Raw genomic sequence first — 72,089 nt, 5'->3', positions numbered from 1 at the left:
TATTCCTTCTGTGAGTCTGCATTAAGATAAAAAATAATTGAGAGCAGACAGTGTTCTATTGAAAAACAAAAAGATGATGTTAACCATACTGAACCATGTAATGCCTTAACCTCCTGTAATGCTATTGCTTTAAACTCAATCTGGCATCGGCTAAGAGACTAACTATTTGGAATATAAGTTCTGGCCAGAAGGACCATAGATAGACTGGGGCTATTTGGCCTGTTATGCTTTCAGTAGGTGATGGAGGATAGATTTGATTGGAACCTGAGGAATAACTTTTTCACACAAAGAGTGATGAATGTATGGAACGAGCTGCTGGAGGAGGTAGGTGAGGCATGTGCCATCACAATGTTTGAGAAACATTTAGACAGGTACATGGGTAGGACAGAGAGTGGTGAATCTGTGGAATTCTCTGCCACAGAAGGTAGTTGAGGCCACAGTTCATTGGCTATATTCAAGAGGGAGTTAGATGTGACCCTTGTGGCTAAAGGGATCAGGGGGTATGGAGAGAAGGCAGGTACAAGATACTGAGTTGGATGATCAGCCATGATCATATTGGATGGCGGTGCAGGCTCGAAGGGCTGAATGGCCTACTCCTGCACCTATTGTCTATGTTTCTATGACGGATTTAGGGGAATATGGGCCAAGCGCAAGAGTAGACGTGACATGTTGGTCGGTGTGGGCAAGTTGACCCTATGGGCCTGTAAGACTCTATGACACAATGATCTATTTCTCTACGGCTTTATGACTAGCACTAAATATCGTCCAGATCTAACTCATTGTTCTGTAACTACAACTTTTCTATTATATGCAACTTTTATCAGTTGATTTAATATGATTTGTCACGTTTGATAAGTGTTCCCTATCTAATAAACCAGATGCCTATGGTCCACCTAACTTCTCCTTTATCACTTGGATAAACACTCTGCTTGTTTCCAATTCACAGATTTACCAGAAAAGTTGTTGTCTTTCTTAAACCCTTCTATTGGCCCCACAATTATAGAGGAGAAATTCACAATCAACTGCTGTAAGTTGATGTTCATAAGTTCATAAGTGATAGGCGCAGAATAAGGCCATTTGGGCCATCAAGTTTACGCCGATTCAATCAATCTATCTTTCCCTCTTAACCCCATTCTTCTCCCCATAACCCCTGACATCCGTACTAATCAAGAATCTATCTATCTCTGCCTTAAAAATATCAATTGACTTGGCCTCCACAGCCTTCTGTGGCAATGAATTCCACAGATTCATCACCCTGTGACTAAAGAAATTCCTCTTTTCCTTCCTAATGGAACGTTCTTTAATTCTGAGGCTGTGGCCTCTAGTCCTAGACTCTCCCATTGGTGGAAACATCTTCTCGACAGACATCCTATTCAGGCGTTCCACTATTTGGTAAGCTTCAATGAGGTACCCCCTCATCCTTCTAAACTCCAATGAGTAGAGGCCCAGTGCCGTCAAACGCTCATCACATGTTAACCCACTCATTCCTGGTTATGGCCTCAACCTTCCTGTCTCAAATGGAGGGTGGCGTAGAAGCATTAGGCAACGTGCTGAAACGTGGTCATGATAGAGCCAGGGTTCCTTCTTTTCGGGATGATGTGTCAAGATTTGGGATCAAATTATTTTCTGTTTTTTTTCTGGGACTGCTTCTGAAAGAAATGACAAAGCTTTCCCTGTCAACCACCAGGCCAAGTCTAGCAAACGGCAGGAGATTCCAACCTGATAATACGTCACCACATCTTTACCCATGCTATCTAAGCAATCGCACCAGGCCAAGTTGAGATAGATAGATTCTTGATTAGCACAGGTGTCAGAAGTTAGAGGGAGAAGGCAGGAGTATGGGTTTAGGAGGGAGAGATAGATCAGACATCATTGAATGGCGAAGTAGACGATGGGCCGAATGGCCTAATTCTGCTCCTATCATTTATGATCCTGTAATCTTGTGAACATAACAAGATGCAGGCAATCACAATAATGCTGGTGATTGTGGGGATAGATATACGCCAGGAAAATCCTTTAGCTTTTCCTCAAATAACACCATGGGATTTTTTTTTTTTTTGAAAGTCCTACTTGAAATGGCAGAGGTGATTTTCTTCAAAAGTCTCACCTTTAGTTGTACTCTCTGATAACACAGTTCCCCTGATTTTGCTTAAGGTAAAAAAATAGATGGCCAAATGATTACAGTGGAATTGCATTTGGAATTGAAGGTTGCTATTATCTGTGACATTCCTGCTTCCATCCATGCAGTGGGCATTCAAGGCACAAGGTGAAGGTATTGATGCTCATCTATCTGAGTATCTGAGTGTCGCAACGAGTGGACATGGTTGGCCTCCAAGAATCCTTCTATAAGCTTTACCGGAGTCATCCCAGTGACTTCAATTTTTCTCAATTCATTCATATTCATTCAAAGAACAGTCATTTTCACCTCAACTCTGCAATTAAGTGTGTGGGAAGGAACTGCAGATGCTGGTTTACACCAAAGATAGACACAAAAGGCTGGAGTAACTCAGTGGGTCAGACAGCATCTCTGGAGAGAAGGAATGGGTGACGTTTTTCAGACTTCTCTCCAGAGATGCTGCCTGACCCGCGGAGTTACTCCAGCATTTTGTGTCTATCGGTAATTGAGTTATTTTGCCCACAATTTGGCAGCTTCCCGTGTAATTGATGGCACATTGCGTTATTTTTGAAGCTGATCTAGTGTGGACTGACGTGTGGCTGGGTTGAGTTCATCCTGTTTTGTTGGTTGCGACTAACTTGGACAATGTTCCACTCGGAATGGGAGCTGCCAGTGTTTCCCGTGTATTGGGACAGCGTGTACGGAGTGGCAGATAATAACGGAGCATGGGTTTTTTAGTACTGCACTGGGACTTTGTCAAAGGACTAAGTGTCTGGTGTTTCGTGGGCACTCTATTCCTTGACGTCACACGGAGTGCATTGAACTAACTGAACATCACAAAGGATCGCCAGGGACAGAGGGAATTATCACTTCCAGATGAACGCAGCTGCAAATGCTTTGCACAACAGGGCCCAGTCATACCATCTTGAAGTTCATGAATGTTGGTATCATGTGCAATTTTGATCACCCTGTAATAGTTAAAGAGTTGTCAAGCTGGAATGGTGCAGGGAAGATTTACGAGGATGTCGCCAGATCTCGAGGGCCTGAGCTATCGGGAGAGGTTGAGCAGGCTAGGTCTTTATTCCGTGGGGCGCAGGAGGATGAGGGGCGATCTTATAGTGTATAAGATCACGAGAGGAATAGATTGGGTGAATGCACAAGAGTATTTTACCCAGAGTCAACCACAGTGCTATGAACTAAGCCACCTTTCCTGCTAGCCCCATAGATTAATGGTCACTGTTTGTAATACAGACTTTATTTTCATATTTTTCTGTTATGAAATTATTATAAAAGGAAAGGTCCCCGACCAGACACATTGACTCGTTTCTCTTTCAACAGTTTAGTTTCGAGATACCGCGTGGAAACAGGCCCGTCGGTTCGCCGATCCCTGCACCAACCAGCGTTCCTCGAATACTAGCATCATCCTACACACTAGGGACAATTTACAATTTTTACCGAAGCCAAATTAACAAAACTGTACGCCATTGGAGTGTGGGAGGAACCCAGAGCATCCCGGAGAAAACCCACGCGGTCCCAGGGAGAACGTGCAAACTCTGCACAGACAAGCACCCGTAGTCAGGATCGAACCTGGGTCCCTGGCGCTGTAAGGCAGCAACTCTACCGCTGCGCCACCGTGCCACGCTTCTTCCAGCATTTTCTGTTTTTGTAAAAAAAAACAAGTAGTTCATTAAATAAGTGGCTGAAATCTTTAGCAGACCACGTGGTTGTTTCGAAAGCATCAACTCTTTCGATTTAGTCCGCTGAGTTTGGGTTTCTGAAATGTCCCTGGAATGCGGTTGAAGGATATTTATTTGATACTTAAAGGTGGTGCGTTTGATTTGGCACTGACTAAACTATGTAACCGGTCTCTCAGAGTTCTCCTGCTTATACTTCCTCACAGTGTGGAGTATTGCAGCGTTTTGCTTCATCATGCAGACCTGCCTGACTGTGGGACAGCTGAATCTAATGATGTTTAATTTATGAGATGCCTTTACTTCAGTCAATGTTTAATCTGTAGGAAACAAAAACCCAGAACATAATAATTGATTTACCAACCATATGATGTGCTGTGTCGGAAGGAACTGCAGATGCTGGTTTAGACTGAAGAAAGACACAAAATGCTGGAGTAACTCAGCAGGACAGGCAGCATCTCTGGAGAGAAGGAATGGCTTTCGTTTCGGGTCGAGACCCTTCTTCAGATTCGAAGAAGAAGGGTCTCGACCCGAAACATCACCCGTTCCTCCTATCCAGAGATGCTGCCTGTCCCGCTGAGCGACTCCAGCCTTTTTTAGACACATATGATGTGGTGGTTTGATCATTTGAAAATATTTTTTGAATTTGCATTATTTTTGAAAAACATTGTATAAATTGATCTTTACCTCTTTATTCCTATACCTTATCTAAAACCAACATACCATTGTGGTTGTGTTCTGACTTTAATAGAGATTGCCATTTGTGCATCGTATATTGGAGGAACGTTGCTCAGCTCAGTTCAGATTTTTTCAGTTCAGTTTAGTTTATTGTCACGTGTACCGAGGTACAGTGGAAAGCTTTCGTTGCATGCTAACCCGTTAGGGGAAAAACAATACATGATTACAATCGAGCCATTTACAGTGTTTAGATACATGAAAAGGGGATAACATTAAGTGCAAGGTAAAGCCAGCAACGTCCTACATCAATACCAACGCTTAAAATGTGGATTGCAAGTATGTTGGACACCGCTCATCTTGAGGAAATGCGATTCCTCCTAATGGATAAATCAGACCAATTCCTAACGAGTTGGTCTCCATTCGTCGTTTTTTTGGAATCATATGGTGCAACACAATTGTAAAAAATAACTGTTTCAGGACTGGACGAGGGTTGGTCAAGATTATAAATAATGATCTCCTTTTTTTTTTTATTTTCTTTTCTTTTCACTATTTTCTCTCTCAACTTTCTTCATTTACTCGTTTTCTTTCTTCACACACTATATATTTCACATCTTTCTATCCTTTACTATCTAACTTCTTTTTCTTATTCTCATCTTTTTTCAATGTAACAAAAAAAAAAAAAAGTTGTACATAAAATGTATTATGAAAATATATATTAGGCACTTTGGTGCCATATGACTGTACTTACTTCTAATAAAATAAAATATTAAAAAAAAAAAAAAAAAAAGCCAGCAACGTCCGATCAAAGATAGCCTGAGGTTTCACCACGAAAGTGGTTCAGCACTGCTCTCTATTCACGCTAGGGGTTCTACCTCAGCTGCTATTGTTATTTATCTGTAACTTTTTTTTTAATTTTTTTTAATGTATATATTTTTACCTTTTCTTATATATTTAAAATTGCTCTTGTGAATCGCACCGTGGGATTGTCTTTTAAATTTTGTTGTACCATGTGCAATGACAATAAAGAGATTCATTCATTCAGTTGCCTGATAGCAGCTGGGAAGGAACTGTCCCTGAATTTAGACGTGTGGGTTTTCACACTTCTATAACTCTTGGGAGAGGGGAGAAGAGGGAGTGGCCAGGGTGTGACTTGTCCTTGATTATGCTGCTGGCCTTGCTGAGGCAGCGTGAGGTATAAATGGAGTCAATGGATAGGTGATGGTCTGGGCTGCGTCCACAATTATGCTGCATTTTCTTGGGGTCTTGGATGGAGCTGTTTCCAAACCAAGCTGTGGTGCATTCTGATAAAATGCTTTCTACGGCGCATCTGTAGAAGTTGGTGAGAGTTGGCGGGGACACGCCAAACTTCCTAAGCCTTCCAAGGAAGTGGAGACATTGGTGTGCTTTCTTGGTCGTTGTTTCAATATGGGTGGTCCAGGAGGAGATGTTGACTCCAAGGAATCTACTTGTACGACATTGAACGTACAATGAACATAGTTAACAGCTATTAACTCACTGGAACAAAAGGGCAGTGTTTGTAAATGTAATTTATCCTATAAGAACTGAATGTACCATGTAGTTTATTTTTTTTAATATATTGTGGTCCTAGCTACTGCCATCAGTTGAGAGTCTGTAAAGGATGCCATGTTGCAAGCTGAAACCGTGTTGTGTTCCTTCACAAAGCAGGAACACATGTGAGTTTAGAGACACTAACTTTGACACCCAGTTTGGTGACTTGATTGGTAAGGGTGTCCAAGGGTTATCGGGGGAAGGCAGGAGAATGGGGTTGAGAGGGAAAGATTGAATAGCGGAGTAGACTCAATGGGCCGAGCAGCCTACTTCTGTTCCCATAACTTGTGAACTTATAACCTTATCACATGGTATAACATTTTCGCACAGAGAGTGGTGAATCTCTGGAATTCTCTGCCACAGAGGGTAGTTGAGGCCAGTTTGGCTATATTTAAGAGGGAGTTAGATGTGGCCCTTGTGGCTAAGAGAAGGCAGGTACGGGTACTGAGTTGGATCATCATTCATGTTCATATTGAATGGCGGTTCAAAGGGCCGAATGGCCTACTCCTGCACCTAATTTCTATGATATAACATTCCACAAAAAATAGGGTGTAGGTTTCAGATTCAGTTTACAATTTGCCAAAGCCGATTAACCTACAAAACTGAAGGTAGACAAAATGCTGGAGAAACACAGCGGGTGAGGCAGCATCTATGGAGCGAAGGAATAGGCGACGTTTCAGGTCAAGACCCTTCTTCAGAAGAAGTGTCTCGACCTATTCCTTCGCTCCACAGATGCTGCCTCACCCATTGATTTTCTCCAGCTTTTTTTTGTCTACCTTCGATTTTTCCAGCATCTGCAGTTCTTTCTTAAACCTACAAACCTGTGCATCTTCGGAGAGTGGGAGGAAACAGGAGCCCCTGGGGAAAACCCACACAGGCAGGTGGGACTAATGTAGATGGGAGATAGACACAAAAATGCTGGAGTACTCAGCAGGTGAGGCAGCATCTATGGAGAGAAGGAATGGGCAACACTTTGGGTCGAGACCCTTCTTCAGATGGGACATGTTGGTCGATGTGGGCAAGTTGGGACAACGGGCCCATTTCCACACTATATCACTATGACTCTGTGACTGGCAATGAATTGCAGTGAAATGACTCAATTAAGGTCAGAAGTTGCAGAAATAAATTTGGTTTCACACTTACTGCACTTTATTCGATCAATATTCCCCATCTCTAGATTCATGTAAAACATTGTTCACTCGTTGTGTACTTCGTAACTTTGTCAGCGCCTTTTGGCTACTCTTTTGTGTACTGTGTGTACAAAAACAAAGGCTTTCACTCACCCTTCACGGCACATGTGACAATATAGTATCAGTCGGTCTATTTATCTATCTCTCTATCTCTCTATCTCTCTATCTCTCTATCTCTCTATCTCTCTATCTCTCTATCTCTCTATCTCTCTATCTCTCTATCTCTCTGAAGAAGGGTCTCGAGCCAAAATGTCACTTATTCCTTCGCTCCATAGATGCTGCCTGCCCCACTGAGTTTCTCCAGCATTTTTGTCTACTATCTATCCATCTATCCATCCATCTATCTATCCATCCATCCATCCATCCATCCACCCATCCATCCACCCATCCATCCATCTACCCATCTACCCACCTATCTATCTACCCACCTACCTATCTATCTATTTGCATCTTACTGAACAAAGGTGTTCTAACTACATCTATAAAACAGTGTGAATGTTTCGCAGCTGATGCAGATCTGTTTAACCCCACTTGTTGAGGTTAAACACTATTGAGAAGTGGCTTTCCTCGACAAATCCAGGTAATTTCAGTTGCTTGTAAAATGCTGAGGTCAGTTAGTGGTTAATTAGAGTAGCTCATAAATGCCTAGCAACAAACTTTGGCAGCACATTGACTGTTAAAGTTAGGAAATCACCATTTAAATGGTTGCTGTAATTCCTCTTTATATATCTTTGATCAAAGTATGCTATACGAAATGCAGATAAATACATTTATTTTTTGCGAGGGTTCTTCTGATCCAAAATCATAACTTTTACACCAACTTGGCAGAAACCTTGGAGAAGCAGCAGAGGTGGTGGTTTGGAAAGGTACGATGCACCAGGGACTTAAGTAATTTGGGATGGAAAGGAGTAATTAGTCAGGAGTAATTAATAGTGCAAAGTCTCGGATTGCATAAGATCATAAAGGGAACCAGGTTGGTTATTCAGTCTCCAGAGGGCATTTAGTAAGGTCATGGTGGATTAGTTTAATTTAGTTTTTAGTTTAGTCTAGTTGAGTTTAGTTTAGAGTCAGCACGGAATTAGGCGTCTCGGCCCACCAAGTCCACGCCCACCAGCGATCCCGATACACTACACTATCCTGCACACCGGGGACAATTTACAATCTTTACCGAAGCCAATTAAACCTACAAACCTCTACGTCCCTGGAGTGTGGGAGGAAACCAGAGCACCCGGTAAAAACCCACGCGGGTCACGGGGAGAACGTACAAACTCCGTACAGACAAGCACCCGTAGTCAGGATTGAACCCAGGTCTCAGGCGCTGTGAGGCAGCAACTCTACCTCTGTGCCACCGTGCCCTCCCCTCTTGCACCCCAGACCTGACGAAGCATCTAGCCCCATGAAGCCCCAGAAATAGATTACATTTCAATGAAATCACCTCTCATTCATCTAAGCTAAAGAGAGTGCAGACATCATCTATGTAATCATACAAGTGCCACAAAATCTGTTCACTCCCGTACCTGGCTCAAATCAAATTATATCGATACATTTTGAATATTTCAAATGTTTTGGGATTTTCTATTTTGCTAAAGTATTGGAGTATAAGTATAAGTATAAGTGAAGTATAAGTAAAGTATAATGCTAAGGTGCTAAAGTATCACCATTAGTATCACAGCCAAATCAGGAAATACATTAAAAAAAAATTGTTCTTAAATAATGTTCTTACAGTTTTCCGCATATGGGGGAGAAAGTTGGACCTGGATATTAATCGGTCATTGACATATTGATCGGGGGGGGGGCAAGTAAAGAGCGTTCACATTGCAGCCCTGTATTCACCAATCTTTCCGATTCAGATTCAGATTCAATTTTAATTGTCATTGTCAGTGTACAGTACAGAGACAACGAAATGCATTTAGCATCTCCCTTGAAGAGCGCCATAGCAAACGATTTGAATAAAAAATAATAAGTGTCCGGGGGGGGGGTGGTGGTGATTGGCAGTCACCGAGCTACGTTGTTGAGTAGAGTGGCAGCCGCCGGAAAGAAGCTGTTCCTCGACCTGTTCCACCACCATGCACGAGAACCGCGAAGATAGGCACCATTGTACGCAGATGCCGAGAGGTTTGTTCAGCTCCGGCTGAACAACTTCTAATCTTGTGTGTGGATTTCGATAAGAAGACGACTATTGATCAGAGAACCAGGGTCAAATGTTCAACTGCCCTGTTCCTGTTCCTAGCTTCTATTTTTTTTTTAATGCTAAACCAGATTTTCAAGGAAATTAACATTTTAGTCAAACATGATTATTATAATTTTTCTAACAATTGCACAAATTATTGGAACGGATATTTTCCAGTTTATCTTCTTTATCTGGCTTTATCTAGTAAATCAACTTTTGACGAAAGATTATGGAGAAAAAAAAAGCCCATGATATCTTTGAGGTAGAAACAAGGAACTGCAGATGCTGGTTTACGAAAAGGACACAAAGTGCTGGAGTAACTCAGCCAGTTGAGTTGAGATGAGTTTATTGTCATGTGTACTGAGCTGTCTGTGAAATGCTATTGTTCAAGTTCAAGTTCAAGTGAGTTTATTGTCATGTATCCCCGATAGGAATTCTTGCTTTGCTTCAGCACATAGAACATAGTAGGCATTTACTACAAAACAGACCAGTGTGTCCATATGTTTTGCGTGCTAACCAGTTAGCAGAAAGAAAATAATTGATTACAATTAAGCCATCCACAGTGTACAGATACATGATGAAGGGAATAACATTTAGTGCAAGGAAAAAGTCCAGTAAAGTCCAATCAAATATAGCCCAAGAGTTCCCAATGAGGTAGATAGTAGCTCAGGACTGCTCTTTAGTTGTTTTTTGACATTTACACCAAGCCAATTAACCTACAAACCTGTACGTCTTTGGAATGTGGGAGGAAACCGAAGATCTCGGAGAAAACCCACACAGGTCACGGGGAGAACATACAAACTCCGTACAGACAGCAGCCGTAATCGGGATCGAACCCGGGTCTCCGGCGCTGCACTCACTGTAAGGCAGTAACTCTACCGCTGCACCACTGTGACTGGAGATAGTTTGCTTTCCATTACAGTATAAATTGTATCAATCCCTCCAAACAAAATCTTCGAACAATTTGAAAACTGCCCTAATCCAAGTAGGTTCACTCTTAAGGACAGTCACCTCATGAAACACTTGAAAGCTCTTCAGAGAGATGTTTTGGCTCTGCTCCTCCATTATGATCATCAGCTGCATTATCTGGAACGTTATTTGACTAAAGAAATGTCAGACATCTCGGCCAAAACAAGATGTTGAAGAGGAGTCGTGCAAACATTTTGGATGGCCTCGTCTTTTGATGATGTTCCTTTCATTGAGAAATAACCCAGATGGAACGCAAGAATGACTCATAAAACGTCCTGACACCATCATGAAGAATGGGCTGGCATGAAAATGAAAGAGAGTTAAACATATGCCACATGCATCAAAGGTTTGACGCATAGTAATGAAGCTGTGAAGAAAGCTGATGACTTCAGGCACGTCAGCTGACAGATGTCATTATCGATAGGTGGCATCAATTCATATAAGTGCCTTGATTTAGTGAAACAGCTCGGAAACAGACCCTTCAACCCATTGAGTACGCACTGACCGGTACATTAACAATTTCTTACACACACTAGTGGCAATTTATACTTATACCAAGCCAATTAACATGGAAACCTGTACACCTTTGGAGTGTGGGAGGAAACCGAAGATCTCGGAGAAAACCCACGCGGTCACGGGGAGAACGTACAAACTCCTTACAGACAAGCACCCGTAGTGGAGATTGAACCCGGGTCTCTGGCGCAGCAAGCACTCTAAGGCAGCAACTCTACCGCTGTGCCACCGTGCCGCCCTTGCCTACACTTTGTTGTGGAAGTCAGAGACTGAATCCTATTGCACAATTTGCAAATACAAATACATTGCAGAACTAAGATAGACACAACAAGCTGGAGTAACGCGGTGGGTCAGGCAGCATCTCTGGAGAAAAGGAATAGGTGACATTTCGGGTCGAGAACCTTCTTCAGATCATAGAGTCGGAGAGCAGGAGGAATCACAGCGGGAGAGGATGTTGCATAACTTTTGTTGCAGAGAGGAGGAGAGCTTCTTCAAAGCAGATATACATTGAGGGGTTTTCACAGTGGAGCAGACTAACTATGTCGGAAAGAACCGCAGAAGCTGGTTTAAACCAAAGATAGACACAAATAGCTGGAGTAACTCAGCGGGCCAGATCTGGAGCAAAGGCATACGTGACATTTCGGGTCGAGACCCTTTAGTTTACTTTAGAGATACAGCGCAGAAACAGGCACTTTGGCCCACTGAGTCCGCGCCGACCAGCGATTCCCGCACACTAACATTATCCAACGCACACTAGGGACAATTTACAAATATACCAAGCCAATTTACCAACAAACCTTTCGAGTGTGGGAGGAAACCGAAGATCTCGGAGAAAACCCACGCAGTCACGGGGAGAACGTACAAACTCCATACAAACAGCACCCGTAGTCAGGGTCAAACACGGGTCTCTGGCACAGCAAGTGCTCTAAGGCAGCAACTCTACCGCTGCACCACCATGCTGCCCTTCTTCAGAACTAAGATATGGATTGCTAAACACACCTTGAATTTTAACCAAATCACAAATACTCACCCTGTAATAGAAGAAGTTGTGTGTTTGTAAAGTTGCTGTGGGCACTTATCAACATTTGGTATTTGAACTTTAGTTTCTTTAGATTTTGCCTGAAATTCTCCTTCCTTCATCCACAATGTTTTATTAGAAGGACTCCAGGCCAGAGGCACAATTGGCAAAAAGTAATGTAGACGTTTCATGCTCTTGACATCTATGGATGAACATAGATCAAAGATAAAAATAACGTTCCTTGTTCGTGGTGCACTCAATGAAAGTGAAATATATCCAACGTTAGAAATACTTCGCAGGTGAAGGTGGAAAAGATTTTATAGTTTTAGGTCAATCAACTTTAATTAGAATAATAACACTAAAAATGTTACAGCTGTATTTGAAGGTTGCTGTTTTGAATGGCAATACTTTCACAATACGAAATTGGAATAACAAACATTTGATCCAGTTTTAAACCATTTCTGTTGAAAGATAAACACCAGCGGCATGGTGGCGCAGCGGTAGAGTTGCTGCCTTACAGTGCCGGAGACGCAGGTTCGACCCTGACTACCGGTGCTGTCTGTACGGAGTTTGTGCGTTCTCCCTGTGGCCATGTGAGTTTTCTCTGGGTGCTCCAGTTTCCTCCCACACTCCAAAGATGTACATGTTTGTAGGTTAATTGGCTTGGAAAAATTGTAAATTGTCCCTAGTGTGTGTGTGTGTAGGATAGTGTTAAGGGGCCTGTCCCACTGTACGAGGTAATTCAAGAGCTCTCCCGAGTTAAAAAAAAAAATCAAACTCGTGGTAAGCACGTAGAATGTACGTAGCGGGTACGTCGGAGCTCGGGACGTCTCTTAGCTCGTAACGCTAACGGCAGGTACTCGGGAAACGCGGTAAGCTCGTGAAGAGTCGTAAAGATTTTTCAACATGTTGAATAATGTCCACGAGCGGCTATTACCATAATTCTCCGAGTTCGAATCAGGGGAAACTCGGGAGAACTTTTGAATGAACTCGTACAATGGGACAGCCCCTTTAGTTTGCAGGGATCGCTGGTCGGCATGGACTAGGTGGGCCGAAGGGCCTGTTTCCGCACTGTATCACCAAACTAAACTAAAACTATAAACCAAACCTGAGTTTCTTGATCACTTAATTTCAGTTCAGCTTGAGCAGTTTAATTATTTTATTACCAGTGTTTAATTTATAGACAAAAACATGGCAGTACACAAGTTCAATCAAGATATGCATCGAGTGATCAGAAGAAAATAAAATCATGTTTTACTATTTAGAGGTATTGGTACAATGTTCCCCATGTACTGTCAAAAAAAAGCGTGACTTTACCCAATTTTCTCAGAAAATGGTACGGTCATTTCCATGTGAAGTCAAAATTTCTTTTGTGGAGTTAGGGACTGAATTTTCACTAACAAAGTATCAATAATCGAATATGATGAACAGCTTCTGTTATTTTCAATAGGAACAGCACTTCCAGGCCTGTTTCCACACTGTATCACTCTATGACTATGACCGATGAGCCATCGACGATGGCCCATTATAATACCGATGAATACATGCGCTTCACATCCAGAGGCAACAGAGACCCGCTGTGTAGGAAGAACCTGCAGATGCTGTTTGACACCGAAGATAGACACAAAAAGCTGGAGTAACCCAGGCATTGTCGTCAGATATGAACTTAGGAACCTCAGTCACATGTAGTAAATGTTATACTTGAGATTTCACATTGCATTCTATGTCGGGTTTAGTTTTAGTTTCTGGTTTTAGAAATACAGTGAGGAAGCAGGCCCTTCGGCCCACCGAGTCCATGCCAACCAACGATCACCCGTGCACTAATTCTATCCCACACACTAAGAACAATAGTGAGTCAGAGCGAGTCCACACTCGAATTGGAGGAGCAGAACATCATATTCCACTTGGGCAGCTTACAACCCAGCGGTATGAATATCGATTTCTTTCATTTCAAGTCAACCCCTGCATTCGCTCTTTCCCCCACCCTAGTTGTCCAACCAGTTCCACTGTTCGCATCCTATATCCCTTCGTTGTCACCTCTTCCCCAGCCAACAATGGACCATTGTGGGCTCCACACGTCCTTGGCCATCTGTTGCCGGCCCTGTTTCATTCTGGCCTTTTCTTACGTCCAGTCCCACCCCACCCCCCCCCATCCCCGCTACTTTCATTCTGAAGAAGAATCCCGACCAGAAACGTCACCTATTCCTTTACTCCAGAGATGCTGCCAGATCCGCTGAGTTATTCCTGTGCCTTTGGTATAAATCAGCATCTGAAATTCCTTCCCACACATCCCCTTTATTCCCTCGAAGATAGATGCAAAATGTTGGAGTAACTGAGCGGGACAGGCAGCATCTCTGGAGAGAATGGGATGGGTGACATTTCAGGACCCTTTCTGCAACACCTTCTACCCCCCCCACCCCTGTTTAAGTGCCTCGAAGGTGTTGCTATCTCATCTGTTTCCGCCACTTTGTGCACTGACCTAGGACAGCTGTGATACTCTTTGCTCATGAATATCTCCACACATTCCGCGCATGGAGTAAATAATTGAGACTTGTCACACTTCTATTATTAGATTAGAGATACATCTACAGCGCGGTGACAGGCCCTTCGGCCCATCGAGCCCACACCGACCAGCGATTTCCCACATCTTTTTGCGTATATTGCAGATGTGGGCACTGCCATGTTTTGTCGCCATTGTCCAAAGTCCGCACGCTTGATGTACTAGAGCAGTTCCCACTAACTGATGTCCCTTACCTCTCCTCGCCCGCCCATCTTTGTGTCCCGGGGCGCCTCCTGCAGCCGACAGCTCCTCCCTACCAACGTCTCCGGCTCTCTCCCGGCCCCACCGACCGATCAACCTTTGGGTGGGACCAGCCGACCATGTATAAAATCATGAGAAGAATAGACCGGATAGATGCACAGTCTCTTGCCCAGAGTGGGGGAATCTAGGACCAGGGGACATAGGTTTAAGGTGAAGGGGAAAAGATTTAATAGGAATCTGAGAGGTAACTTTTTCCACACAAAGGGTGGTGGGTGTATGGAACGAGGAGGTAGTTGAGGCAGGGACTATCCCAACATTTAAGAAACAGATAGACAGGTACTTGTATAGGACAGGTTTGGAGGGATATGGACCAAGCGCAGGCAGGTGGGGCTGATGTAGCTGGGACATGTTGGCGGGTGAGGGCAAGTTGGCCAAAGGGCTGTTTCCACACTGTATCACTCTATGACTATGACCGATGAGCCATCCATGATGGCCCATTATAATACCGATGAACACATGCGCTTCACATCCAGAGGCAACAGAGACCCGCTGTGTAGGAAGGAACTGCAGATGCTGTTTGACACCGAAGATAGACACAAAAAGCTGGAGTAACTCAGCGGGTCAGGGCAGCATCTCTGGAGAGAGGGAATGGGTGACGTTTCGGGTCGAGACCCTTCTTCAGAACAGCTGTAATGATTTCCGTAAATGACTGCGGACTGAGAGGGATTCACGACAACGTTTTGTGCTGCATTTCTGAAGCAGTAGTAGTATCACTTCTCACTGCAGACCCAATGCTTAAACTCATGCGGGGAAATCAGCTGGTGGCCATATCCTGTAAAACTTTTCAATCACACAGAAGCAACGCCGGGGTAGAGAGAAGCTGAGTAAACATCCAAGATGGCGCCAGCCTGCGGCCACACGACAGAAAATCTTCAAATATAGTAGTTCTGAGCTCACCTGAATCTTTTTTGTCCTCTTCTCCCGTTATGTACTATGTTTACATATTTTTAATCTCATTGTACATGTATAGTGACAATAAATGGTATATCTATATCTATATCTATATCTATCTATCTATCTATCTATCTATCTATCTATCTATCTATCTATCCATATCTATCTCTATCTATCTATCTATCTATCTATCTATCTACCTATCTATCTATCTATCTATCTATCTATCTATCTATCTATCTATCTATATCTATATATCTATCTATATCTATCTATCTTACATATTCCCATATTCTGTTGTGCCGCAACAAGTGTTGGGCCTGTACCACTTGGGCGTCATTTGTGCGTCATTTGCGCGTCATCATTTACGCATGATGACACACGGCGCATGCGTGGTGACGTGGCATCGTGCGTATTGCGCGTGCACGGTGCGTGGTGACGTAGGCAGGATTTCGGGATGTACAAAATCTTCGCGCGCCATCTGCCTGACGCACAAATTGACGCCCAAGTGGGACAGGCCCTTTAGAATTTCATTGTCCCATCCGGGACACATGACAATAAAACACCCTTGGCTCTTGTCACACTCGCTCATGTCCAACACAGCTGTCGCCTTCTCCCAAAACCTTCTCCGCCCGTTCTCGTTAATTCTGAATCCCAAATAAACACTTTATGTGCACGAATGTGCGTTGTTCCCTCTCAACATTCTACAACCTACTGAGCATTTCCTGCAGAGCTTTCTCAAATGTCCTGCTCCGTCTCAGAGGCAATGAGAATACCCTCTTGATTACATAAACGCCTCAAGATTCCCCGCTGCATTTTGTCCATCATGTTTAGTTTAGTTCTGGAGAACCTCAGTTGACCCGAGACGTCACCTATTCCTTCGCTCCATAGACGCTGCCTCACCCGCTGAGTTTCTCCAGCATTTTTGCCTACATTCGATTTTCTGCAGTTCCTTGTTAAATATTTAGTTTAGTTCTGATCACTTTAGTTTAGTTTAGTCAATTTCCATGGAACCCCATAGACTCCAGCTCTGAACGTGAGTTTCTGGAAGGAGATAACAATTAGCTGTGTCAAATTAACACCCTTGGCAATCACGATTCTCAGGCTTCTCACAGTTTAGTCATTGATGAAATAAAGTCAGCGTGTGTGTGTGTGTGTGTGTGTGTCAGGGATATTTTTAATTCTGTCATCAGGCAAATGCATCTCGGTTGGAAACAGATGTGTCGTTCATCTCCGTGACTTCCCCCTCTGCATCTGTAACTTGCGGCAGGTAAACTAAAATGGAGGAGTTTCAGAGATATAGCGCGGAAGCAGGCCCTTCATCCGACAGAGCCCACGCTTACCAGCGATCACCCCGTACACCAGCACTGTCACACACACACACACACACACACACACACACACACACACACACACACACACACACACACACACACACACACACACACACACACACACACACACACACACACACACACACACACATTTACAATTCACCAAATCCAATTAACCTGAAAGTCTTTGGAGTGTGGGACGAAACCTGAGCACCCGGAGAAAGCCCACGCGGTTCACGGGGAGAACGTGCAAACTCTACACAGACAGTACCCGAGGTCAGGATCAAGCCCAAGTTTCTGGAGCTGTAAGGCAGCAACACTACCATATAATAACCATATAACCATATAACAATTACAGCACGGAAACAGGCCATCTCGGCCCTACAAGTCCATGCCGAACAAATTTTTTTCCCCTTACTCCCACCTGCCTGCACTCATACCCATACAGGATCAAGCCCAAGTCACTCTGGAGCTACCACTCTAAGGCAGCAACCTCATATTACCCCTAAACTTCTGCACCGTTTCTGATGTCAAATCTAAAATGAGGAAAACTTCCACTGAAAACAGTAAAATGAAAACAGAAAACAAACATAGATTTGTTGATGGCTTGTTCAGTTAGTGGTATAGACCTGAACTAGTTGCTAGTCACTTTAATTCTCTGCCCCTCTCCCACTCTAACCAATCTGTCTCACTTCTCACACATGCCTATTTGCTCTCATCCCATTTTCATGCATTTTCCCACATCCCTCCATTCATTTCCTATCCGTTCACCTTCCCGAACATGTTCTAAATGCTGTGATTGTACTGGTCTCTACCACCTCTTGTGGCAACTTGTTCCATATAAGCACCACCATCTCTGTGGAAAACCTAGCCCTCGGATCTCCTTCAAACATTTCCCCTCTCATCATTTTCAATTCTGGCCTTATCCCCCCTTCGGGCGTGGCTGACCATGGGTGTATCCAGGGTGTTATCCCCTATATGGAGGACGCCTGTGCGTGACTTTGTTTAACGTGGGGAGACTGGTGCACAGACAGCCACCCCACGGTCCTTGACAGATCTGGGTCAGGATCCAGTGGCACGGAGTCCAAGACGACCGGAGACCCTTTTCTGCTGCAGCCTTCATCCGCCTTCCCAGCCGTTGTGACATGTTCCTCCACTAAGGTCAGCCATTGTCCTCCGCCTGTTCCACCGTTGAGGTCTTGGTTGGATTGCTCTTTGTCAGAGACCTCCCCCTCGACCTTACCGCCATGGATGGCCCTACCAGGAGCATCACTCCAGACGGCATCGCTCTCAGGATCTCGGTCCCACACAAGCATCTCCACCACGACAAGGTGACAACCCACGGAGATCTGGTCGGCAGCTGAATGGTGTAGGTTGGCTGGAAAACCAGAGAACTCTTCACAGAGCACAAAACCTGTCGCATAAGGCAGGCCAATTGCCGAGCAGCAGGAAATGTTAACGGCACAGCAGATTATGAGTGATGAAAGGGCAAATAAACAGGGGTTAGACTACCACAATGGTGAATTGACTAGATCAGCTTGCAGACTCCTGCACTATCAATCAGAGACACGTTTAAATCCCACGAGGACAGCTGGGTCATTTGTGTAATTAAATAATGATGGGTTGAGAAGACATTGTTGGTAATGGCGACCATTAAACTATCAGATTGCTATAAAACGCTAGCTGGTTCAATTATATCCACCAGGAAAGGAAATTGGCCCCTCTTCCCTTCAGAATTAACCCCCCTCTTTGAAAACTCCAGTAAACCATTTTTGTTCAGGAGCAAGTAGGGATGGATGACAAATCTTGGCCAAGGTGATAATAACATGAATTACAACAAATTTTAGTCAAGTCAAGTCAAGGGAGAAGAAATTATTTCATCCTTTCTCCTTTCCTCTAGCTGGTAGAACTGCTGTCTCACAGTGCCAGAGAACCGGGATCAATCCTGACCTCAGGTGCTGTCTGTGTGGAGTTTGCACATTGACTGTGTGGGTTTCCTCCGGGTGATCCAGTTTCCTCACATGCCCCAAAGACGTGCGGGTTTTAATGTTAATCGGCCATTGTGAAGTTCATCTTCGTGAGTCGGGAGTGGATAACAGAGAACTAGCCCGAACAGATGATCGATGGTCGGCATGGACTTGGTGGGCCGAAGGGCCTCTTTCCCTGCTGTATCTCCAAAACAAAATCTACTCACCCTTTGAAGAGCTTTTTAAATGACTTTCGAATCTTGCCAGATTGCAAAAGTATTTTCTCCAAGTTAAAAGCAATAAGTTGGAAGAAAGGACAATCATTAAAGTAATAGAACTTAGGATGAGTGATAGTTCCTGCCACTCAAGTGCTTTCCACAGGTGGGATTTTAGATTTGTTTATGAATGTAATACCATCACACATATCATGGAACAGCCATGGAGTAGTACAGTGTGGAAACAGGCCCTTCGGCCCACCTTGCCCACACGGGCCAACATATCCCATCTACACTAGTCCTACCTGCCTGCATTTGGCCCATATCCCTCTAAACCCGTCCTATCTCTGGTCTCCAAATCTGAGGAAGGACATTATTGCCATAGAGGGAGTGCAGAGACGGTTCACCAGACTGATTCCTGGGATGTCAGGACTGTCTTATGAAGAAAGACTGGATAGACTTGGTTTATACTCTCTAGAATTTAGAAGATTGAGAGGGGATCTTATAGAAACTTACAAAATTCTTAAGGGGTTGGACAGGCTAGATGCAGGAAGATTGTTCCCGATGTTAGGGAAGTCCAGGACAAGGGGTCACAGCTTAAGGATAAAGGGAAAATCCTTTAAAACCGAGATGAGAAGAACTTTTTTCACGCAGAGTGGTGAATCTCTGGAACTCTCTGCCACAGAGGGTAGTTGAGGCCAGTTCATTGGCTATATTTAAGAGGGAGTTAGATGTGGCCTTTGTGGCTAAGGAGATCAGAGGGTATGGAGAGAAGGCAGGTACGGGATACTGAGTTGGATGATCAGCCATGATCATATTGAATGGCGGTGCAGGCTCGAAGAGCCGAATGGCCTACTCCTGCACCTAATTTCTATGTTTCTATGTTTCTATCAATGTACCTGTGTAAATGTTTCTTAAACGTTGCGGCAGTCCCTGCCTCAACTTCCTCCTCCGGCAGCTCGTTCCATACTCCCCCCCCCTTCCCTTTGGACCTCCGGTTCCCGACTCCCCTACTCTGGGCAAAACACTGCGCGCTTACCCAATTTATTCCTCTCTTGAGCCTGAAAATGAGCAGATTCTGGCTAAATGCTCTGAGATCCCAGTAAATCAGACAGCACGGAGATATTGTTTTAACAAAGCTTCGACGTATTTCACACATTAAGCTCTTTATTTATAGTGTGCATTTATTGGGACTCCTGCCGCACACACGCCGGGCTGTGTGGCCTGTGCCTTTGTAATGGATTATCCCATCTACTGCTGTGTTTATATGGGGAGGGGAGGATTTTTAAAATCAACATCTTATCTGCTGCTAATTAATCTAAACTGTATCCTTTGCAACGCTGCCGAGAGAGTCCTACATATGTTATTGCAGAAAACATTCAGTATGCCAAGTATATCAGCTATCTTCAAACCAAAACAGAAAGAAGCAATTGTACTTTAAATGATTTGTACGATGCTGTGTTTGTGTTACTATGTTTGCTTTGTCAATAAGCAAGGAGGCAAACCAAGTGAGCACTATTTAATGTGCTCGGAATTCAATGTGAGTCAGAAGAAGGGTCTCGACCCAATACGTCCCCCTTTCCTTCTCTCCAGAGATGCTGCCTGTCCAGCTGAGTTACTCCAGCTTTTTGTGTCTATCGTCAGGGTCTGCAGTTCCCTCCGACACTATTTAATGTCACAGAGTGATACAGCGTGGAAACAGGCCATTCGGCCCAACCTGCTCACATCGGCCAACATGTCCCAGCTACACTAGTCCCACCTGCCCGCGTGTACATATCCCTCCAAACCCATCCTAACTAATTTAAAAGAGAGTTGGATAGAGCTCCAGGGGCTAGCGGAATCAAGGGATGTGGGGAGAAGGCAGGCACGTGTTACTGATTGTGGATGATCAGCCATGATCACAATTAATGGTTGTTGCGGCTCGAAGGGCAAATAGGCCTCCTCCTGCACCTATTTTCTATGTCTATGTTTCTAACCATGTACCTGTCTAATTGGCTGGGGTAGTCCCTGCCTCATCTACCTCCTCTAGCAGCTTGTTCCACACACTCACCACCCTTTGTATGAAACACTTACCCCTCAGATTCCTATTACATTTTTTCCCTTCACCTTAAACCTATGTCCTCTGGTCTTCGATTCACCTACTCTGGGCAAAGAGATTGTGCATCTACAGGATCTATTCCTCTCATGATTTTCTACACCTCAATAAGATCCCTCCTCATCCTCCTGCACTCCAAGGAATAGAGACCCAGCCTGCTCAACCTCTCCCTGTAGCTCAGGCCCTCTAACCCTAACAACATCCTTGTAAATCTTCTCTGTACCCTTTCCAGCTTGACAACATCTTTTTCTATAACACGGTGTCCAGAACTGAACACAATTCTATGATAATCCTTTGATCCACTTTTTTAAGTTCCCAATAGTTTAGTAACTTTTCTGATCATATTGATGAGTGAATTTATAATGTATTTTAATTTTTTTTTAAAGAAGAATACATGTAGCACGTAATAAAATGTGGTCATTTATACATTTAATTTGTGGAAAAGGTGTACAATAGTCCTTGATGGTTGGAATTGCAGCAGATGAGTTACATCATTACAGAGCTACAGCAAGGAGATCATTTTAATTATGTTGGAAGGAACTGCAGATGCTGGTTTACACTGAAGTTAGGCACATAATGCTGGAGTAACACAGCGGGACAGGCAGCATCTCTGGAGAAGTCTGAAGAAGGATCTCGACTCCTTATGTAAGAATAAGGTGTAAGCCATTTAGAAAGGAGACGAGGAAACATTTTTTCTCACAGAGAATGGCGAGTCTGTGGAATTCTCTGCCTCAGAGGGTGGTGGAGGCAGGTTCTCTGGATGCTTTCAAGAGGGAGCTAGATAGGGCTCTTAAAAATAGCGGAGTCAGGGGATATTGGGAGAAGGCAGGAACGGGGTACTGATTGGGGATGATCAACCATGATCACATTGAATGGCGGTGCTGACTCGAAGGGCCGAATGACCTACTCCTGCACCTATTGTCTATTGTCTATTGACCCAAAACGACACCCATTCCTTCTCTCCAGAGACGCTACCTGTTCCTGCTGAGTTACTCCAGCATTTTGTGTCTGTCTTAGTTAGTTTCAATTGTCATGATAAGTAGCATTAACAGTTACCTGTGGATAATAATGTTATCGGAGGTCGGGCCATGAATCAAATATTGATACTTACCATTTGTTGGTGTTCAGCTTTGCTTCAAGGAGGAAGTTATTTGTTGTCTCCCTTTCTCTTCTCCAATTTCCCTCATTCGGCTCTGAAGTCTTGCTCTGCTGCCAGCTTACTTTCGCTGACATCTACTGGGTGGGTGGCCTGCATTTATGACACGCATTGTGTGTTTTGGATTCGCTTTGAGGAAATATGTGCGATGACCCTCTTTAAAAAGCAATATTAAGAGTGTATGATATGACTCATAATCCGTTGCTAAACTGGAGGGTCTCTTCATATTTGGAGTTATTTATGAACTGTCTGCCTCTAAGTATGTTTGGCATGTCTCAGAGCCTGTGACAGGATTCTTATCAGCTTTTCCTGCAAAATATATTGGCAACTGACTGGATGGAATCGAGGCCGTCAAAATCTGGCAAAAGTAGACAAGTAGCATAACTGCTCTTGCACCCACATTGAATCTAGATTTCCAGGCAAAGAAGGATTTTATTAGTTGCAACGATCAGTGCGTGATCTCTTTGAATAATTAATAACGGAAAATATTGTTCAAAAGAGCAAATAGTTTTAAAGCAGTAAATGGCTCGGCTTAAGCGTCAATATTTTTGGCGGCGTGCTGCTTATAGTCTGGCAGAAATATATATTAATAGAAAAGATGGAGCTAACCAGGTGTTGAATGTTTTAACGGGGCTGCCCTCACCCACCACCGCACTTCATCACCACCAAACTCCCGTCTCATGATAAAGGGCATTCACAGCGGGCGGCAATATTGGCAAGAGACAGCATCGGGCAACGTGGATGAAATTCTCTACAGAGGAACATTAACAAAGTCGTCCCTGAAAAGAAGTTTATTAGGGCAACACGGTGGCGTAGCGATAGGGCTACTGCCTTACAGCGCCAGAGACACGGGTTCCATCCTGTCTACAGGTGCTGTCGGTACGTTCTCCCCGTGACCTGCGTGGGTTTTCTCCGAGATCTTCGATTTCCACCCTCACTCCAAAAGCCATACAGGTTTGTAGGTTAATTGGCTTGGTGTAAATGTAAAATTGTCCCTTGTGCCGGTAAGATGTGTGGGGATCGCTGGTCGGTTCGGACTCGATGGGCCGAAGGGCCCGTTTCCGTGCTATATCTCTAAACTAAACTAAATAAGTAGGACAATAAAGGCAGTTAAGTAACAAATGTTGTCCAACAATGCAGACAGATCAAACAGCTGGAAAGATCGGCAAAGCCAAGGAACTGTGCAGGAAAGATGAGCATCTACTGCGCTCGTTATATGAAAGTAAGGGTGAGACGATTTCTGTAGATTCAGTTCAATTTCTGAAAGGGCGGGAGTAGATATTTGTTTGCAGCAGAACTGAAGATTTTAAGTACCCACACACGTAAGCAAACACATGGAAACAAAAGGAACTGCAGATGTTGGAATCATTTCAGTGAGTTACTCCACACAGTGTTGGAGTAACTCAGCGGGTCAGTCAGCATCCTGCCTGACCCACCTCATTACTCTAGCACCTTGAGTTCTACACAAACACAACGCAGAATAGTGGCACAGGGAGCAACCTATCGGTAGAGTTACTGCCTTCCTGCGCCAGAGATCCGGTTTCGATCCTGACCATGGGTGCTGTCTGTACAAAGTTTGTACGTTCTCCCTGTGATTGCGTGGGCTTTCTCCAAGTGCTCTGGTTTCCTCCCACATTCTATAGACGTGCAGTTTTGTAGGTTTATTGGCGTCTGTAAATTCCTCGTGTGTAAAATAGAACTAGTTTACGGGTAATCAATGCTCGGTGCGGACTCGATGGGCCGAAGGGCCTGTTTTCACGCCTGTTTTATGTGCTCATGCAAATACATACGTATACACACACACACACACACACACACACACACACACACACACACACACACACACACACACACACACACACACACACACACACACACACACACACACACACACACACACACACACACACACACACACACACACACACACAAAACACACAACACACACACACACACACACACACACACACACATACACAACACACACACACAAACACACACACACACACACACACACACACACACACACACACACACACACACACACACACACACACACACACACACACACACACACACACACACGCACACACACAAACACACACACACACACACGCACACACACACACACATACACACGCGCACACACACACACAAACACACGCACACACACACACACACACACACACACACACACACACACACACACACACACACACACACATACACACACGCACACGCACACACACATTTTCACCTTTCTGCAGAAGTAGTGAGGACACACATTTTTAGTGCCTGACACAAACAACCACCAAATGCACTGATGGTTGGGGAGAAGAGAGGAGTCAATGTCTTTGTAGCCTCTCAACTTACAAATCTCATCAGCGCACAATGGTGAGTTTAATTCTTCCCAAGTAGTTATTCCTTAGTGTTGAAGGATGCTTGTGAACCTGGGTTACTGAGAGGAAATTGAAAAGCTTTAGCATTGACTGCGTACGTGCTTTTCGCTGGCCATGATCAAGTTTTTGTCACTGATGGGTCTTCTTAAGATCAGAAGTTGATCTGCTGCGTAAACATGATAACAATCACTGCCCTTCCGCCAACCTTTCAACCTTTCTCAACCCTGAAAAACTTTGGGGGAGTGGACTTGAGATACAATTTTAAGTATAAACATGCAAATAAAATATCTGCATTATCGGGAATATAAATTTGAGAAACCAAATCAAGTATAGTTTAGTTTAGAGATACAGAGCGGAAACAGGCCCTTCGGCCCACCGAGACCATGCACGCCAGCTATCCCCGCACACTTACACTACCCTACTCATGCAAGGGACAATATATATTTATACCAAGCCAATTAAATTACAAACCTGTACGTCTTTGGAATGGGGGAGGAAACGGAGATCTCGGAGAAAACCCACACAGGTCACGGGGAGAACGTACAAACTCCGTACAGACAAGCACCTGTAGTCAGGATCGAACTTGGTCTCTGGCGCTGTGAAGCAGCTACTCCACCACTGGGCCACCATGCATGTTATGCAAGTCGATGTACCACTTATGTAAAGATGTTTCAAAGAAGTATGCAGATTGTTCAAGATATTCATCAAACATGCCGCAGTGTTACACCGACTGTCTGAGGAATTATGAGCTTAACGTCTCGGAGAGTTAGGGGGTTAACAGGTGCATCTTTTTGCTTTCTGGGGCTACAGGCTTTTCAATATAAAGAAAATGGCCTTGCATCATCAAATCAGGAATGCATAACGTGTCTCCCATGATTGTCCAAGTTGCTAAATAAGGCCAGAAGTGATTCAAACGTGATTTTTTTGGTGCCAGGCTAATAAATGTAAGTATATTAATTATTAATTATAACACAAAGTGCGCCAAAGGAGGTTAAGAGAATAATCTCTTTAAAAGGAACAGCAATGGAGTAAAAAACCAAAACTGCTTTTGTAAACAGAGAGTCTTCAATCATTTGAGAACTTAAGGCAAACCGTTCTATCCATTTCAAGTATATTACGTTGTCAAACAGCAAAGGAGCATGATTTTCAATCGTCCTTTAGAGGGCTTGAAAGGTAGAATTTGATGTTGAAGCCTTTGGATTAAACCTCTAAATAAGCTCTGAACCACATAGACCTGGGGGTAGACACAAAATGTTGGAGTAACTCAGCGGGACAGGCAGCATCTCTGGAGAGAAGGAATGGGTGACGTTTCGGATCGAGACCGTGTGTGTGTGTGTGTGTGTGTGTGTGTGTGTGTGTGTGTGTGTGTGTGTGTGTGTGTGTGTGTGTGTGTGCGCGCGCGTGTGTATATTGTTTTACTTATTTAGTTTGTACGTTCTCCCCGTGACCGTGTGGGTTTTCTACAGGTGCTCCAGTTTCCTCCCATAAATAAATAAGTAAATATATATATACACACACATATATGTATGTATAAATAAATAAATACCACATAAACGCACACATATTAAATACACGGAGAGATATATATACAAACTAAATAAACACACAGACACACACACAAACCTGTTGTGTGTGTGTGTGTGTGTGTGTGTGTGTGTGTGTGTGTGTGGATGTGTGTGTGTGTGTGTGTGTGTGTGTGTGTGTGTGTGTGTGTGTGTTTATATATATATTTATTTACTTCTTTATTTATGGGAGGAAACTGGAACACCTGGAGATAACCCACATTTTCACGGGGAGAACGTACAAACTCCATACAGACAGCACCCGTAGTCAGGATCGAACCCGGGTCTCTAGCTCTGTAAGGCAGCAACTCTACCGTTGCACCTCCATGCCGCCACAAATATAAGGAACTGAGTTGACTGAAGATAGACGGCAGGAATTTACCTCAGAAGGCAATGGGACATTTGACTATGAGTTGGAGTCAGTGGGAAGCGAGTGGCAGCATCGTGCCCAGCAACCATGCCACCTAGAGGTAGCTCCTAAAAGAAAGAAAAACCCAGCAATAACCAAAGATTTAGTACAACCATTGAACCGTGAGAGTTCGGCATTCGCTTTGAATAAGACCACATAACCAGTGCTGGATTATCCAGTATTAAGCACTGTATAGGGCAGGTTTAGAATGATCTGGGCTAGACGTAGGCAGGTGGGACTAGAGTAGAAGGGTGAGGAGAGACCTCTGAAACTTACAGAATAGTGAAAGGCATGGATAGAGTGGATGTGGAGAGGATGTTTCCACTAGTGAGATTGGGACCAGAGGTCATAAGCTTAGAATACAAGGACACACCTTTAGAAAGAAGATGAGGAGGAATATATTTAGTCAGAATGTCGTGAATCAGTGGATTTCATTCCCACAGATGGATGTGGAGGCCAAGTCAATGGATATTTTTAAGGTGTATTTTGACAGATTCAGCAGCCATGATTGAATGGTGAAATAGACTTGATGGGTCGAATGGCCTAATTCTGCTCCTATAACCTATGAATATATGAGCTTAGATGGGGCATCTTGGTTAGTGCAGCCATGCTGTATGACTCTATGACATTTGACTCAAATGATAGTAAGCATGGAAGCACACACATTTACAAATCCTATAGATGTAAGCAGCAAAACACAAAGTGCTGGAGGAACGCAGCGGGTCAGGTGGCATCTGTGGTGGGAAATGGACAGGCAACGTTTCGGGTCAGGACCTTCCTCCAGACAGATTGTGAGCCGTACGTCTAGGGAAGCAGCATTTTGAACAGTAACATGTTTAGGGAGCATATAAATATGAAAAACAGCAGTATTGTGATTGCTTTTATTATGATTTGTAACCTTGGAAATGTTCTGCCTATGATTCTCTTGCTGAATGTCTCTTGCCTAGAATCGAGAACCAGAGGCCATAGGTTTCAGGTGAAGGGGAAAGATTTACTAGGAATCTAAGGAACCTTTTCACACAAAGGGTGTATGGAATGAGCTGCCAGAGGAGGTAATTGATTGCAACGTTTAAGGAACGATTAAACAGGTACATGGTAGAACATGTTTAGTGCGATATGGGCCAAATGCAGGCAGTTGGGGACTCGTGTAGATGGGACATGTTGGGCAGTGTGGGCAAGTTGGGCCAACAATCCCTTTTTGGTCAAAATGAAACACAACCTGGATATAAAATATTATCTAGAAGCACACTGTCATAGAGAAATGATATGGAATTGCAAACATTAAACACAAATATTTACAAATGTCTATCTTGCCCTGTATTCTAATCCTTTTCGACAGTCGCAGTAACCACTGATTTTATTTTCTTGAGCGATGTGGAGGATTATTTTCTTCACTGGCTGCTGGAATGTGAAATCAAGCCTTAATACCTACTGATTGATATTTCAAGGACATTTGGCAAAAGAAAAGTTACAAATCCCTCATTAGAAAAAAAATCGACACAAGTCTCTGCTCCTTAACCATTTGGCTTACTGCTGATATTGTTAATCATTGATTGCTGACCTGGCCTCCAATACTTAATGTGCATATTTTGATAGCTTTCAGCTTTGGAGTTGAAAAAAATAACAATGGGCGTTCCATGATAACTGTTTCTTTGCAATCCTCAGTACCTCAAAGTTTATTAAAGCATGCATTAATAGTTTAATATTAATAGTTTAACAGTTTAAGTGAAGGCTCCCTCAGTTATCAGGGTAATGTGTTGGAAAGTGGAGAAAGCTCAAAATTAATCTTTGTTCATGGGCAATAAACACAAAACATGAAGCTGGATTTGCACTGTACTCCGTTTGTGAAAATTCCTTGCCACCGAAGGCTGTGGGGGCCAAGTCAATGGACATTTTTAAGGCAGAGATAGATAGATTTTTTGATTAGTACAGGTGTCAGGAGTTATGGGGAGAGATTGGAAGGGAGAGATAGATCAGCCATGATTGAATGGCGGAGTAGACTTGATGGGCCGAATGGCCTAATTCTACTCCTATCCCTTATGGACTTATGAAGTCAGAGGAACAACATCTAGTTGCTACATTGCGATTAGCATTCAGAATGAATGACGCATTTCTACACCCATCCATTTTAGCAAGCAGAGTTATGGATTCTGTCATTCACAGTTCTGCTGTACATAAGACTTTGGCGATGGAGATATCTGTACATTTTCCCAGCTGTGGTAAAATGTCCTCCCTTTTTTTAAACTAGCTCTATCGTGGCTTTTGAAGATGTTATTTTTGTGGCAACGCACATGACTCTTAGTTCCTCTCTGGATCATGAAATGATATTAAAAAATGTAATGTAAATGGTAATAATTAAAATAGCGTTAATATTTAGCACTATGCAACTCTTAGTTCCCTCTCTGGATCATGAAAAATTAAGAAGTATTAAAAATAAATGTAAAGTGTACAGTGGTAATAATTTAAACAATAGCGTCAAAGTTTAGGAGTCACATACGAATGTCAGGACTGTCTTATGAAAAAGACCCATAGACTATCTCTCTAGTTTTAGGCTTATAGAAACTTACAAAATTCTTACGGGGTTGGACAGGCTAGATGCAGGAAGATTGTTCACGCTGTTAGGGAAGTCAAGGACAAGGGGTCACAGCTTAAAAAAAAACGAGATGAGAAGAATTTGGTGAATCTCCAACTCTCTGCAAAGGATAGTTGAGCAAAGCACACAAGTGGTAGATGTGGTTGTGGTGGCATTTAACACATACTAGTTGGATGATCAGCCATGTCATATTCAAGTTCATTCGGGCACATACACTGCACGATGTTTCTATGTTTCTATGAGATGTGCAGTGAAATGAAAAGTGGCAATGCTCGCGGACTTAGTGCAAAAAGACAAACAAACAAACAACCAAACAAACTACAAACAGAATGGAACAGAATCACATATTCTTTTACATATTAAATATTGTGGGGGAAGGAAAAAAGAAAAAAAAGGGAAAAAAACTGCAATTTAAAAAAAGCAGTCGAGTGGTACAGTAAAGTTAGTCCCTGGTGAGATAGGAGTTTACAGTCCTAATGGCCTCGGGGAAGAAACTCCTTCTTAACCTCTCCGTTCTCACAGCGTGGCATTTGGGGCATTTAAAAGACCCTTGGGGAGGAATATGGATATGTGTGGAACATGTAGGGCCAGGAAGCGAGCGGGCAAGCTCATCTCTGACCCCTCAGATGGAATCAACCTTCCTGTGTTTTGTTGGAGTTTGTTTTCATCAGGCAAGTGGAGCATATCCCATCAAATACCAAGCTTGTACATTTGAGATGGACTCCACTTATTTTCTTGGCCCTGATTGTAAGCAAAATCTGGGAATCAGGTGCAGGGTGAAAAAAAAATCGCATGGTCTATCTTAATTGTTCATGAACTATAACAAAAAATAGAATTGCAGGTTGTGTTGCTGATCACTCACTGCCCATCTTTCTGTTTTGCTCATTTGATATTTGATGACTTAACAGATAAACGGTTATTTGAGCCCCAGAATGTTTTTTGACCTTACTGGGCATGTAATGCTCGAGGAAAATGCCTCAGTTTGCGAATTACAGCAAGATAAATGCAGCCTAAGTTCATGACTTTTATTTTATACAGCAGCATTGCAAAATTGCATTAATGGGAAGGAAATTTCCCACTCATCTGTAACTAAAATTTTATCTTTAACTATTCTGAATTAAGTGAGATCAAAGCATGTTTAGTTATAACGTTCATAATAATTTCTGTGTGTATCTGTAATATATTAAAGAATTAATGTCAATAAAATACAACAGCAGTGACATAGAAATATTGATCTACTGTCCTTGTAGAAAGTTACTACTGTATCAAACCTGCATGGCATTTGATTCCAAAGGTCATTTAACACCACCTTTGGATAGGAAAAATAACTAATTTGTGGAGAATGCATTGGTACTTGTATTTGTATATAACAGTTTGATTAATTTTGAAGCAATTTTAATTCATTTATTTTACTGTGTGGGAAGGAACTGCAGATGCTGGTTTATACCGAAGATAGACACAAAATGCTGGAGTAAAACTCAGTGGCTCAGGCAGTATACCTGGAGAAAAGGAATAGGTGACATTTCCAGTCGGAACCCTTCTTCCGACAGGTTTTAATTATGCCTTGAAATTATACTTCCTTTACACGGAGCCAATTAATTTAAAATGAAGTTAGACACAAAATGCTGGAGTATCTCAGCGGGACAGGCAGCTTCGCTGGAGAGAAGGAATGGGTGACGTTTCGGGTCGAGACCCTTCTTCAGGCTGAGAGTCAGGGGAGAGGGAGATACAGAGATAAAGAATGGGAAGGTGTGAAAATGAGACATCAAAGGGGACAAAGTTCAAGGAAAATGTAGAATAGATCATTGCTAGCTGGGGAAGGGGACAACGAGGCTGACAAAGATAAAGATTTAATCAAGGGGCCAGTCGGACTGGTCGGAGAACTGGGATGGGAGAGGGGTGGAGAGAGAGGGAAAGCAAGGGTTACTTGAACTTAGGGAAGCCAATATTCATACCACTGTATTTTAAGCTGCCCAAGCGAAATATGAGGTGCTGTTCCTCCAATTTGCATCGGGCTTCACTCTGAGGTATTCATGGAAAGAGTATTTCAACAATTTATATTTTTGAGGAATTTCAAATTTGTACCAACTAACATCAATTGAGTTGGGAACGTCTGATATTGAAATGGCTGTTGGCTTTGTATGGTATAGAGAGATTATCAAAGAATACCCTATCACCACCTAGTGGAGATTTATAAATTGTAACATTAAGAGTGATCCTAAAAGGCCTTTGTTATAAATCAATCTTGAACTAATATTGATGCAATTCAAACTACACATGATTGTCACATCAGGATTAATTGATAATATCTTCATTGACCTAATGCATAAATATTCCGAGTCCTCATTATTCACTAATGATGTTGGCTTGTCCATGACTTCATTAGGATTTTGTGGTGTGATGAACGTGGTGATGTTATTTGTGTGCTACTTATGGGAAGACTTACTGTGTAATATCTCACGAGGACCACAGCTATGACAGAACATATATCATTTGCTGTGTTGCTCGGGACATCTGTGGTTTTTAGCTATCTAGGGTATATCGTCATTCCAGCCAGATAACCACCAGGCTTATAATGAGCAACAGGAAGAGTAACGGTCGCTCACTATTGTGGTGTAAAAAGAAGCAAGGAGCTGGCCGTTTTAATTTAGTGGTCGGCTGTGAACATTATGTTTAAAAATTAAGCCCATTTCACAGAAGTCATTTTAAAATTTCAATAGGTCATAAGGAGGAGCTGAATTAGGCCATTCGGTCAATCAAGCCTTCTCCGCCATTCGATCTCTCCCTCCCAAAACCCCTGTCCCACGGTACGAGTTCATTCCAAGAGCTCCCCAGAGTTAAAAAAAAATCAAACTCGTGGTTAGCACGGAGAATGAACGTAGCGGGTACGTCGGAGCTTGGGGACGTCTCTTAGCGCTAACGGCAGGTACTCGGGAAGACCCGCTAATGGGAGGTAATCCACGGGAAGACTCGTGAAGATTTTTCAACATAACAAAAAATGTCCACGAGAGCCCCGAGTACCGACGTGTGGCCATTACCGTAAATCTTCGAGTTCGAATCAGGGCAAACTCGGGAGAACTCTTGGAATGAACTCGTACCATGGGACAGGGCTTTAACTCCATTCTCCTGCCTTCTCCTCATAAGTCAAGTCAACTTTATTTGTCACATACACATACAAGATGTACAGTGAAATGAAAGTGGCGATGCCTGTGGGATTGTGCAAAACAACAGAACAACAGTATAGTTACAGAACAGAACCAGTATTTACATTTGTTTTAAAGCACAACAGTCCCTAGTGAGAAGAGTTTACAGTCCTGACTGCCTGTGGGAAGAAACTCCGTCTCATCCTCTCTGTTTTCGCAGCATGACAGCGGAGGCGCTTGCCTGACCGTAGCAACTTGAACAGTCCGTTGCTGGGGTAGTCGGGGTCCTTCAATAGGACCCCTGACACCCATACTAATCTGCCTTAAAAATATCCATTGGCTTGGCCTCCACAGCCTCCTGTGGCAAAACATTCCACCGATTCGCCACTCTCTGATGTAAAAACATATAAACATTATATAAACAACATAATTTCCAATTGAACAGAATCTTGGATGGTTGTGTTTTTGCATCTGACTTATAAAGGAGGGCAAATCTTTCAACTTGGATGCCTGCAAATCTTTCCAAGCAGAAAACAAATATATCCTCAAGGATATATTTCGTACTATGTTGCTATGAATTAATTCCACATGGGAATAAAATTAGAACTCGGGACTGCAGAAATTGTGAACCAAAATAGAATATTGCAGGGAAGTGCGAATGAGGTAAAAAGGTTTTAATATTTTGAAGTGAGAACACAAAGTGACTTAACAGTCTAAAGGAATTGCTGCGGTGAGCTTGGGTGGGGGTGGTGGTGAAATGCCATTTTCCAAGCAAAGATCTTGACTGCTGCTCGGACAGACTTTTATAAACATTGATAATCATTTAAATTGAAGGCTTTCTGACTATCATCTCTTAAAAATGTACCTCTCCTTTTGACTTTATGAAATTCTGATATTATGAGCATTCATGAAAGTCCTAAAAAGGCTACCTTTTAGAAATTCAGAATTAATCCATAGATTCCTAAAGGTTTTCTTAGTCAAATTGATCATTGGCGCACCTAATGTTGGAAAGCAAACCTTATAATAATAATAATAATAAAACTTTATTGTGGACTCGAGGTCCAGACAAGGGGCAACATTACATTAAAAATGCATTGCATATCAAATATCATAAATATATATAAAATCATGGTATCTCACAAAAAAACATCATAATTTATATTTAACAAAAACCCACAATACTTAAGTTAAAAATCCAGATTAAAAGAATGATCAATGTCCTACAACGAGACAACGATGCCAGTGTCTCCACAACTGGGATTTGTAGCGTGTAGTGCTAACCCTTATGTTTGTCAAGGCCACAATAAGCACATTTTTAGAGTCATTTATCCTGCAAATGAATTTATACATGTGGTGTCTGAGGATAGCTTCTAAAGTACTGACTCCTGCAGCTACAAACATTACTGGCACTTCACCATCTAGGTTGCCTTAGCAGTGTTCTCATGGCATCGTTATATGCCACCTTTAGTCTCTGCAAACTTGTCTTTAAATAGTTCGACCACAGGTGCGCAGTGTAGAGTGGTGTGCAGTATGCTCTAAATAGCGACATCTTCACCACATCTGCACACGCACCAAATTTACGCAAGAGGATATTTGCCTGTACATACAGCATGCGTCGTTGCCTATAAATACCCTCATCATCTTTTGGATAATTTTATATTGTTTTTTGTTAGTTCAGGAAGTAAAACCAACAGGGGAAGAGGGAGGAAAAGTGGAAGATCTGTAACGATTATAATCTTATATATTTATATTTTTATGGACAGGGTCTGTGTTGTATGAGATGCAGAGTAATGATTATGCCCTGTAAAGGAAAGTAGCTCAAGGCGGGAACTGCAGATGCTGGTTTACACCGAAGATAGACACAAAGTGCTGGAGTAACTCAGCGGGTCAGGAAGCATCTCCGGAGAGAAGGAATGGGTGACGTTTTGGGTCGGAAGAAGAGTCTCGACTGGAAGCGTCACCCGTTCCTTCTCTCCAGAGATGCTACCTGTCCTGCTGAGTTATTCCAGCATTTTGTGTCTATCTTACATATATATATATATATACATACACAATATATACATACACACACATGGGAGGAGGAGAGCTTATTCAAAGTCGACATACCTTGAGGAGATTTTGCAGTGGAGCAGACAAAATGTGTAGGAAGGAACTGCAGATGCTGGTTTAAAACGACGAGAGACACAAAAAGCTGGAGTAAATCAGAGTGGACAGGCAGCATCTCTGGAGAGAAGGAATGGGTGGTGTTTCGGGTCGAGACCCATCTTCAGACCAGCTTGGGATAAGGGAAACGGTCAGACCAACTTTGGGTTGCACTCACAAATCAATAAGATTGGGTGTTTAAAATGAACATGAAGCATTAACTTGTATCGACTCGAACGTAATAGGCAATTAAAGTCTGCTTTATTTGATCTTAACACACTGAATATACAATTGGCCTGTTAATAAAATTCTCTATGTTTATAGAGGATTGACAAAGCACTGAATATAAGCTACATCGATAGGAGAGCAATGAGTTTTCAGTTTTATTGTTACCACTATCAACTCCCTTTAGTTGCTCGAGATTGATTTCAATCTTATTGTAGACTTGAATAGGATTTCACCTACATGACACTTTATGATGCTATAATAAGAACAGAGGGCATTTTAATACTTGCTATCTGTTTTATATGAAGCGTGTTCAACTCCCTGTGGAGAATTGTATCCATTACTCGTAAGGTCCATTAACTGGACTAAGGTTTAACTAAGTACATCGGCAGATACAACAGCAATGACTCTCTTTTATAGTAACTTGTCAAGCAATTGATACATTTCCAGTTCCACAAATCAGTGGTATATGGAATAGTTAAACACTAAATGTGCTGGAATGGGCTCAATATTTGCAGCTTAGATCCATCTCTTCAAGGTATTGTGGTCTAAAAAGCCCGTTGTTGGTGAAAGAACAATGAGGGCTATAATGGTGACACGGTGGCATGGCTGTAGAGTTGCTGCCTTACAGCACTTACAGCGCCAGAGACCCGGGTTCGATGTCTGTACGCAGTTTGTACGTTCTCCCCGTGACCGCGTGGGTTTTTTCCGAGATCTTCGATTTCCTCCCACGCTCCAAAGGCGTACAGGTTTGTAGGTTAATTGGTTTGGTATGAATGTAACAATGACCCTAGTGGGTGTGTGGGATAGTGTTAATGTGCAGGGATCGGTGGTCGGTGCGGATTCAGTGAGCCGGAGGACCTGTCTCTGCGCCGTATCTCTAAACTAAATTAAACTAAACTAGTAAATGGGGATATGGATTGTGTTAATGTGGTGACAGGGACCTACAGACAAAGCCTAAACGTGGAGACATGGAATGTAGCAGTGACCACATCTAAGTTTCAGGAACTTCATTGATGATGTTACAATGCAAACAGAAAATGTTATCTACTTGTCAACTAAGTTAGATTCTGTAATCCTTTTATTCTGTAATCCTGACCTAGTTTGTTACCTAATTAAGCCTTTCTGCAACTGAGACCTAGTTTTACTGTTAATCAGGTTATGTGTAATCTTGTCACCTGAGAATATAAAACCTGTACTAAAGTCATGCTCGGCAAATCAGCTTCAACTGGTCTCCTGGTGCGCACCAGTTTTAATAACTTGCCCGTTACCTGAAACATCAATTCTGCCTGGTTTATCCATTTGCTTCTACAAAACCAGTCATAATCTTTATAAATGCCATTGAAACATATTATTTAACTTCATAAGTTCATAGGTTCACTGAGCAGAATTAGGCCATTCGGCCCATTAAGTCTACTCTGCCATTTACCTGCCATTAAGTCTACTCTGTGCTTCCCTCTCAAGCCCATTCTTCTTCCTTCGACCCATTATCCCCACGTTCGTTATGTATAAGGAAGGGTCTGTACCACTTTGAGCCATCCTATGCTGAAAGCTAGCCGCAGCTTTGGAGCTATGTTTGCAGATGACAACAAACTTGGTGGTGTGGTAGACAGCGCGGAAAGTTGTCTAAAGTTACAACAGGATCCAGATAAACTGTGAAAATGGGCAAAGGAATGGCAGATGGAATCTCACCACCTTCAAGTGCAAAGTGATGCATTTTGGAAAGTTAAACCAGGACAGGACGTCCACAATGCCCTGACGAGTGTTGGAGAACAGCATTCTAAGGGTACAAGGTCATAGTTGAGGGCACAGGTAGACAAGGTGGTGAAGAAGGCACATAGCACGCTTGCCTCCATTGAACGGGCATCAAGTAGAAGAATTGGGGCATCAAGTTACAGCTGGACAAACATTGTTCAAAGTGTTGTTGGATTGGTGTCTACAGGTCAGGTTAAGCTCGAAAAGGTGCGGAAAAATTTCCAGTCAAGGCTGGAGGGCTTATATTACAAGGAAAGTTGGATTGGCAGGGAGTTTTTCCCCCTGGAGTAAACGAGGCTGAGTGGTGACCTTATAGTGGTTTATACACCTTGAGAGGCATGGAAAAGGTGGCTTGGTCACACCCTCTTTCCCAGGATTGGGGAGTTTAAGATCAGAGAACATATGTTCGGGGCAAGTGGGGAAAGATTTAAAGGGGAACTGAGGGACTGTTTTTTTCACGCAGAGAATCATGCATTTCGGGAATGAGCTGCCAGAGGAAGTGGTAGAGGCAGGTATGATTATAATATATGGATAAGGTCATAGATAGAAAAGGTTGTGAGCTGAATGCAGCCAAATGTGACTGACTCACAAAGGCACCTCAGACAGCATGGCCTAGTTGCGCAGAAAGGCCTGTTTCTGTACTGTAGAGTTGCTGCCTTACAGCGCCAGAGACCCGGGTTCGATCCTGACTATGGGTGCTGTCTATACGGAGTTTGTACGTTCTCCCCGTGACCTGCCTGGGTTACCTCCAGGAGCTCCGGTTTCCTCCCACACTCCAAAGACGTACAGGTTTGTAGGTTAATTGGCTTGGTAAAATTATAAATTTTCCCTGTTGTGTGTAGGATACTATTAATGTACGGGGATCGCTGGTCGGCGTGGATTCAGTGGGCTGTGCTGTATCTCTAAACTAAACTAAACTAGACTCAATAGCAACAGTTTTATTGCAGTGCTTAAAACATAATGAAAAGGTTCCATGGCTCTGGGAATCTGGAGGGAAGCCAATCTTACCATTTTTATTGTAATAAGCAGGTTACTAATGGAGGTATTAATGCAGACTATTGTTTTTTGGTATGTTTCAACAGCCAGTTTGACAGTGATATTTTGGAGAACCAAGGACAAATCACGAGTATAGGATAACAATGTAATTAGCCTGGGCCATGATGACAGTGTAATATTGCAAACGGCCTTATTGCTCCAAGTGGAATGGTTCACCCTTGTTTGACGGTTACTTAACGGACCCTGCAGTAATAGGGGAAGACCAAAGGAGGACCCGGGGTGGGGTGAGCGCTGTGGGGGGATGGGTGGAAAACAAAAGGGGGAGCCAGCGTGCTTTGTACGTTTGTGAGAGCTATAGGTGGCTGCTATTTGTACACATTGGGTATGCAAGCCAAGAATCTCACTGTGCCTACGCACGTGTGGGAATAAAGTACTCCTATACCTAATGTTCATTTGTATGGACTTAAGATCAAGTCTGCTGTGTTACTCTCCACAATTAGTCTCTGAGTGCTTGCAATCAAATGTATTTGTTCCCTGGTGTTTAAAGCAAAGATCCTATAGACATAGAAACATATAAAATAGGTGCAGAAGTAGGAGTAGAGGCCATTCGGCCATTCGAGCCTGCACCGCCATATTTGATCATGGCTGATCATCCAACTCAGTATCCCGTACCTGCCTTCTCTCCATACCCCCTGATCCCCTTAGCCACAAGGGCCACATCTAACTCCCTCTTAAATATAGCCAACGAACTGGCCTCAACTACCTTTCTGTGGCAGAGAATTCAAGAGATTCACCACTCTCTGTGTGAAAAATGTTTTCCTCATGAAAAAACACAAGAAGATACGTGAAACATGAAATTTAAATGATAAGTGGAAAGTCCAGGTTTGGGGACGTGCAAATATTGGGGAGGGGGGAGGGGGTGGAGGAAGAGGAGTCAGTCTACCCCACGACAGAAGGGGGAGGAGTTGTACAGTTTGAGAGCCACAGGGAAAAAGGATCTCCTGTGGCGTTCTGTACTGCCTCTTGGTGGAACCAGTCTGTTGGTGAAGGTGCATGCCTATAACTTATGAACTTATGAAAAACAAATGATTAGTTCTACAAACCGGTCTGAAGAAGGGTCTCGACCAGAAACGCCGCCCGTTCCTTCTCTCCAGAGATGCTGCCTGTCCCGCTGAGTTACTCCAGTATTTGTTATCGACCTATGAATCCCAGTTTAATCACTAAAGGAAATCTACCATACTTGCTCAGTTTGGCCGATGTGTGCCTTCAGACAATATGTGCGGTTGATTCTTAAATACTCTCTACTCTCCGAAATTACTCAGAAAGCCAGTCAATTGGGGCACAGTGGTGCAGCAGTAGCACTGCTATCTCTCTATGTCAGAAACCCAGGTTCGATCCTGTCTATGGGTGCTGTCGGTGCGGAGTTTGCATGTTCTACCTGTGACCACGTGGGTTTTCTCGGGGTGCTCCGCTTTCCTCCCACATTCCAAAGATGTGTATGTCTGTAGTTTAAGTGGCTTATGTGTAGGACATAGTACTGGTGAATGGGTGATCGATAGTTGGCGCGGACTCGGTGGGCCTTAGGGCCTGTTTTCATGCTGTATCTCTAAACTAAACTAAACTAATTCAAGTTTAGTTTGGCCAGAAGCAAAAATTGAATAAATAAAATAGAAGATGAATGTGGATACTGGTGATGTTTTCTCAAATAAAGCTTATGAAGTCTCTGCACCCATATTCTGAGAATCATCTACCACTTTAAAAGGAAACATGATAAAATAAAAACACAATATAATCATTGCAGATGGTGTACATTTTGAGCAGGCAAGTATTCATTACCACTGATAGTACAGCTTGAGCTCTTCAGTAGTTTAGTTTAGTTTAGTTTAGAGATACAGCCTGGAAACAGGTCCTTCATCCCACTGGGTCCGCGCCGACCAGCGATCCCTGCACACTAAAGGGCCTGTCCCACTGTACGAGGTAAGTCGAGAGCTCTCCCGAGTTTAAAAACTCGTGGTAAGCACGGAGAATGTACGTAGCGGGTACGTTGGAGCTCGCTGCGTCTCTTAGCGGCTCGTAACGCTAACGGCAGGTACTCGGGGAAACGCGGTAAGCTCGTGAAGACTCGTGAAGACTTTTCAACATGTTGAAAAATGTCCACGAGAGCCCCGAGTACCTACGAGCGGCTATTACCGAGCTCGAGTTCTCCGAGTTTGAATCAGGGGAAACTCGGGAGAACTCTTGAATTAGCTCGTACAGTGGGACAACCCCTTTACACTATCCTACACACACTGGGGACAATTTACAATTTACAGGTTACCCCAAGCCAATTGACCTACAAACCTGTACGTCTTTGGAGTGTGGGAGGAAACCGAAGTTCCCTGGAAAAACCCACCGCAGGTCACGGGGAGAACGTATATATTCCGTACAGACAAGCACCCGTGGTCAGGATCAAACCCGGGTCCCTGGCGCTGTAAGGCAGCAACTCTACCGCTCCGCCACCGTGCCTTCAGTTCACTCAAAGTGAATGTTGTCCATTCAGTAAGCAACAATTGACTGTGGTATTGAATAGAAACATTCATGATCTTTTAAACAAAATCACCAAATCCATAATAAAAAGGGGATATGTACAACTCTGAATTTGGATGCCAAAACAGCTGCGTATGTTTAAAATTAAGTGACAAGTAACTTGAAAAACATCATTCAAACTTTAGTTTGAAATATTGAAGAGCGATGTAAAATTGCATTATCACATCGTTTCAAAGTCCTGGTTACTTATTGCAGCATTGACGGGCAAGAGACTCAATTTAGTAAATCCTATGAAAGACTATTACTTGTTAATTCCATTGAATGGGCAAGGGTAAGAATATGAGAATGCTGTTTTATTCATATACCTGCTTATAATAGAACCCTATTAAAACCTGTGAATTAGTTTTTCCATAGTCTTGGTTGAAGATCTGATATTACTTTCTTTGTTTAAAGGTTTAACTATTTAATTGGTATTCACACCACACACACACATGGTGAGGAGTCTTCAATCAACAACCTTTGCAAGCTGATTTTAAATATATACTGTGGCAAATTTTACGTTATAATTTATAATGATATTTTGTTAGCATCATAAGCAAAGGCAGTTTAATTGGAAAATGTATAACTGATTGATTGAATTGATTGAAAGATACGGCATGGAAACAGGCCCTTCGGCCCATCGAGTCCACGCCGACCATCGATCACCCGTTAACAGTAGTTTCATGCTGACCCTTTCACATTCACTCTCTGCGCACTAGGGCCAAATTACAGAGGCCCATTAACCTACAAGCCCGCACGTCTTTGGGATGCGGGGGGAAACTGGAGCATCTGTAGGGAACCCACCCCACGGCCACAGGGTGAACGTGCAGACTCCACACAGACAGCATCTGAGGTCAGGATCGAATCTATGTCTCTGGCGCACTGAAACAGCTGCTCTACCAGTTGTCCGGTGTGGGCAAGTTGGGCCGAAGGGCCTGTTTCCACCCTGTGTGACTCTGTGACACAATGAACTATTTCTCCAGTCTCACCTTGAAAAACCTTTCACTTTTGTCCCATTCAGTTTTACATTTAAGGGAAAAAGCATTGCAGGACTAGGGAGGGTAGCGTAGGTGGCAGACCAATTGTAAGTACTTCCAAAGACCTGGCACAGGCACAATGTGCCGTGATCTCCTTGTGCGCTGTTTGATGCTTTGTTACCAACAAAACACTCGCTATTCCAACCTTTCCTTCAGTTAGAATTGAATAAAAAATTGCCAGCTCTGCAGAATCACGATCAACCTTTTCTTTATGAAAAATGTAAATATTTTAAGATGCATGCCAGATTACACAGAAGGGTTTTGCATGTACGTCAGGTCATTATTTTATATTGCATGGTGGTGTAGCGGTACAGTTGCTGCCTTACAGCGCCAGAGACCCCGGTTCGATCCTGACTACGGGTGCATGTCCGCTCTCCCCATGACCTGCGTGGGTCTTCATTGGGATCTTTGGTTTCCTCCCACACTCCAAAGTCGTACAGGTGTGTAGGTTAATTGGCTTGGTGTAAATGTACAACTGTCCCTGGTGTGTGTCGGATAGTGTTGGTGTGCGGGGGTCGCTGGTCGGCGCTGACTCGGTGGGCCGAAGGGCCTGTTTCCATGCCATAATCTCCAAAATAATCTAACCCATCCACCCCAAGGATCTTCACATTGCTTTACGTTCAAGGGATGTTGACTGACTTGCTTCAAAACACTTCTCTGGACATGCATTCCACGCAGAAACGCGCCCACATCTGCTCCGACTCTGCTGGCATTGCAACAGGCTTTCTATTAATTCAATCAATTGTTAAACCTGTTAAATCTGGAAGAGCAAGTTAAAGGTGCTCACATCTATTACAAGAAAAGCTACAATGCTCAAGAAAAGCCTAAAATCCTAATTGGGAGGTTAGTGTTAATCCCTCATGTGGATTTAGCCAGTACAGGAGGCTTTTATCATCTGTCATTAATTTGTCACCTTCTGTAGAAGTGCTAAAATGTCACTCTGAAATGTTGCTTCAGTCTCCGCCAGTCAGGAAAAAAAATCAACTTCAAATTAACTTTGCAGTTGCTAAATGGTCTTAGCAAGCATTGAAGTTTTTCCTCAATTTCCGCAAATAAGCTCATCCATTTTTGAAGGGATAAAAGTCAAAACAATACCTGAATGATTATGTCATTAGCATTGAGTCTATGCGTTACTCACTTCTATTACTTCAGCAGTAATAATTGTGCGGCACGGTGGCGCAGCGGTAGAGCTACTGCCTCACAGCACCAGAGTCCCGGGTTCGATCCTGACTACGGGTGCTTGCCTGTACGGAGTTTGTACCTTCTCCCCGTGACCTTGGGTTTTCTCCGAGATCGCCTGTTTTCCTCCCACACTCCAAAGACATTTGTTTTCTACTCAGGATAATAGTGGACAGATACTGTAAAAGGTTAAGGTACACAAAAAAGCTGGAGAAACTCAGCGGGTGCAGCAGCATCTATGGAACGAAGGAAATAGGCAACGTTTCGGCCCGAAACGTTGCCTATTTCCTTCGCTCCATAGATGCTGCTGCACCCGCTGAGTATCTCCAGCTTTTTTGTGTACCTTCGATTCTCCAGCATCTGCAGTTCCTTCTTAAACACCGTAAAAGGTTAACTTTGGTGTATATTTGGGAATGGATCACAGTGCCATGGTGTGTCTGTGACAGAGATGGACAATGTTCTGGGAGGCCTGTCTGTCGGACATCTTTGTCTTGGAGGATATTAACGTTGTTGGCTTTTGTCCCTGGACTTCGACCTTCTTATGGTTGTCCCTCAATGGGTCATTTTACAGACACCAGGCACTGATTCCAGACAGTGTGGATGTAATATTTCTTGACCATCCTCCAAATTAGAGAGAAGCTTAAAATGAAGTACTTTGACCTATCAGGCCTAGGCCAATTCTTTGAAAGAGGACATAGGTTTAAGGTGAAGGGGAAAAGATTTGATAGGAATCTGAGAGGTAACTTTTTCACACGAAGGATGGAGGGTGAATGGAACGAGCTACCAGAGGAGGTAGTTGAGGCAGGGACTATCCCAACATTTAAGAAAGAGTTAGATAGGTACATGGATAGGACAGGTTTGGCGGGATATGGACCAAACGCAGGCAGGTGAGTCTAGTGAGCTGGGTCATGTTGGCCGGTGTGGGCAAGTTGGGCTGAAGGGCCTGTTTCCACACTGTATCACTCTATGACTCAAACAGTTGATTAATCCCATTTCATTTCTCTGTCCCCACGGTTCGGTACATTTTTGTATTGTATTGTTGTATTGTATTCAAATTTATTGTCATTGTCTCAATTTGAGACAACTAAATGAATTTCCCTTACAGGCAGTATCATTAAAAAAATCACAATAAATAAATAAATAAATAAATAAATAAATAATAAAACATATTAAAAATAAAATTGAAATTAAATTAAAAATATTTTACTCTTTAGACTATTTATTCCATTCAGTTTTCAAAGTCGCAGCTGATTCTGTTTTCACTGGTCTATTGAACTGGACGACAGGCATTGAAAGCTTCTCTGTAAAAGAATGAATTTCTGAAATGGCCGGCACGATGGTGCAGTGGTAGAGTTGCTGCCACACAACGCCAGAGACCCGGGTTCCATCCTGACTATGGGAGCTGTCTGTACGGAGTTTGTACTTTCTCCCTGTGACCTGCGTGGGTTTTCTCCGGGTGCTCCGGTTTCCTCCCGTTCCAAAACCGTGCAGGTTTGTAGGTTAATTGGCTTCGGTAAAATATTGTAAATTGTCTCTATAGTGTGTGTAGGAGGATAGTTAGTGGATCAGGACCACTGTTCGGCACGGACTTGGTGGGGTGAAGGGCCAGTTTGTTGTGCTGTCTCTAAACTAAACTAAACTAAACTAACTAAGGTTTTAAAATAATCATAATTGGAAGCTTTATTTTATGGGGGGTGAAAGCAAGGGTTCATTTGTTTCATTAAAAGTGAAGTGTATCGCCTCAGAAAAGTCATGCATGGTTTTCCAGTCTCACAGCGGCATCTTTTAAAAGCAAACTTTGTAACATAGAAGTTGCAGCCGTTTCTCATTGATTGGCTGCATACGGAGCTGCTGGAACAGGGAGGTAGATCATCCTCAATGTGCCTTCTGTAATTAGCGGAGCCGTGGCAAGCTTTGCTGAAATTCCGCCGCTCTGCTGCCAAGTCTTCCAGAGTGGGGATGTCGGGGTAGCAGCCAGCGCCAGTCTGCGACCATCTTTACATTGGGTGGGACTAGTGCCCTGTTGAAAATGACGGCGAGGCACTGTGGGATGTGCCCACTGCTGGCAGAAGGAACCAGCTGGGGGTTGGCACTGGGTGGCCTGGGATTAGTGGACTGGTGGATACGGTGTAAGATCAGCCCAGATTGAGCCAAAGTGCCTCAGGGGGTTTTCCCCAATGGAAGAGGTACTTCAAGGGTCCAAATGTGCTGATTGGCCTTCTGGAGCAAACAAGTCTCCCTAGGAAGAAGCTTTCTCCTCCTCCAGCTCACATCTGTCCAGACATATGTTCGCCATTGGCCATTTCTTGCACCATATGCTTCTTCGATTTTTGGCAGGTTGTCCCCCTTTCTGCGGCGATTGTGAGGCCCCTCGTTTCAAAGCAACCCCATCTCCAGCTCAGAGAGAGAGAAAAAAACTCAAATCTCAACCCCTTCCACAACACAAGCTGTTCAAGCCTTTTGCAGAAGTCAAAATAAACATGCAAGTCAAGGAATGTTAACTCTCCTTAAACCATGAGCTCCCCAGTGAAAAAGTGACTTCAAAAACCTCAGACAACTGTTAGTCAAGCAGATAGATTTCTTCAGACCGACAGATAGATAGTCGATCTGAAGAAGGGTCTCGACCCAAAACATCACCTACAGTATTCCTTCTTACCAGAGATGCTGCCTGTCAGATTCAGATTCAGATTCAGATTCAGATTCAATTTTAATTGTCATTGTCAGTGTACAGTACAGAGACAACGAAATGCATTTAGCATCTCCGTGGAAGAGCGACATAGCAAACAATTTGAATAAATAATAATAAGTGTCCAGAGGGGGGGGGGTGGTGATTGGCAGTCACCGAGGTACGTTGTTGAGTAGAGTGACAGCCGCCGGAAAGAAGCTGTTCCTCGACCTGCTGGTTCGGCAACGGAGAGACCTGCTGAGTTACCCCTATACGTCTATCTTCAGTATAAACCAGCATCTGCAGTTTCCTCCTTCATTCCCACAGCACTGTGTAGGAAAGAACTGCAGATGCTGGTTTAAATCAAAGATAGGCACAACATGCTGGAGTAGCTCAGCAGGTCAGGCAGCATCTCTGGAGAGAAGGGACACAAAATGCTGGAGTCTGAAGAAAGGTCTTGACCCGAAACGTCACACATTCTCTCCAGAGATGCTGCCTGACCCACTGAGCTACTCCAGTAGTTGTGTCTTCCCACAGCACAGTTGGATGTGGATTTCCAGGATTTAGATTCTGTGACCATTAGGAAATTATGAAATAATTCCAAGCCATGATTACGTGGTTACTATGGAAGTGCAGGGAATAGAGGGATATGGATGGGGTGCAGGCAGATGAGATCAGTTTAACTTGGCATCATATTTGGCACAAGCATTGGGGGCCAAAGGGCCCGTTCCTGTGCTGTACTGTGCTATGTTTTATGTTCCATGTAACCCAGAAAGGAGCCTGCAGGAGGTGATGTTCCAAAGCACTTTCTGCCTGTAACCTTCTTGGTGGTAGAAGTTTTGAGTTGCTGGAGAATTGGTAAGTAATCCTTATGTGTTGGGTAGATGGTTTATGCTGCAGCCTTGGCATCTAGGCAGTGGAGGAAATGAATGTTTAGTGTGGTAGATGGGGTCTGATTCATAAGTTAATAAGTGACAGGAGCAGAATTGGGCCATTCGGCTCATCAAGTCTACTCCACCATTCAATCATGGCTGATCTATCTTTCCCTCTTAACCCCATTCTCCTGCCTTCTCCCCGTAATTCCTGGCACCCGTACTAATCACGAATCTATCTATCTCTGACTTTAAAATATCCATTGACTTGGCCTCAACAGTTTCCGCAGCTATGAATTCCACAGATTTCTGAACCTTTGTCTGGAGTGTCATTGGAGATACTCAACCAGGCAAAGCAGAAGATATTTCAAAATAGTCCCGACCTGTGGATGATAGAAAGACTTTGAAGTGTCAAGAATGAAGTTGTTTGCTGCAGTATACTATACCAAACCACGCCACGCCACGCCACGCCACGCCCTATCATAGCACACCCCTGATCTCAATGTATAGCCGCATTCATTATATGCCTAGTCCAATTGACTTTCAATTATTATTTTCACCTGGATTTATATAAACAGGTCCATGGATAGGACAGGTTTAGAGGGATATGGGCCAAATGCAGGCAGGTGGGTCCAGTGTAGATGGAACATTTTGGCCGGTGTGGGCACGTTGAGTCGAAAGCTCTGTTTCCATGCTGTATCACTTTATGACTATGACCTTATGACTCAAGTGTAGAAAGAATGTCATTGCTTGGCATTTGGTGGGCAGAATGTCCTCCTCCTGTGCTGTACTAGATCTGTGAGTCTGTTTACTTATGATTCAATGTTAGTAATCTTTTCCATCTTTATCTATATTAATTCTCCATCCAACCTTGAAATACGTACAAACAAATCTCCTTACACTAATCCGATTATATATTTAACAACTGGCTCACTTTGCATGCGAGCCCGGATGCCCCTTTTGTTAAGTGTAGGAAGGAACTGCAGATGCCGGTTTAAACCAAAGACAGACACATAATGCTGGAGTAACTCAGCGGGACAGGCAGCATCTCTGGAAGAAAGGAGTAGGTGATATTTCAGGTCCAGACCCTTCTTCAGACTGAGTGTCACGGGAAAGGGTTAAGATGGTTATGGATACGTTCTTAAGGGTTCAATGGTATTTTATTGTCACGTGTGCAAATGCACAGTGAAATTATTTTTTTATAAACAGTCCACTATGGTATTACCATACCTAAACATAAACCTCGATTAGCAAAGTCCACTGAGCCCGCGTGCAAGAAGCTCCATGTTTGGTGCCATTGTCAAAATCCAGTCCGTGCTCTAGTTAAGTTTAGTTTAGAGAAATAGCATGGAAACAGGCCTTTCGGCCCACCGGCTCCGTACCGACCGGCGATCCCTGCACATTAACACTATCCTACACACACCTACACACACTAGGGATAATTTACACATACACCAAGCCAATTAACCTACAAACCTGTACGTCTTTAGAGTGTGGGAGGAAATTGAAGATCTCGGGGAAAATCCACACGGTTACAGGTGAGGACGTACAAACTCCGTGCAGACAGCACCCGTAGTCAGGATCGAACCCAGATCTCCGGCGCTGTGAGGTAGCAACTCTACCGCTGCGTCACCGTGGCCGCCCTTATTATTGAACGTTGCCCGATCCAGGCAAGCTGCTGTGGGCCTCCATCTATTGCCTTCCTTCATACAAACCAACGTCGCTCTCCTCGCCCGTCCTGCTTTGTGCCCAGGGAGCGACTCCCTCTACCGACCTTGAAGGCACGGCGGAACAGAGACTTCTCAGTAACCACAACGCTATTTCAGCTCCCTTAAATTTGGAGCCTTGCGGTGTAGCCTCCCACCCTATGTGTGAGAACAGGGCTGGTGCCAAACTGTAACGACCCTGCTGTTCCTTTGGATCCATCAACGACATGGAGAGGGGGGACGTGTTGCATGGGCAACAGCCTGTCCTCCATATGACATCGCCCAGGCTTGCATCCAACCACACATCACCTGCAAACTAGGATGCATCACCCATGGTCAGCTATGAAGCATGTCTTCCTAAGTGATTAGGAGACAAGGTGACAAAGGCTGAAACAATTCCTCCAGTTTCATTAATTTGCATTTCACCAATCATATTCTTGTTTGCAAGCTTGCAAGATTTCTGAAATTGTAACACACTTTTAATCTTCTTCTTTTATTCTTTAGTTAATATTTATGTGGCTAGTCTAGTTGGAAAAGCAAAAGCAATCCGTGCCTCTTGCTTTGTCACCTGACTTGTTGAGATATTTACTGCATTTTCTGTTTATAGAAACATAGTAAACAGGTGCAGGAGTAGGCCATTCGGCCCTTTGAGCCAGCACCGCCATTCAATATGATCATGGCTGATCATCCAAAATCAGTACCCCGTTCCTGCTTTCTCCCCATATCCCTTGATTCCGTTAGCCCTAAGAGTTAAATCTAACTCTCTCTTGAATACATCCAGTGAATTGGCCTCCACTGCCTTCTGTGGAAGACAATTCCTCAGATTCACAACTCTCTGGGTGAAAAAGTTTTTCCTCATCTCAGTCCTAATTGTTCTACCCCTTATTCATAAACTGTGACCCCTGGTTCTGGACTCCCCCAACATTGGGAACATTTTTTCCGGCATCTAATCTGTTGATTCCCTTAAGAATTTTATATGTTTCTATAAGATATCCTCTCATCCTTCTAAATTCCAGTCGATTCATTTTGTTTCAGGTCTCCAGAACATTGAAAGTCTTTTTGAGAGTGTTTTGATTTACATCGAACGTTACATTGAATGTCTGCTTCTTGGACAATAACATATCAGAATATTAATTGTTTCGTCTTAAAGATAGACACAAAATGCTGGAGAAACTCAGCAGGTCAGGCAGCATCTCTGGAGCAAATGGATGGGTGACATTATAGGTTGGAACTCTTCTTCAGACTGATTGTGAGCACGGTGGGGAGGGGGGAGGGGGTTGTAATAGGAGCAAGATAGGCACAGATAGAAACAAAATGATGGAGTAACTCAGCGGGATAGGCAGCATCTCTTAAGGGGTTGGACAGGCTAGATGCAGGAAGATTGTTCCCGATGTTAGGGAAGTCCAGGACAAGGGGTCACAGCTTAAGGATAAAGGGGAAATCCTTTAAAACCGAGATGAGAAGAACTTTTTTCACGCAGAGAGTGGTGAATCTCTGGAACTCTCTGCCACAGAGGGTAGTTGAGGCCAGTTCATTGGCTATATTTAAGAGGGAGTTAGATGTGGCCCTTGTGGCTAAGGGGATCAGGGGGTATGGAGAGAAGGCAGGTACGGGATACTGAGTTGGATGATCAGCCATGATCATATTGAATGGCGGTGCAGGCTCGAAGGGCCGAATGGCCTACTCCTGCACCTAATTTCTATGTTTCTATGTTTCTATGGAAGAGAAGGAATAGGTGACATTTCGGGTCAAGACCCTTCTTCAAACTGATGTCAGGGGAGAGAGGGAGACATATAGATGGATGGATAAGGATGTGTAAGGTGTGAAAACAGGACAAAAGGGAAATGAGATCAAGGCAAATGTAGAATAGATCATGGTTAGTTGGGAGAAGGTAACAACAAAGCAAACAGAGATAAAATGTAGTTGGAGACAGTAAGACTGGTTGGGGAACTGGGACGCGGGGAGAGAGAGGGAAAGCAAGGGTCACTTCCTAAACAAAAGACCAGGGCACAACCGGGCTGGCAACAAATGACCTCATGCTGGGAGGTTCCAGATAGGACGATTGTTGGCTCGGGATGGTCTGGTCCCAAGATGGATACTTCGGTGTGAACTGTGGAACTGCTTCACTGACTTCTAGTGGAGGAAGGTGGCGAATAGCGAGGGGAGGAGAGGAGGGGGAATGTTTGTAGAAGTTATCTTGATATTTTTTAATGATTCTGATAAATGCTAATTGCAAGGAGATTTCATGGAAGCTGTAACTTTTATTCTAATTCCATAGACCACGTCTTTTATGATTGCATATTTTCCTTCTTCAGCTTAAGATTTGCTTTTCTGATTGCTGTTCATAGAAACATAGAAACATAGAAACATAGAAAATAGGTGCAGGAGTAGGCCATTCGGCCCTTCGAGCCTGCACCGCCATTCAATATGATCATGGCTGATCATCCAACTCGGTATCCTGTACCTGCCTCTCTCCATACCCCCTGATCCCTTTAGCCACAAGGGGCCACATCTAACTCCCTCTTAAATATAGCCAATGAACTGTCCTCAACTACCTTCTGTGGCAGAGAGTTCCAGAGATTCACCACTCTCTGTGTGAAAAATGTTTTTCTCATCTCGGTCCTAAAGGATTTCCCCTTTATCCTTAGACTGTGACCCGTTGTCCTGGACTTCCCCAACATCGGGAACAATCTTCCTGCATCTCGCCTGTCCAACCCCTTAAGAATTTTGTAAGTTTCTATAAGATCCCCCCTCAATCTTCTAAATTCTAGCGAGTACAAGCCGAGTCTATCCAGTCTTTCTTCAAATGAAAGTCCTGACATCCCAGGAATCAGTCTGGTTCAAGCCTCAGACATGCAGTGTTCTTTATATACTGCTATTACTTAACTTCCTGATAATGCAACGTTGAAACGTTATAGATAAAAATAATTTTTTAATGAAAGCAAATTAATATCTTGAAGAATTTGCTTCCTCTCTCCCAACTAACAGTTCCAAGTTCTAACTGACTCATTTCTTGAGACTGAAGCTAATGATTCATTTAATTGTAATCTTTGATACCGCTTGCCTTACGAGAGAAGATAGCTCCAGATTCTAGTGCTTAAAGCGCAATCAATCAGACCCTGTGTCTTGCTAAGCAGAAACAGACAATGTTGGAAGCATTCAGCAGGTCAGACAATATCTGTGGAAAGAGAAGCAGTGTTATTATCCCAAGGCAAAAAACATTCATCAGAACTGGGAAAGAGAGACAGCAAGTTTGTTTTAAGTTTCAGAGAGGAAGGGGAAGGAATGGATGGATGGATACAAATGGGATATTTTTGAAAGGATGAATCCAGGATTATGCAGATGATGAGCCAACTGGATGATAGGTTTATGTGGATGTCATAAGGTCATACAGAAATAGAATTAGGCCATTCGGCCCATCAAGTCTACTCCTCCATTCAATCATAGCTGATCTATTTCTCCCTCCTATCCCCATTCTCCTGTCTTCTCCCCATAACCCCATATGACATTATTGCCATAGAGGGAGTGCAGAGACGGTTCACCAGACTGGATTCCTGGGATGTCAGGACTGTCTTATGAAGAAAGACTGGATAGACTTGGTTTATACTCTCTAGAATTTAGGAGATTGAGAGGGGATCTTATAGAAACTTACAAAATTCTTAAGGGGTTGGACAGGCTAGATGCAGGAAGATTGTTCCCGATGTTAGGGAAGTCCAGGACAAGGGGTCACAGCTTAAGGATAAGGGGGATATCCTTTAAAACCGAGATGAGAAGAACTTTTTTCACACAGAGAGTGGTGAATCTCTGGAACTCTCTGCCACAGAGGGTAGTTGAGGCCAGTTCATTGGCTATATTTAAGAGGGAGTTAGATGTGGCCCTTGTGGCTAAGGGGATCAGGGGGTATGGAGAGAAGGCAGGTACGGGATACTGAGTTGGATGATCAGCCATGATCTTATTGAATGGCGGTGCAGGCTCGAAGGGCCGAATGGCCTACTCCTGCACCTAATTTCTATGTTTCTATGTTTCTATAACCTCTGACACCCGTACTAATCAAGAACCTATCTATCTCTGCACAGATATATGTGTATATAAATATACTGTATATACCCCCACACACACACATATATATAAACACACACACGCGCACACACATATATACGCATATATACAAACACACGCACACTCCTTTCATCTCTTTGCATGCATATTATTTTCTACCTACGCCATCATCATCTTCCCAAATGTGACTTCCTGGACAGCATTCTTTCAGCAGTCTTTATTTTATTTATTTATTTTTTTATTTATTCCGAACAAGTAAAGACATTAATAGTAACAAAATCGAAATTATCAAACAATTGGACATTACAATCAATATTTACAAGCAATGAAAAGAACAAAAAGCAAATTTCCAATGTCCAACTCTGTGTCTGTACAAGCTCGAAAAGGAGTGAGAAGAAGAATAACTTATTAAATCTCACCCCTTTTCCCCAACACTTCTACCATATTTAAAAATCAATTAATTAATAATAATAATACTACCCCAGGCAATTTTCCATAATACCTACAGACATATATATACATACAACTATTATACACATACAAACTTCATATATGAAGTAACCAAACATAAGTAAACAATTGTAAAGCAATAGACAAACATTAACCCCCAGTCTTCACCCCCCCCAATCATCTCTCTGTGCTCACTTCACCAGACTGAAAAAGGGTTGAGACCCAAAACGTCGCCCATTCCTTCTCTCCAGAGATGCTGCCTGACCTGCTGAGTTACTCCAACATTTTGTGTCTACTCTGTTCTGCGCAGGTTCTCTGCAACAGCCATCATTATTCATTTGATAGCATCGTTTAGTTATCTGTGAGGTATCATGAGCTAAGCTTAGAAACCCTTGGCACTGATACTCCTTTCATCTCTTTGCATGCATATGCAGTCTGGCTGGGCACCAGCCAGCACTTCAGACATTCTTTGGAGTTTCTCCAGCAATATCCTGTCTGTTCTTGGCCCTCTACCGGCATCCAGCTGGACAGAGCTTGGACAATCCTACGGGCACTTACAACATTTTCCATTGTTGTCCTCGTCTTTGCTACCGGCTCTTGCCAACTGATGATGAGTAAGTCAAGAGAAGAACGCTGAACCATGACGTGCGTTGTTGCTTCACAGGAGGTACGGGCTCTCCGGGGCAGCACGGTGGCGCAGCGGTAGAGTTGCTGCCTTACAGCGCCAGAGACCCGGGTTCAATCCTGACTACGGGTATTGTCTGTACCTTCTCCCTGTGACCGCACAGGTTTTCACTGGTTGCTCTGGTTTCCTCCCACATCCCAAAGACATGCAGGTTTGTAGATTGTTTAAGAAGGAACTGCAGATGCTGGAGAATCGAAGGTTACACAAAAAAGCTGGAGAAACTCAGCGGGTGCAGCAGCATCTATGGAGCGAAGGAAATAGGCAACGTTTCGGCCCGAAACCCTTACGGGTTTCGGCCCGAAACGTTGCCTATTTCCTTCGCTCCATAGATGCTGCTGCACTCGCTGAGTTTCTCCAGCTTTTTTGTGTAACCCAGGTTTGTAGATTACTTGGCTTCTGTAACTTGTCCCTGGTTTGTAGGATCGGACTAGTATACGGGTGATCATGGTCGGCATGGACTCAGTGGGCCGAAGGGCCTGCTTCCACGCTGTATATCTAAATGTAAATGCTGCTCCTGAACCTGGATGTTTCAGTTTTCAAGCTCCTCTACCTTCCTCCTGATGGCAGGAATGAAATGAGAAATGAGCCATGGTGGTGTGGGTATCTAATGATGCTGGCTGCCTTCTTGAAGATCACTTTGATGGTGGGGAGGTCAGTACCTGTGATGGACCGGGCAGTGTTCACCACTTAATGCAATCTATTTTGTTCCCGGGCTTTCAAGTTGCTGAACTGCGATGCAACCAGTCGATATGCTGTCTCGGTCAAGTGTGGCCAAGAGATCGTGTGAAGTCAAAGATTTGTGTGATGTCTAAGACAATACACAATTACAATCGAGCCACTTATAGTGTACGGATACATGATGAGTGATCGATGGCTGGCGTGGATTCTTCTTATGTGCCGTACCTCTTAATAGGTACAGTACTTAATAATAATAACAATAATAATAATAATAATAATAATAATAATATATTTTATTGTCATTGCACATAAGTGCAACGAGATTTGGTATGCAGCTTCCATCCGATGTCATAACTTAAATAACTAATAAAATTTAGATTTAGATACCCCGAGAACATGGATTGTAAAAAGAACATTACAACAGTAAAATAGTCAAAACAGTTCAAACAGACTAAAGCACAGATGTGTCTGTGCGACGTGACCATCCGAGGGAGACAGTCCAGGGGGGGTGGGGGGCACTCAGCAGGGCCGGTTCAGAGCCGCTATAGCTCTGGGAATGAAGCTGTTCCTGAGTCTGGAGGTGCGTGCGTAGAACGATAAGTAAGGACAGGGACAGAGCATGCTGAGTAAACAGCCTGTTGAGTCGTGCTAGTGTGGAGTTAAGAAAGCAGATCATGGGAATGAAATAGTGAGCTCATCGCATTGAGGGTGAAAACAAATTATGAGGACAAAAAAACAGCATGCGATGACCTATGATCAACATGATCTATTTCATGAGAGGGATAGATCAGGTAGATGCTCAGAGTCTTTTACCCAGCGTTGGGTAATCGAGGACCAGAGGACATAGGTTCAAGGTGAAGGGGACAAGATTAAATAGGAATCCGAGGGGTAGCTTTTTCACACAGAGGGTGGTGGGTGTATGGAACGCGCTGCCAGATAGTTGAAGCTGGGACTTTCCCATTGTTAAAGAAACAGTTAGACAGGTACATGGGTAGGACTGGTTTGGAGAGTTATGGACCAAGTGCAGGCAAGTGGGACTAGTGTAGCTGGGACATTGTTGGCTGGTGTGGGCGAGTTGGGCCTGTTTCCACACTGTATCACTCTGTGACTCTATCACAAATGCATCACATCCTGTTTTTGAAGTCTGCAGGGATCTCAAGCCCTGAGATGTCAAAGGGGTTCTTCCTGACTTGGGATGGCCAGTCCCTTTGTGTCCTTACAGCCCCCGAATCTAGGGTGACACCGTGGCGCAGCAGTAGAGTTAAACATAGAAACATAGATATTTGGTGCAGGAGTAGGCCATTCGGCCCGTCAAGCCAGTACTGCCATTCAATATGATCATGGCTGATCATCCAAAATCAGTACCCTGTTCCTGCTTTGTAAGCGGCAGAGACCCAGGTTCGATCCCGACTGTCTGTACGGAGTTTGCACGTTCTCCCCGTGACCTGCGTGGGTTTTCTCCGAGATCTTTGGTTTCCTCCCACACTCCAAAGACGTGCAGGTTTGCAAGTTAATTGGCTTGGTATATTTGTAAATTGTCTGTAGTGTATGCAGGATAGTGTTAACGTGTGGGGATCGCTGGCCGGTGTGGGCTCGGTGGTCTGAAGAGGCCTCTAAAATGAAAACTAAAAAAAACGATATGGAGTAATGTAAGGATCGTTTAATAATGGATCAAGTTTGCTACATCTGCAATCCATTTTCTACTTCCCTCGCACTTTGCAGTCAAGAGCAGAGCAAACACTGAGCCTCTATCATGTCCATTCAGCCTAATTGGTTGGTATGCCCAAGAATAACATCCTAATGTGGTCGTTGTGTTAAAATGGTGCTGACAAAAGTGCTGGAATAAATGTCAGGGCGATTGTTGGCACGTTCCCTCTCGCACCTCCCGGTGTCAGAAATTAATTCATCACATGCATTCAGTTCCTAAACGCTTCCAGTCTGACTGCACTGAGAAATGGCTTCATCCATCAAAGTATATGTGGGCGGCAAGGTGGCGCAGCGGTAGAGTTGCTGCCTTACAGCACTTACAGCGCCAGAGACCCGGGTTCGATCCCGACTTCAGGTGCTGTCTGTACCGAGTTTGTACGTTCTCCCCGTGACCGCGTGGGTTTATTCCGAGATCTTCGGTTTCCTCTCACACTCTAAAGACGTGCAGGTTTGCGGGTTAATTGGCTTGGCGTAAATGTAAATTATCCCCAGTGTGTGCAGGATAGCGGTAGTGAGCGGGGATCACTGGTCTGCGCGGACTCGGTGGGCCGAAGGGCCTGTTTCCGCGCTGCATCTCTAAACTAAACTAAACTTAAAGAAACATATTGGTAGATACCATTAAATTCATTTCCAGTGTTCAGGTTAAATTTAGTGACAGTTATGAGGGAGACACGTGTATCTCAAGGATATGATCATGTGGGCCTGATTTGCTTCAGCGCCTTGCTTTGTATTAAAACCCAGATGTCAAACCTGGCAACTTCAGATACATTGGAAGGATTTTACTTGGCTCGGTACTGGCAAAATGAGTGGAGTTTTCTATGCGGTTGATCAAATGGTGCCAGCTTTAGCTCCACGCAACTTTCAGCTTCCTATCTAAGCTGCATAGAGCGCAGGTGCATGGTTCCTTGAAGGTCAAGTCGCCAATCTAAGCTGCATAGAGCGCAGGTGCATGGTTCCTTGAAGGTCAAGTCGCAGGTAGATAAGGTGGTCAAAATGGCTTTTGGCACATTGGCCTTCATCAATCAGATTATTGAGTATAGAAGTTGGGAGGTAATGATGCAGCTGTATAAGACATTGGTGAGACCGCATTTAGAATATTGTGTTCAGTTCTGGGCATCATGTTGTCAGGAAAGATATTGTCAAGCTGGAAAGGATGTTGCCAGGACTAGAGGGTGTGAGCTATAGGGAGAGATTGAGTAGGTTGAGTCTCTATTCCATGGAGCGCAGGAGGATGATCTTAAAGAGGTGTATAAGGTCATGAGAGGAATAGATCGGGTAGATGAACAGAGCCTTTTGCCCAGAGTTGGGGAATCGAGGACCAGAGGACATAGGTTCAAGGTGAAGGGGAAAAGATTTAATAGGATTCCGAGGGGTAACTTATTCACACAAAGGGTGATGGGTGTATGGAACAAACTGCCAGAGGAGGTCGTTGAGGCTGGGACTATCCCATCTTTTAAGAAACAATTGGACAGGTGCATGGATAGGGCTGGTTTGGAGGGATATGGACCAAGCTCAGGCAAGTGGGATTAGTGTAGCTGGGACATTGTTGGCCGGTGTGGGCAAGTTGGGCCGAAGGGCCGGTCTCCACACTGTGTCACTCCATGACTCTATAAAGTTAGAAGGTGAGGACTTAAAAGTGGAACCTGAGAGATATTCGCAAGATATTCACATTCCCTTAAAGGAGAAAATATTGCAACTCAAGAATAACCAACAGAGACCCATAGCTTCAAAGTCTATAAATGAAACAAACTGGACACCTGTCCTATTGATCTAAAAGTCAGTAATTTAATAAAGAAAGTCAGGTACATCATGAAACTAAAGTGCAAGGTTTGCATTGTATGCGCTCATCAGTTTGGCTATGGGATTGCATTACACACCAAATGTATGGGAGTGATATCACATTATAAATAATATTGAACCTTTCTTGTGATCTTACCTTGTGCATTTAGTTTTTTTGCCGCATTGACATTGAATGGGTGTACATGAAGTACCTATTGTATTTCAGTCTTCTGATCCCAGTGAAGATACAGTATATATCACAAATTCTCAAAATATGCAACGACTCCAGTGTTGTGAGTGTGTGAAATATGTTCTGAAATGTGGCATGATGCATCATCTTGGATTTATATTCTTTGGTACTTGAGTTCACCTTCAGAAAAGCTGCCTACTGGTCTTCAGTTTAGTTTATCCTTAGTTTGGAGATACAGCACGGAAACCGAGTCCACACCGACCAGCGATCCCCGCACGCTGACACCATCTTACACACACTAGGGACACTTCACAATTATACCAAGCCAATTAACCTACAAACCTGTACGCCTTTGGAGTGTGGGAGGAAACCGGAACACTAAAGGGGAAAACCCACGCAGGTCACGGGGAGAACGTGCAAACTCCACACAGACAGCACCTGCAGTCAGGATCAAACCTGGGTCTCTGGCGTTGTAAGGCAGAAACTCTACTGCTGGGCCCCTTTCAGGAATTAATTCTCTTATCTAGAAGCTTTCAGTACCTGTCGTCCAGTTCAATAGAACGGTGAAAGCAGAATCAGCTGTGACTGAAAATTGAGTCAAAAGAGTAAAAATGGGGAAAAAGTAATGAAATGGGATTAATCAGCTGTTAGAGTCATAAGGCCCTGTCTCACTTGGTGATTTTTTCGGTGACTGCCAGCGTCATATCCGTGTCGCCAAAAGATTTGGAACATTTCAAAATCCAGCGGCGACAAAATAATGTTGCGACACTTGAAAAAACACCGTGCGCCAATACGTCATCACGCCGCGTCACGCCACGAATTTTTCGGTGACCTGATATGCCAGTCAATGATGCCGGCAGTCGCCGAAAAAATTGCCAAGTGGGACAGGTCCAACTTGCCCACACCGCCCAACATGTCCCAGCTATACTAGTCTGACCTGCTTGTGTTTGGTCAGTATCCCTCCAAACCTGTCCTATCCCTGCACCTATCTAACTTTCTTAAATGTTGGGATGTCCCTGCCTCAACTACCTCCTCTGGCAGCTTGTTCCGTGCACCAACTTTGTGTGAAAAAGTTAACGCTCAGATTCCTATTAAATCTTTTCCCCTCCACCTTCACCTTAAACCAAGAATTGGCTTCGGCCTGAAAGGACAAAGTGCCTCCTTTTAAACTTCTCTCTAATTTGGAAGACAGTCAAAAAGTATTACGTCCACACTCTCTGGAATCAATGCTTGGTTACTGAAAATGAACCATTGAGAGACATTCATAAGAAAGTCGGTCCAGGGACAATTAAATTGACAAAGTGCCACATACTGTAAAATCTGGTGTATAGCTTGTATCTGTTGCATCCGTTGCAGACTTCAGTTTTCGGGGACAACTTTCTTGAGATACCCATCAGAGATTTCTCACAAACTGTTCGTTATCTTGTAGGAAGGAACTGCAGATGCTGGTTTAGACCGAAGATAGACACAAAATGCTGGAGTAACTCAGCGGGACAGGCAGCATCTCTGGAGAGAAGGAATGGGTGACATTCCAGGTCGAGAAGCTTTGTCAGACCTGAAGTTACTCCAGCATTTTGTGTCTGTCTTTTGTGTTTGTTATCAGTTCAGTTTATTCGTCATATGTAGGTTAACACAGGGTCAACAATACAATGAAATGTGTTTGACAAGACAACGGGTCACCTCAGCAATGATATAACAAGGATAAAATTAAGGTAAATAAAAGATAAGATAACAGTGACATTGGTAGGTCGATCATACTGAATGCGTCAAAGAACAGCATGTACAAAAAGAACAAGCAATAAAACATAAATACACACAAGGTTGCTGAGATGACTCGGGTGCTGCCTGTTCGGAGTTTGCACGTTCTCCCTGTGAACGCATGAGTTTCTCCGGGTGCTCCGGTTTCCTCCCACTTCCCAAAGACATGCGTGTTTGTAGGTTAACCGGCCTCTGTAAATTGTCCCACGTGAGCAGGGAATTGCACAAGGAAGTTGGATCGCACAGAAATGGTGTGTGAGCAGGTTTGTGTGGACTCAATGCACTGAAGGGCATGTTTCCATGTTTTATTGTCATTTGTCCCAGATAGGCAGACACACACACACACACACACACACACACACACACACACACACACACACTCACACACACACACAAAGGAACTGTAGATGCTGGTTAAAACCGAAGATAGACAGAAAATGCTGGAGTAACTCAGCGGGACAGGCAACATCTCTGGAGAGAAGGAATGGGTGACGTTTTGGGTTGGAAGAAGTCTCGACCCTACACATCACCCATTCCTTCTCTCCAGAGAAGCTACTTTCCCGCTGAGTTACTCCAGCATTTTGTGTCTATCTTATATATATATATTATTATATATATTATATATATTATTATATATATTATATATATATATATTATATTATGGACTATTATTATTCTTGAGGTGCACGTATACGTGCACCTCAAGAATAATAATAGTCCAATAATAACAATAATGTCCACATAGTTTAGAGCTTCATGGAGGTTGTAGTGTTTAATAGCCTGACGGGTGGCTGTAAGGCTGTGGGCTGTAGGATGGCTCTTTCAGTCAATCGAAAGAATTCACAGAAAAACTGTCATCTAAGTAGCCATATTCTCATGACACCTTCAACAAGGAATGAAGAACTGAATTAATATTTTCTGAACCATGCTTTGTTCGAACGCTAAATAAATCAGGAGCAGGCGGCTGAAAAGATCCTTGTTCTTTTACAAGCATCGGGAATATCAATCTCTGTTTGCAAAATGAAATGGAATTCCTCACCCAGGGGCCCCAACTCGGCGCTTCCACATTGCCAAAGCCCTGACAAAACAACAGATTTAGCAGCTTTTTTTGTGAATTTTGCATATGTTGTACCACGTCAGATAGTTTTTCCAGTCCGACTGAATCATTTTTAGTATGAGCTCGTGAGAGCAGCCAACATTCTATCATTGGTTTCATCTTAAAACATGTCCAGGCATGTTTCAGTCGCTTCACACTCCAGCGGACCCGCTCCTCAGATATTTTGTTGTTGTTAACCATTCGCGGCAACCGTGATCACTTGAAATATTTATACATGGGGGGGGGAAAGGGGTGGGTGGTGGAAAACGTGAATCATTTACCACAAACCATGGCCCCAAATATTTCATCGCACTGATGTATTATAAATTCTGGCTTGTATGTCAATTTTCTCAGAATTTTTTGGAAGGTGGGTCACACAATCCTTTGGTGGGTCATTTGTAAGTGACTGCACGCATCAGCAAGTTTAGTTTAGTTTGTTTTCCAGGTACTGCGTGGCTCTACGGCACACCGAGTCCGTGCCGACCATCGATCGCCCCTTCACACTGGTTCTGCTTATCTCAGCTTGCGCATCGACTCCCTGCACACCAGGGTCATTTTGCAGAGGGCCAATTAACCTGCAAACCCGAAAACCTTTGGGATAGGGGGGGGGGGGGGGGAATGGGGGGTGGGGGAACCGGGGCACCCGGAGGAGACCCACGCGGTCACAGGTGGAACGTGCAAACTTCAAACACAGATACACATTCGAGTGAGTCAGTATAATTGAATCATTGAGAGACACAGCATAGGCTCCAATCATTCCGCCTCTCATGCTAGTTATTCCACTTTACCACCCACACATATGGGGCAATTTACAGAGGACCAATTAACCTACAAACCCACAAGTCAGAAGGTTCAGAAGGTACTCCGGGCACTCCAAAGACGCAGAGGTTTTTAGATTCAATTGCTTCGATAAAATTGTAAATACCTTCTGAGTCGTCTGAGTTTTGTAGTCGGCACTCTGCATATCACCAACTTGGACAATTTTACATATTTTTTTAATCAAGCCAATTAACCTACAAACCTGTACGGCTTTGGAATCTGGGAGGAAACCGAAGAACTTGGAGAAAACCCACGCAGGTCACGGGGAGAACGTACAAACTCCATACAGACAGCACCCGTAGTCGGGATTGAACCCGGGTCTCTGGCGCTGCGTTTTGCTGTAATGCAGCAACTCTACTGCTGTGCCACCGTGACCACCCTAATAGTTCCTAGTGCGTGGGATAGTGCTTGTGTACGGGTTGATTGCCGGGTGGCGCGGACTCGGTGGGACGAATGGCCTGTTTCCGCGCTGTAAAACTAAAGTCCAAAGTCTAAAAATCGTAATACTTGGTAACCATAGTGCAACCAAACACACAGTCCCAAGAAGATCATGGCTGCCGAGGTTAGTATTGTGTAGTTCAAGACTCTGCTGGATGCTGGAAAGCAGCTAATCTTGATCTTGGAGGTCGCAGTCTTCAGAGTCTTGCAACTTCTGCCAAGGTTGTAGTGGAACGAGAGCATGGCCAGGGAAGAGTGGGCCTCTGATGATATGGTCTTTTGAGGTAGTTCCTCCTGTAGATCCCCTCGTGGTGGCAAGGCCAGTACCTGTGATGAACCGGGCTGTGTTTACCACTCTCTGTAGTCATTCCTTGACGTTCAAGCCAAACCATGATGTCACCAGTTGATATGCTCTCTACAGTACACCTGTAGAGGTTCAATAAAGTCGTCATTGACGTATCAAATCTCCGCAATCTTCTAAGGAAATGGAAGTGTTGATGAGCTTTCTTTGTGATTGCACCAATGTGCATCTGTGGAATTCTTTGCCACGGAAAGCTGTGTAGGCCAAATCAGTGGATATTTCTAAGGCAGAGATAGATAGATTATTGATTGGTATGGGTGTCAGAGGTTATGGGGAGAAGGAGAATGGGGTTAGGAGGTACATTTGTTGATTCTGGATTTGTACACATTTTATCTCATTGGCTGACTGTGTGTGTGGTTCAGATCTGTTCATCATTAGTTGTTCATAAATAAGTTGAAATAACATTGTTACGTGCTATTAAAGTTGCCAGGGGTATACGGGACAAAAAAGGTTGGGAACCCCTGATATAGAGGAAGTAGAGAAGGGGACTGAGCACGCAGCCATGAGGTGCTCCTGTGTTGATACTTGTACAAATTGCCAAACACACCTCCTCCTCGATAAGTATTCTAGTCTGACGATGTGGAAGTCAAGGACCCAATGTGTGTGTGTGTGTGTCTACTTATCATTTAAATTTAGTTTTGGTATTTGTTTTAGAGATTCAGCATGAAAACATGTCCTTCGTCCCACCGAGACCATGCTGACCAATGATCACCCATACACCAGCTCTATCACAAGTTCACGTTCACTAGTCAAAGGAGTAGAATTAGGCTATTCGACCCATCGAGTCTCCTCCGCCAGTCAATCATGGCTGATCTCTGCCTCCTAATCCCATATTCCTGCCTCTTCCCCATAGCCCCTGACACCCATTCTAATCAAGAATTTGTCTATCTCTCCCTTAAGTTTGATAATAATTTTGGAAGGGGTGATGGTGTTGAACGCTGAATTGTAGTTAATGAACAGCAGCCTAACGTGTGTGTTCTTACTATCGACAAAGCTGAATGTAGGTGAATGAGAGTCAGTGAGATCGCATCCCTTATTGATCCATTTTGGCTGTGGGCAAATTGCAGATGTTTCAGGTCCTTACGAAGGCAGGAGCTGGCATGTCTCATAACCATCCTCTCAAAACACATCAGCTCCTCAACACTAAGTAATAAGTAGAAGAAGGATGTCGACACGAAATGTCACCTATTCCTTTTCTCCAGAGATGTTGTCTGACCCGCTGTGAGTTACTCCAGCTTTTTGTGTTTATCTTCGATTTCAACCAGCATCTGCAGTTCCTCCCTACACCATAACCAGTGGGGCAGTGTGAGAATTCCTGCTTTACAGCGCCAAAGAACTGGCCCCCACTGCCTTCTGAGAATTGTCGGTGCTTGCTGATGTAGATGGCCGTATCTCCACCCTCCTCCCACCTTGTCTATCTGTCTGTAGCACTCGGTAGAAACACGGAACTGCAGATGCTGGTTTACCAAGGATATGGTAACCTTTAAATCTAATTAAAGGTCTTTCCCTCCGCTCATCTTAAACCTATATCCACAACTCCCCTATTCTAGGCAAGAGACTCTGTGCATTTACATGATTTATTCCTCTCATGATTGTGTTTAGATGCTTATGCTTTTGTGTGTATGTGCGTGTGTGTGTGTGTGTGTGTGTGTGTGTGTGTGTGTGTGTGTGTGTGTGTGTGTGTGTGTGTGTGTGTGTGTGTGTGTGTGTGTGTGTGTGTGTGTGTGTGTGTGTGTGTGTGTGTGTGTGTGTGTGCTTCTCTATTTATTTAAATTTAGTTTTGGTTTTAGTTTTAGAGATACAGCGTGGAAACATACCCTTCGGCCCATCGAGTCCGCGCTGACCAATGATCACCTGCACACTATCCCTACACTCTAGGGCCAATTTACAGAAGCCAATTAACCTACAAACCCGTACGTCTTTGGTGTGTGGGAGGAAACCGGAGCACCCGGAGAAAACTCACGCCGTCACGGGGAGAATGAACAAACTCCGTACTGACAGCACCCGTAGTCGGGATCAAACCCGGGTCTCTGGTGCTGGAAGGCAGCAACTCTACCGCTGTGCCACCGTGCCACTCTTAATGTTGACCAAGAGGTTTGAACATCCTAGGTCCATCATCACCTGTGCCTGCAAAGTACATTAGAGTTGGCACACATCCACCCTAAGATTAATCGAATGCTCTATCTTTAGTTCAGTTTAGTTTACAAAGTAATCTTAGAAAGTAATGTTCTAAAACTTACATTCAAACAGTGGTCCAAAGATACGCATGTTCATAAGTTCATAAATTCTTTTGATTTAAAAAAAATAATAATTTTATTGACATTTTAAAACCTTGTATTAATGTCTATAAAAATGTGTCAATGACATCCACAGTCATTCAAGGTAATTGGCAGGTTTGACAAGCTGGGGATTCACCGGCTGTCAAAGCCTTTCTGTGAGTGCAGCTGTTCCCTCTCTGTGAGGCCTTCATCCTATGGAAGACAGTGGAAAGTTATTTTGACAGTGCAAATTAAAATTGGCATTCCAGTCATTCAGGCCCCTAGCTACATTTGGTCATGCTTGTACTTTATTTGGGGCCTCGGCCTTGTTTATGTCAATGCGAGTTCATTGAAATATTACAGGAAAAAACTCCAAATTTCTCAGAATACGAAATGTTTAAATATCAGAAAATACTGTACATATTGTTCCGTTCTCCTGCTATAATGTTGTCCAAGTAGTGTTAATCCCTAGTGATCTTTGATGGAAATGTTATGGTAACTTAAAATACATAGGCTCGCTGCATTACACAGTAAAAGGGTGTTCAATCTGTTCAAAATATATTACCTTCATTAGGTATTGGCTGTAGAGAGAGTTTGTACAAACTTGGATTGTTTTTTTTTCAGGAATGTCGAAGGTTGAGGGGAGATCTGTAGAAGTATATAAAATTATTAGAGTCATTTATAGGATAGGCAACAAAACTTTGTTCTTCCCAGAGTGGAAGTGTCAAAGACGAGGGCACAGGTTTAAGGTGAGAGGGGCAAAGTTTAACGGAAATGGGTGCCTGGCACGTTTTTGTGTGTTCGTAAGTTCATAAGCTTTAGGAGCATCAAGTCTACTCCGCCATTCAATCATGGCTGATCTATCTTTCCCTCTCAACCCCATTCTCCTCATAACACTCGGCACCCATACTAATTTTACTCTGAGAGTGGTGGATGTACTGCCAGGTGTGGTGGTGAAGGCAGATATAATGGTGGCATCTACAAAGTTGTTAGATAAGCACATAGATATACAGGGAGTGGAGAGATATGGATTAATTCTTGATCACCCATTCCTTCTGTCCAGAGATGCTGCCTGTCCCGCTGAGTTACTCCAGCATTTTGTGTCTATCTTCAATATATTAAAATGTTGAATAAAAGCTTTACTCATGACTCTGCTGGGTAGAGATTTGTACACGTCGAGCTGTCGGGCAGAACTCATCCGTAAACGAACATTAATAATAATTGGATCAAAGCATTTTCATCTCTTGAAACATACCGTGTTATATCTCATGCCCTTCATGTATATGAAACAGATCTAAAATGGGCAAAATTGTCGAGCTACATTTATACTTCACGCTGTCTCGGCAAGGCCAGCGACATAATCAAGGGTCAAGAGTCAAGTCAAGAGTGTTTTATTGTCATATGTTCCCGATAGGACAATGAAATTCTTACTTGCTGTATCACAACAGAATAGACAATAGACAATAGGTGCAGGAGTAGGCCATTTGGCCCCTTGAGCCAGCACCGCCAATCACTGTGAGCATGGCTGATCATCCACAATCAGTACCCCGTTCTGGCCTTCTCCCCATATCCTCTGACTCCGCTATCTTTAAGAGCCCTATCTACTTCCCTTCCCTTCCTCTCCCTTTCTCCACCACCCTAGTTCTCCGACTGGTTCCTCCTGATTAATTTTACTATTTGTATACCTCGTTGTCAACTTCCCCTCAGCCAACAGTGAACCATTCTATATTTGCTGATCATCGTCTGCTTTGATCTGTCCTTTTCACACCATAAATTCACTTTGTACCCTTCCATATCTCTAGTTTCCCTCTCGCCTGACTCCGAGTCTGAGGAAGGGTCTCGACCCGAGACGTCACCTGCTCCTTCTCTTCAGAGATGCTGCCTGACCCGGTGAGTTACTCCAGCATTTTGTATCTATGTTCGTTGCCAACCTGTAGCCTGGTCGACACGAAAGATGTAAGCCCATCGTCCCTACTGACATTGCGTTTGAACACTTGAAATGCAATTCAGAAGCGTGGCTGTAATGCATTTAAAAATGACATCAAAGAGCTGATACAAAAACCAGACGTGCGAGGAGGAAGGAGCTTTAAGCCCACTTCCTCAGTGTCGATGTGTGAAATAAGGTGTTAAGTCAAAGAAGAAACTGCAGTTACAACTGTTTATGATAAGTCAGGTTTTACCTTGAACAGAAAAATCTCTCGGCCAGGACACGGCAATCAGGGAGAGAGGCCTGATCCATTCCCACAAATCATTGCATCGCTAGTGGAATGACCTACGGACGGTCACAATTATGCGAAGGCTTCAACTTATATATTCCTGGGATGTCAGGACTTTCATATGAAGAAAGACTGGATAGACTCGGCTTGTACTTGCTAGAATTTAGAAGATTGAGGCGAGATCGTATAGAAATGTACAAAATTCTTAAGGGGTTGGACAGGCTAGATGCAGGAAGATTGTTCCCGCTGTTGGGGAAGTCCAGAACAAGGGGTCACACAGTTTAAGGATAAGAGGGATGTCTTTTAGGACCGAGATGAGAAAAACATTTTTCACACAGAGAGTGGTGAATCTGTGGAATTCTCTGCCACAGAAGGTAGTTGAGGCCAGCTCATTGCCAATATTTAAGAGGGAGTTAGATGTGGCCCTTGTGGCTAAAGGGATCAGGGGGTATGGAAAGAAGGCAGGTACAGGATATTGAGTTGGATGATCAGCCATGATCATATTGAATGGCGGTGCAGGCTCGAAGGACCGAATGGCCTCTACTCCTGCACCTATTTTCTATGTTTCTATGTTTCTATGAGGGGTGCAAGAAATTTGAGGTGTTTCCTAAGCAAGTTGGCTTAACCTGTTCACTGCCAAGATTTTTTTTCACTTGTGTACTCTGACCCGCACTGAACAGGTTAAAATTACTGTAATCCCTCAACCTAAAGTAATTTCATTACCGAATAAAAAGATTCAATTTTTTAACCAAAATTCCCTGCAACGACTTGTTGCTAAAGAACGGCCTTTCTTCACTCAACATGACTGTAAAAATCTCACACATGCTTTCATATCAAGCTGACTTGATTACTGTAATAATGCCTTGTTTACCAGTCTGCCTTCAAAATACACCAACAAGTTACAGCTCATTCAAAATGCCGCAGCCCGGCTCTTAACAAATACAAAGTAAAGGGAGCATATCACCCCAGTATTATACTCCCTACACTGGCTCCCAGTGAGATCCCGGATAGACTGTAATGTCCTTCTTCTTGTCTGTAAAGCCCAAAACGGCTTAGTCCCTCCTTCCCTATGCCCCAACTCGAGCGCTCAGGTCTTCTGACGCTGGCCTGTTTGTTAGCCTGTCAATGCCGCAGCAATAAGAACATTGGTGAAGCAGCCTTTTTCAATGACGTCCCCAATCTGAGGAATACCCCACCCAGGGCTATGGGAGATGCCCACTCAGTTGACATTGTTAAACGGCAGCTAATAACTTATCTTTCCAATCAAGCTTTTAACTGACTTTACTTCTTCTGATGACATAGCAAAAATATAATTTATTCCCTTGTATTTATCTCAGTATACCCTTCAGCGACTAGTGTGCTCATGTAGTATATGGGACTCTGTATTTGACCTCTGTGTCTTCGTTTTTTGGCCTTTCACACACTCAATTTTCTATTTTATATTTTTATATAAATCTGTGCTTTTTATGCTAATAACTATCTATGTCCTTACTGTTTGTATTTTTGTTTAGACCTGTGTTTTTGTGGAAAGCATTTTGTGTGGCATTAAAGTACTGTACAAATAAAGTTATTATTTTTATTATTATTATTATTATTATTATTATTATTAGTATATATTTTAATATTAATATACAGTGTAAAGAATAATTCATTTGTTTAGTTTTTAGTTTAGTCTAGTTTGGTTTAGTTTAGTTCAGGCAAAGCATGGAAACAGACCCTTCAGCCCACCGAGTCCGCGTTGACCATTGGCCGTCTCTTGTTCTATCTCATCAAACTTTCACATCCGCTCCCTACACATTTACAAATTACAGTCCACATCCATTTATTGTCTATACATGTACAGTACACATGCTCGTACTCATGCATACAAAATTTAGCAGCCCAAAGGGAGATGGGGGGGGGGGGGGATAGGTGCACAAATTCTGCGGCGCGCTACAAATATACATATATACATGATGGAAGTCCGTTTGGGCGGTGTAGTCAGTGCATGTGTGAATTTGAATTTATAGTAGATATAATTCTCGGAAAGCAACTATTCCTGAGTCACCCTGGATTTGATGCACCTATAGCGCCTTCCAGAGGGCAGCAGGTCGAACAGTCCAAACGCAGGATGGGAGCTGTCTTTGATGATCTTCTTTGCCCTGCTAAGGCAGCGGGAGGTGTAGATGTCCATCAGGGAGGGGAGAGGGCAGCCAATGATCCTCTGCGCTGTCCTGGTTACCCTCTGAAGCCTCTCCCTGTCTGCCATGGTGCAGCTGCCATACCATGCTGTAATGCAGTATGTCAGCAGGCTCTCGATGGACGAGCGGTAGAAGGTCAGCAGCACTATAAACATGCACGTCTTTGGAGTGTGGGGGGAATCTGGAGCACGCGGAGAAAACCCACGCAGCCACAGGGAGAACGTACAAACTCGGTACAGTCAGGATCGAAGCTGAGTCTCTGGCGCTGTAAACTCCGCAACTTTATCTCTGCGCCACCGTGCCATTGTAAGAGGCCTGAAAATATCAAATAAGGTTTGGTCAAAAGTTCTACTCCGACTGTCCTCATGCACACAATGCACATAGGAAAGAATGTGGCAGGAATGCTGGCGCATTTAATTATATCAATGGAACTAATAATGTGGAGAAAGGGAAAAACAATGTCCACTGGCTGGAGATCCAGGACTAGAGAACATACAGTAATTTTAAAAATAGTCCATTAGTTTATAGGTTAGTTGGCAAAATAGTCAATTGACCCTCGTGTATAGGATAGTGCGCTTGTACAGGGTGATTGCTGGTTGGTGCGGACTAGGTGGGCCGAAGGGCCTGTTTCTGCGCTGTATCACTGAAACTAGGGAGGAACTATTTCACAGAATGCAATGAAAACAGAAGCTCTGTTGACTGTGCTGTGTCAACCAAAGTATTAGGTCATGAGGCAAGGTTCATGCCTGGCTCACACACTAATGTTGGTTGAACACCAAAGCTGATTTACTCATGAAGTAATCTATTTAAAGAACGGAGGAACCATAATCTATTAAAATAACAGTAACAGCTTCGCCCAATAAAAGTGGGGTAATTTCATCAGAAGAAAAACAGTGAATGGAGGATGGATGGCTGCACACATATTATTGGCTTGGGATCCATTTTCTTTTACACACTGGCATAATATTCAATGGTTAACTCAATCACCTCCACAGTCTCTTAGAATAGAATTGGCACCTACAATATAAAGCAGTTTCCACCCAAATGGCTCATTTTATACCTTGGTTTTCCTTGAACCATAGGTTCTCCTGTTGCGGATAAGTGCCAGCATCGCTGCATTGACTTGGCCAGCCGGCTAATTGTCCAAGTGTAGGTCTCGACCGTGAATGTGAAGTGGCTGGTGAATGTGAAGTGGCTGGTGAATGTGAAGTGGCTCTTTAGCTGAGGCTGGCATGAGTACTGAGTCACCGCGTTGCTAAGTGGTCATCTCGCCGTTTTTAGTGTTGGATTTCGGAAGTCGCAGCGGCAAATGGGTATATGGGCAGTGGAGGCTAAGATGTGAAAAGTGTCTGAAAGCTGGTTTGAGAGAGGCATACATTGCAGCAGGCAGTGGAGAAAGCGAATGGTATGTTAGCATTCATAGCAAAAGGATTGGAGTATAGGAGCAGGGAGGTTCTATTGCAGTTGTACAGTGTCTTGGTGAGACCACACCTGGAGTATTGCGTACAGTTTTGGTCTCCTAATCTGAGGAAGAACATTCTTGCCATAGAGGGAGTACAGAGATGGTTCACCAGACTGATTCCTAGGATGTCAGGACTTTCATATGAAGAAAGACTGGATAGACTCGGCTTGTACTCGCTAGAATTTAGAAGATTGAGGGGGGGATCTTATAGAAACTTACAAAATTCTTAAGGGGTTGGACAGGCTAGATGCAGGAAGATTGTTCCCGATGTTGGGGAAGTCCAGAACAAGGGGTCACAATTTAAGGATAAGGGGGAAGTCTTTTAGGACCGAGATGAGGAAAACATTTTTCACACAGAGAGTTGTGAATCTCTGGAATTCTCTGCCACAGAAGGTAGTTGAGGCCAGTTCATTAGCTATATTTAAGAGGGAGTTAGATGTGGCCCTTGTGGTTAAAGGGATCAGGGGGTATGGAGAGAAGGCAGGGACGGGATACTGAGTTGGATGATCAGCCATGATCATATTGAATGGCGGTGCAGGCTCGAAGGGCCGAATGGCCTACTCCTGCACATATTTTCTATGTTTCTATGTTTCTATGTTTCTATGTAAATAGTGGAAGGTAGACAAAATTGCTGGAGAAACTCAACGGTTGCGGGACGAAACATTGCCTATTTCCTTCGCTTCATAGATGCTGCCGCACCCGCTGAGTTTCTCCAGCAATTTTGACTACCAACAATTTCTCCGGCAATTTTGCCTACCTTCGATTTTCCAGCATCTGCAATTCCTTCTTGGGCTTAATAGTGGAAAGGTCTCTGCCTGGAATAGGGGGATCATGGTCTTGCTGCATACCAATGGTAAAATAAGGAAACGGAAAGAGGGTGGAAGCTCCTGTGGATTGGAGCTGCAGGGCTCCAGGAGTGAGGTGGACGCCGGCAAACCTGGAGCTCAGTGCCACCGTCTCCTGTCGTCTGCAGGCAAAGATGGTCCAATTAAGATAGACACAAAAAGCTTGATTACTACGAGTGTCAGGGGTGACGGGGAGAAGGCAGGAGAATGGGGTTAGGAGGGAGAGAGGCTGGCTGGACTATGGTGCCATCCTCACCTTGGTGCTATTTATGTTATGTTGTGTCGTGGACTTTCTGTGTTTGTGCTTTTTTTTAAATTCAATTTCAATTTTATTTTTAATATGTTTTATTGTTTATTTATTATTTATTTAATTTTTTTGTGATTTTTTTTAATGATACTGCCTGTAAGGGAAATTCATTTCGTTGTCTCAAATTGAGACAATGACAATAAATTTGAATACAATACAACACAATACAATACAATTAAGATAGACACAAAAAGCTTGATTACTACGAGTGTCAGGGGTGACGGGGAGAAGGCAGGAGAATGGGGTTAGGAGGGAGAGATAGATCCGCCATGATTGAGTGGCGGAGTAGACATGATGGACCGAATGGCCTAATTCTGCTCCTATCCCTTATGAACTTAGGAACTTTACGAAAGCTCAGCAGGTCAGACAGCACCTCTGGAGAAAAGACATTTCGGGTCGAGACCCTTCTTCAGACTGAGAGTCGGGGGAAAGGGAAATGAGAGATATAGACGGTGATGTAGAGAGATATGGAACGAATGAATGAAAGATATGCAAAAGGTATCGAAGATCAAGAAAATGTGGAGCCCACAATGGTCCATTGTTGGTTGTGGACTTGGTGACAATGAGTTTAGACGCTGAAACTCCACAGGACAACAGTGAAACTAGTACAACAACTAGCGTGGGAGAAAGACGGAGACAGAGAGGGAAAAGCAAAGCATCAACAGTTCCACACTGATCTACCCACATAAATATGCCCTTTAATTTCCCTATACGCTAACACTCTGCTCATTAGTTTTGAGATACAGGGTGGAAACATGCCCTTCACAGCCTCTGCCACATGTGTCCTTTTTAAATCTTTCCCCTCTCACCTTAAATCTATGCGTATTAGGTCTGGATTCCCCGACCCTGGAGAAAAGTCTGTGCCCATTCACCTTATTTATGCTGCATTTTGATGATATTTTGTTTTGAATGGTGTTCCAGTTGAATCAAATGTCAGGAAGGAACTGCAGATGCTGTTTAAACCAGAGATAGACACAAAATGCTGGAGTAACCCAGCGGGACAGGAAGCATCTCTGGAGAGAAGGAATACGTGACATTTCGGATCGAGACCCTTCTTCAGACCCGTAACGTCACCCATTCCTCCTTTCCAAAGATGCTGCCTGGTCCCGCTGGGTTACTCCAGCTTTTTTGTGTCTATCTTTGAATCAAATGTCAGC

This window comes from Leucoraja erinacea, chromosome 31, assembly GCF_028641065.1.
Source record: "Leucoraja erinacea ecotype New England chromosome 31, Leri_hhj_1, whole genome shotgun sequence".
NCBI classification, from domain to species: Eukaryota; Metazoa; Chordata; class Chondrichthyes; order Rajiformes; family Rajidae; genus Leucoraja; species Leucoraja erinaceus.
The sequence above is the reverse complement of the archived record's forward strand: the minus strand, read 5'-3'. Positions refer to the sequence as shown.